Source organism: Lynx rufus, unplaced genomic scaffold, assembly GCF_022079265.1.
Source record: "Lynx rufus isolate CCGP_SWC_20201006 ecotype Redwood Valley unplaced genomic scaffold, mLynRuf1.p SCAF_12, whole genome shotgun sequence".
In the NCBI taxonomy this organism is placed as follows: domain Eukaryota; kingdom Metazoa; phylum Chordata; class Mammalia; order Carnivora; family Felidae; genus Lynx; species Lynx rufus.
The window spans coordinates 51,897,729-51,956,183 of NW_025814826.1; the positions used below are offsets into that span (position 1 = coordinate 51,897,729).

Genomic DNA, 58,455 nt, shown 5'->3' on the forward strand with positions numbered 1-58,455 from the left:
TCAACATTCTTGTTCTTTCCTGAATTTACCTAAACAATGTGGCCACTTTTACTGCTGATTATAACACAGTTCCTGTTTTTAAAAGACTGTAATACCTAAAAGGCTCTTTTATACACTTCCAACAGATATCTTCTAAAGGGGTAGTAGGTCTAAGATAAGTGAATGGCAAAAATCTACAAAGAAAACAAAAAATCAAGAAACTGAACACAGAAGAAATAATCTGAAGAGAAGCTGTTTTTATAAAACAAATAATTATTTCAAATCCATTATATTCAATGAATGGCAGTGCATTCTATCTGAAATAAACAAGAACAATTAAAACAGTACAGGATTTTTTTTTTTTTTAAAGGGACCACTAAACCAAGATTTGTATCTCTGTATGGAACTGATTTTCAAAGGGACAGAAGTGGTCTTTGATCTTTCTGAACCATTTGTCTTCAAATTCTTTCGAAGATGCAATCACCAAGGCAGTCAGGGCTGTAGGGCCAACACACTTCACCTCTGTGTGAACCTCATCTTTTATTTTTTCTGGGACGATATCTTCTCCCATAACCTGTAGCAGGAGGGAAAAAAAAAAACAAAAACCTGTCCCAATAAAAGGGGCAGCGTGCGCAGAATGGAAGACTATGCTATTCGTCAAGAGTAAAGGATTTCATACCAAAAAAAGCAGAATACTTTAGCAGCCAGGGGACAATTCCAACAATTCCAACATATTGAAAAGCTGTTTGTTTAGAAGTAGTGATCCAAGGACCACATGTGTAAAATACCCTGTATTTCTCCTCTTGTCTTCCCGGGTGAACAAATCACTGAACTACTGATGTGGCAGCTATCAGCCTAGAGAGAGCGCCCGGTCAACCTTCTTAAATCAAAGAGCATCTTCTGTTGGCAAGACCGCATCTGCAAGTCCTTCTCCCTCACTGTAAAATAACCAGAAAACAGAGCTGGGGCAGAATACAGCTGCTGGGGGTGGGGTGAGGGCACAGACTCTTCCTCTTAGAAGTTGTCCAAAAAAGTCAAAGACTGTGAACAGTCGAGTAGCAAGCAGCTGGGCCTACCCTTTCCTGACCCAGAAAGACTCAACCCTCTGGAATTGCTGCACATGCCCTCTGAAGGCACAATACTGCTCCCTACTGGTCAGAGTCAGGCCCAGATCTGGTGTTCGCTTCTCCGGTAAGACAAGCAAAAGTTGTGGAAAGCCGGCACCTGAACCCACTAAGTGATCAGCCCATCTTCAGTAAGGACAGTGAACTAAAACTATGTCCCAATACATTTCATACCAGTGGCATGACAGGCTGGGGAGCCACCTGGCAGGGATGCTACAGAAGGAATTTAAGTCACTTGGGATTTGGACTAGATGATGACTAAGTTTCCTGTAAACCCTGAGATCCAGTGTGCTGATGAATAACGCAAATTATAATGGATTAGAAGCACATTCAAAGAATCGTTTCCTCTGGCTTTAAATCTTCAAGGGCTACTTATTATTTGAGGCAAGAGCTAATGAGATGAACAGTTTAACCAGGCAACTGTCCACATTTATTAAAGCATGATATTTTCATTCATTCTAAGACAATTTCTGTTTTTGTATTTTAACGTTTCTGACATCAAGAGGTATCTTAAAACACAGGTGTGTCATAGTATAAGCGGCATCTTGCTTTTCTTTTGATGACCCGTCAACGATGTGGCTTATAATTGGTGACTTCTTGGACTCAACGAAACGTAGAACTTTAAAATCTGGGATATAACACCAAACATCTTTTTTTTTTAATTAAAAAAAAAGAGATTTGAATAATAGTAATACCCAAATGTGCAATATTCCAAAAAAAAAAAGGGATTAGCAGGTACATCATTCACAGGTTCAAAATACCTGCAAAAATATTTGACCAGGGGCGCCTGGGTGGCTCAGTCGGTTAAGCGTCCGACTTCAGCTCAGGTCACGATCTCGCGGTCCGTGAGTTCGAGCCCCTGGGCTGATGGCTCAGAGCCTGGAGCCTGCTTCCGATTCTGTGTCTCCCTCTCTGCCCCTCCCCCATTCATGCTCTGTCTCTCTCTGTCTCAAAAATAAATAAACGTTAAAAAAAATTTTTTTTTAAATATTTGACCATATAAAAAAATTTAAACTTCTATATACCAGAAAAACATCATACACTTCAGAAAATACTGCAAAAGGGGCACCTGGGTGGCTCAGTCAGTTAAGCATCTGACTCTTAATTTCAGCTCAGGTTGTGATCTCATGATTCATGGGACCAAGCCCTGCTTTGGGGTTTGTGCAGAGCCTGCTTGGGATTCTCTCTCCCTCTCTGTCCCTCCCCTACTCATACGCTCTCTCTCAAAATAAATAAATAAACACTAAAAAAGAAAAGAAAATACTGCAACATATAAAATGTAGTAAGCCTAGGATAGAGAGCGAGCTCTTAAAAATTAGTAAGAAAAACAGAAACATAGAAGTAGAATAATGAAGAAAAAGCATGACTGGTATTTCACAAAATAGAAATGGCCAAACATATGAAACATATGAAAAACTGTTTATCTTAATAGTAATCAAACAAGAGGGGCACCTGGTGGCTCAGTCGGTTAAACATCGACTTCGGCTCAGGTCATGATCTCATGGATCATGGGTTCAAGCCCCGCATCGGGCTCTGTGCTAACAGCTCAGAGCCTGGAGCCTGCTTCAGATTCTGTGTCTCCCTCTCCCTCTGCCCTTCCCCTGCTCATGCTCGGTTTCTCTCTCAAAAATAAATAAAACGTTAAAAACAAAAAAATAGTAATCAAACAAGTAATACTAAAACATGCCATTTTTACCAAATTGAAAATTTCAAAAAGTAATAAATACTACAGAATTGTCTTTAGAGGTATAAAGGATCAACTATTGACAATCTCACATGGTGCAACCTAGTATCTAGGACTGGAGAAGGGAAATCAGTATTCTCATACAGGATATATAAAGTGAACTAACCTTTCTGAATCACAATTTGGAAATGAGCTTCAAGTCTTTAAACTATACTTTAGCCTAGTGATTCTGTTTCCAGTAATCTATTCTAAAAGGGACAAATACATACAATGATTTATTTTGCTAAGACTTATTAAAATAGGTACTTGATATTTGTTAAAAATGCTCAATATAGAGGACTTAAATAAATGATAGCTCATCAAAAGCTAGTTAGACTCCTATCCGGCCATCAAAAAGTACATACTCAAACAGTATTTACAGACACGGGGTCATGATTATGTCACAATGTTAGGTAAAAATAACAGAATATAAAGTGAAAAGTACAGTTTGGCAGTTCCTCAAAAAGTTAAACACAGAATCACCACATGACTTAGCAAATTCCACTCCTAGGTATATATCCAAAAGATTTTAAGTCAGGAACTCAAACAGATACTTGTATGCCAATGTTCATGGCAGTATTATTCACAAGAGCCAAAAGGTGGAAATGATGCAAATGCCCATCAACAGCTGAACGGATAAACAAAACATGGCACATATGTGCACACAATGGAGTATGATTCAGCCACAAAAAGGAATGAAGTTCTGACACCTGCTACGAATGGATGAACCTTGAAAACATTAAGTGAAATAAGCCAGATATAAAAGGGCAAATATTATATGATTCCACTATTTGAAACATCTAGAACAGGCAAATCATAGACACAGAAAGTAGATTAGAGGTCACCAGCTGTCGAAGGGAGGGGGAATGGGAATTACTGCTTAATGGTTACAGAATTTCTCTTTGGAATGACGAAAAAGTTTTGGAAATAGTGGTGATGGTTGCACAACACTGTGCATGTAAGTACTGAATTGTATACTAAACAATGATTAAGATGGTAAATTTTAGGTCACGTATATTTTTTTTATCTTAAAAAAGCAGAGAAGGGGAGCTACTACAGAACGAAAGAGACATAAGAGACAGAAGACCAAATACAGTCTGTGGACCTTATATGGATCCTAATTCAAATAAAACAACTCTAAAAAGGAGAAAAAAGTATGAAATGAAAGGACATTTAAGGACACAGGATCCTACTCATGTCACAAAGTAAAATTAAAAGAGCACATAGTGAAATGTACATTATAATCCCAATGAGAGCCCAGACACTTGTCTTTTTTAAAAAGCTCCACAGATACTTCACATGCGTTGTGCAGATGGAGAACGACCATTCCACTCAGTCCACAGATACATCAAGCACCGCAAAGAATATGAAAATGTTTAAGACATCTTGTAAAGATGCCTTATATTTTTCCTTATAAGGAAATCTAAAACCTAGTTGAAAAGATAAGATATATTCTTGTTTGGTTTTTTTGGGGGGGAGGGGGGCAAAGAGCTATCTATTCAAGGATTCACTCTACCTGAGCTCAGAGGGAGCCATTGCCACAGACAGGGACATTCAGGGAAAGCTTCCTAGAGGATGCGGGACTTCGGTGGGGTCTTTGAGGATGGGAATATAGTAAATTGGTGGAGATGAGAACACCCATGACAAGTTTGTTAGATGTGCAGATCAGTCTAAAGGATGTACGAGATCTGCGTAAGGAATTACTAGATCCTAAGTTTGGGGCTACTCTCTGGAAGGCGCCTAAATTAGACCTGACCTCTGAGGTGATGGTGGAGACAACTTTAGTTTTGGGGCATCTGGTAACACGTTCGAAGCAATGCTGTGAGATAAACCTGGTGGCAGCAACGTTTAAGACAGATCTGAGGGGAGAAAGCAAAGAAGCGAGGAGGGATGAACCAGAAGGTCACTGCGAGCCAAGCATGAGGTGACAAGGATGAGGGTGCTGGCGGTGCCAGAGAAATGAAAGGTGACCTGAAGGAAGGGTGGGCTGAGTGCCCCCTAGAGATGAGACTGGAGAAGACGAGGCCCACAGCTGGTGAGGTCCCAGGTCTGGGTAAAAGAAGAATGACAGACAGGACTGATGAAAAGAATGAAGTCTAGAACGCAGACATGGTTCTCTCCAACTCCTCTGCTTGGTACTGACAGAAGACTGACTGGAAAGTGTTTTGATGAGCAGCTCCACTTTAGACACTTTGTACTTGAAATGACAGGAGGATATCAGCAATTTCAGATTAATACTCAGTAGGTAACTAGTCTGAGTGTTTAAGATGGGACCAGGGACAGAGTGGAGGGTAATCAACCAGGAGGCGACAGCTAAAACCGTGAGTGGGGTTAGGACTTCTGTGGGAGACAGGCAGAGAGGAGAGAGAACCTAAATGGAACCTCAGAGAATGTTGTTACTTAAGACACAAAGGAAACCAGAAGTCCCAAGAGGCAGAGGAATATCAAGAATTCAGGAGAAAACCAGACTGGTGTGGCCTCTGGAAGTAAAGAGAAGAGGGAACAAAAAGTGAGTGGTCAGTAGGTATAAATACCCCAGAAAGATGAAGGAAAACAAAGAGCAAGGAAAGGCTACAGTAAACTTAGGAGGGACAGGCTGTCCGCACACATCTGTGGACTCAAGGAAAAGGGCCCATGGAAGGGGAAAGGTTGAAAAAGGCTCAGAGAGAACAGATAGAGGGGCGTGGTCCCACCAGAGGGAAAACAGGGTCCAAGTGGGGGCTTAGCTTGGAGAAGGAGGGAGCCTGGCAATCTAGATATGCAGTAAGTGTTTCTTGAAAGAAAGACATTAGGATGGATATGGATAGAAGGTCTTTCATGGGATACGTACCTGAACTGTCAATTTCAATTTCATACTAAAGGGAACTAGTGTGAAAAACTTGAATACAAACACAGATAATCTCCAAATTCTATCTTAAGAAATTTCAACATCATATTTTTAAAAAGTTAATGAAGGTTAAAAAAAAAAAAACAACCTTGACATTTGAATTTCTCAACCATCGAGGTAGTAGGAAGGTGGAGCAGAAAGAAAACGGACCTGTAGCCGGATGGGTTTCAGTCTAGCTCTGCCGCTTAAAATCTGGCCTTAGGCAGGTCCCAACCTGTCCCAACAGGTGTCACTCCCAGCTCCACCTGTCCCATAGGCCGTTAAGAGTGTCAGGAGAACAAACGGAGGTAAAAATGCGCAGAAATGCTGCAAGAATGTCAATATTCATTCGTTTAAACAGCACTCAAAAAACAATTTGGGGGCATTTATGGTGTTCAGGCAGGCATGTACTAACAAGCACCAACAAGAAAATGAAACTGAGCCCTTGCTTCTAGCATGCTGCAGGAGAAAGATGACGAAGAGGCCGCTTTCGGGGATTAAGTGATCAAACAGCATGTAAAGCAGGGAGAAAGGGTCCTTTTAGTAGATGAGATTTGGCTGTTTTTTTAAAAAACGGTACCAGAGCCAGGAAAAATACCTCTGATGCCTCGGTTCACATAAAGCCCTAGGGGTTTATGCGAACACTCACCTCAGCTATCAACAGCAAAGTGTCTTCTTTGAAGCCGAACTCTTTCATTTTATCTGCAATTTCCTGCTGAGTCCTTAAATTCCTCTCCAAAGCAAACGAGGTTTGCTGAGACTGGGTGAGCTGAAGCAAAAGCCTGAAAAACAGAAGTCCCAACGTGTGGGCACAGGTAAGGGAAAGCAGTGAGGGAATGTTCCCAGAGAGCACAGGCATGCTGCCGGATGGGAGTCCTACCAGGCTTGGAATGCACTCGCCTTCATTTGAATCCCTAAAGCTTCTTACTTGAGCAAACTGCCTTGGAGAGTCATCTTTTCTAAAATTCACAGACTAAAGCTTCTCAAAGGAATCTTTAGAAAGCGAAACCTCAAAGGGCTTCCTGTAGGAGTCAAGTGATTGAAAGCACAAACAATTTGGAGTGAAAAGGACAAGCTTCCCAATCAAAGGCTCCTCCCCACAAAGTGCTGGGATGTGTTCCTTTGAAGTCAGTGTTCTGTGACCCTTCAATCTCCCAGAACCCACAGCAACTTGACCTCAAGGACTAATTAGATTCTCCAGTGTACTTCAATTACCCAAAGCAGGGTCAAATCTCTGATGAGCCTCTGGTGACCACTTTGCAACTGTCTCACTGCTAACTTTCCCACCATGATCATAACCTGGTCTTCTCTTTCCTCCTCCCTCCTGTCCTCTCACGTGGCCCCTTCTCTTCATTGTTTTTTATTATTTATTTATTTAAATTTTTTTAGACAACATATCTCCTCTTCTTTAAAAAACTGCTTTTATGTTTATTACTTATTTTGAGAGAAAGAGAGCACAAGCAGGGGAGGAGCAGAGAGAGACAAAGAGAGAGAGAGAGAAAGAGACAGAATCCCAAGCAGGTTCTACACTGTCAGCACAGAGCCTAAAGCAGAGCCTGGTCTCACGAACTGAGAGATCATGACCTGAGCCAAAATCAAGAGCCAGGCTCCACTGAGCCACCCAGGCGCCCCACTTCATTGTTTTTTTTAAATATTGAATGTGTAGATTTTTCCAGTTCCCCTCAAGCCTGACTGGTCCCTACTGCTATTCCCAGAAGCATTCAGCTCTCCTGTTTGTTCATTTCATGTCTTAAAGAATGGACCGCTCACTACTCTAAGCATTAGGAGAAATTGGTGGGCACAACAGATGGACAGGTGCCCGTTCCATAGAATGGAAGACGAGAGATCACAAATAAATAAGACGATTTTAGGCAGTGAAGGAAGGCTTTTCTGAGTTACCACTCAAGCTAAGACCCAAATAATGAGCCAGCCACAAGAATATCTGGGGGAAGGAGCCCTGACACATGCATTAGCTTGACATGTTTGAAAACCTTGGAGATCACCGTGGCTAGACCAGAGAGAAGAAAACTAGTGAATGAGGAGAAGAAAGGCAAGGCCAATTCCATAACATTTCGCAGCCCGTGGAAAGCACCACAGCATTTACGTAGGTGCAGCAGGAGGTCACTGGAGAGTGTGGTGAAGAGCATGCCTTGACCGACATTCCCCTGACTCACTCAAACCTGCTTACGGTACCAACTGGCCTCTGGAAGCATGGACGTTTGTGACTCCTTTGATCTCTTATGTACTTGCTTTCTCCCTCTTGCGCCTGAAAGTACTCGAAAACACAACTTACGTTCGCTCCTTCGTGTCATGTTTGTTTAGCCCTCTGCCATCTGCCTTGTCACCCATCACTACTGAAGCTGCCTTCTCAAAGGCCACAAATGACCTCCTCAGTGTCAAATCTCCTCAGAGGCATTCAGACCTGACTCCTCACCATCATCCGGTTGCTAATCTCCTTCATCTCTAGCTCCCTTCTTCTGAGCTCAACTCCTCCTGGTGAAAAGCTCCAGTTGGGTGTCCTACGGGCACCTGAATCTCAGCACATTAAACCAAAATCTTAATTCCACCCTCAGTCTGCTCTGCTCTTCCTCCTGTGTGTTATGTCTCAGCAGAAGGTGCCACCACCTACCCATCTACCCAAGGTAGAGTCTTGACTCGTCTTGGACTCCTCTGCTCCCCTCTTCCCTCCCTGTCTTTCCCACAGCCTTAGCTGGTCCTCAAGTCCTATCTATTCCTTCCTGCAGTGATGCTCATTTCCTCTTCTTACCACTGCACTGTCCCAGGTCAGGTCCTCACTGCCACCCACTGATGACGCCCAACTCCTTCTTCTAATACATCCTCCAGCCACCAGATTCGCTCTTGAAATCACAGCTCTTGTCACACCACTTGGGACATTTAAAACTTTCAAATACTACTCAGGCCTTCAGCTTAAGAACCAAATTCTTTAAGATGACATTTAACATCTTATGCCAGGGGCGCCTGGGTGGCGCAGTCGGTTAAGCGTCCGACTTCAGCCAGGTCACGATCTCGCGGTCCGTGAGTTCGAGCCCCGCGTCAGGCTCTGGGCTGATGGCTCAGAGCCTGGAGCCTGTTTCCGATTCTGTGTCTCCCTCTCTCTCTGCCCCTCCCCCGTTCATGCTCTGTCTCTCTCTGTCCCAAAAATAAATAAACGTTGAAAAAAAAAAAAATTTTAACATCTTATGCCAGTAGAAGTACAACCTTTACCAAATGCTCACCACACAGTGTGCACTATACCAAGTCCTTCAGACACTCACTTCTCACAACGAAGAAGGCATTTCCCCATTTCTCCACGAAGGTGAAGATGAAGAAACCGGAGGTTCGAGAGTTTAATTTGTGCAAGGTCAGACAGCTAACAAGTAGAGGAGTCCAGATTCGTTCACTCAGTAACAATTTATTAGGTCCTTACAATGAGCTCTGCCCCCAAAACCCCTCCTCCTCCTCCTCCTCCCCCTCCCCCTCCTCACTATGCCATCCCGGGCTCGCGGTCTCCAGCCTGCCTTTCTGGCTCCACCATCAATGCTCTGTCACCACGGCAGACCGCGTGACCACACTGTGCCACACAGTGCTTCCACCCCATGGATCCCCCTTTCTTCCTCTTTACCCAGCGTGCCTCTTCTCAGCTGGGGAATATTGCACGGAGTCGGCAAGATACCCTGGAAAGAACACAAGCTCTGGGGTCAGAGGCCTGGGTCAAGGTCACGGCAGCACTTCATAGCTGTGCCACTCTGGGCAGAATTCTACGTTAGTCTCCTAGTCTCCAGGGTGGGAATCCAACACCCGCCCTGGGCAGTGGTGCGCATGGACGGGAAACGGCGTATGCGAACCACGTGGTACCCATTTCTCTGTACAGCTGACCGAGGTGCCCAGAAACATTCAGCAGAGGCGTCACTGCCCCTGCAAAGGCTTCCTTCTTCCTGCTACACCGAACCGCTCCCGTCGCCGGCCTGCAAGGTTCTGCTCACACTACTGACACCCCGTCAGCGCCTGTGCCACCTGTCACGATACAGTGTTTCCCTCAGCACAGCACACAGCGAGTGGTGGAAAGAAAGGGCCTCTTTCTTTAACAATCTTTATGAGCCCAGACTCAGGCAGGTGCCTGGCACACCACTGCCATTCAATGCACTTCTGAATTAAAAGTAACATAGTCAAGACCATAAATCTGCTGAATAAAGTTTAAAATCTGCCAAACAGATACACTTCTCAGTAAGCCTCACTGTTAATCAGTATTTCTTGAATTCTCCAGAGTTAAAAATAACAACAACAACCACACCACTCTGTTTTTTGGCACCGTTTGAGACTTCAGCAAATCTGTTTCTCTCATAAATTACAGAATTGGTAAAGTGTATGCTCCCCTTTCTCTTTCTCTTATTACTATGGATTTAAAGTGTTCAGAGTACCTAAACCATGGGAATTCTCTGTAGAATGAGTTAAATATTGTTTATTCATATTATTAATAGTGATTCAAACACTAGAGCAGATTTTTTTGTCTGCAGATTTCTGTGGAACCTACCGGTGAAAAATTCCTGGTTTAAAAGACCTCTTCCCCTTTGTCAATGTTTTATACATTTAATTTTCTTTTCTTAATTTTACTGTTTTATAGCTTTAACATTTTATCTTGAGTAATGATACAAATCATATTCTCGAGCAAATATAGGTTTGTATCTAAATCTTACATACTAAAAGGACAAGTTCAAAAGATTCACCTAGACTATAGGAAAAAAATCTCAAAAATCTACCAAATGCCCCGCCTAGAACTTTCTGAAACTTAAAATTAAAAAAATAATACCTTTACTCTAGGCTTAGTACCATGTGGTGTTTAATCTATTCTTTATTTACCTGGTTCGTATAAAGGAGGCACACGCTTTCATCTGAGTCTCTAGCAACACTGCTTCTCTCTTTTCTGCCACACAATTCTGAATATTTTTCATAGCTTTCTCATTCTTCTGGTTATTACTGCTGCTTGCTTCCACAGAAAACACAGGGCTCTCAGGCAACGTTTCAGGAAAACACAAAAGACAGTCTTTTCCTGAGTGTGTAAAGGAGGATTTGATGGTTTTGTCACTGGAGGTAAAACTGTTCTGTTTTTGAGATGACGCACACAATGTTGACAGAGCTGGCCCCAGACTCAGGTAAGCCTCCGCCAATTTGCCCCAGTTCCAAGGATCAAAAGGATGCAAAGAAATCAGTTTCTGTAGGCAGAGGATTGTTTTCTCCAAGTTCTGCAGACTTGAACAAATAGCAAATTGGAGGTAGAGCACAGTGGTTAAATGGTCTGTATTAGTTGCTTTATTTTCCTAGGGAGAAAAAAAAAAGTTAAAAACTTTATTATTTTTTTAACATTCTATTTTTAAGTAATCTCTACACCCCATGTGAGGCCCGAACCACAAGCTCCACTGACTGAGCCAGCCAGGTGCCCCCAAAGTTAAAAACTTGAAACAGCAGAATCTTTTCCATGTGAAAATGGAGATGCCTAAAAACCCAAGGTGCATATGTTGTAAATCAGAATTATCTTTCAGCAGCTACAGAAGGAGAGAGAACGAAGTTTGAGGTTGTAAACGTAGAGAAACATATACTACCTACCAATAACCATGAGAAATTCCCAAACATTCTTGTCATAACCATAACATAATTCCCGGGACAATGTCCTGACAAAATTCAGCATCAAAAACATAAATGTCAGTTGATCTTCCAGTTTTATTGTAATCTTTATTGTCTTCAGCCAGGTAGCTGAAAGACCCAAGCCAACTTTTTTGTACCCTGGGCTAATGGTTCCATTTTAATATTCCAGGCTTTCTAAAACTCCAAATGGTAATTTCCTTGAGGATTCGAATGGATTCCATTTCCAAATCTGACTTGGCTTAGATATCTTAAACAGGATAGCCCTGAAGCTCTCAGTGCTTCATGATGCGTCATAATTGAATCCAAATGCCGTCCCTGGTAACTATTACGAAGGTCAATTATTTTTGGCCAGAAGGGGTTGCTTGGTTTCCTTCTGATCAGAAAATCCTTTTCAAGTCTCTTTAACCAGAGTTACCACCTCTTGCCTAACTTGCCATATGGCAAAAGCCCTGTGGGTTAGGGAAAACAGGCTTCTTTTTCTAAGTTAAAGTCTATAAAGAGCAGATGGCAGACTAAAATTACCTTTCAGTTAACTTTAAGTCTAAAGAAAACCTGGTCCTACTAGCCTCCGGATCAAGCTCCTGCAAAGAATTACACTGAGCAAGAAATACAAGTAAAACTACCCAGTATGCAGACTGAAGAAACAGGCCAGAGAGGGAAAGCTTCGGGAGGATTCCAAATATTTACACATTATGTGAGAATATAGAAAATAAAGCTCCATGCAACGTATTTAGTGATACTGCACCTTCTCGATGACAGAATACATCTGGTTTTATTACCATTGTTTAGTATTCTGTCCTTCCTAAACATTAGGTTCCATTTTTTTTTTTTTTTTTACTTTTTAAAACTCATCTATTTCAACCTTAGTCCTGACCACACATAAAATTCTTTCCTAAAGTTTTTCCTTCAGAAACTTCTACAATTTTCTTTGCCTTTTTTACTGTAAGCTTTATTTTAATTCCAGTTGGTTAACATACAGTGTTGTATTAGTTTCAGGAGTACATCACCCTGTGCTCATCACAAGTGCATTCCTTAATCCCCTTCATCTATCTCACCCATCACCCACCCCTCCCCTCTGATAACTATCAGATTGTTCTCTATAATTAAGAGTCTGGTTTTTGTTTTGACTCTTTTTTTCTCCCCCAAAAGGTTTTAGTGTTCAATGCTGAATTCCTAACAGAGAACATAGCACCTCGGAACTAACAGATGTTTTAACTAAGTAATACGTCTTCATGTCTTCTATGTATAAGGAGAGCAACAGACTTTGAGAGAAGCTACCTTTCTTCTACAAGTAGTCTAAGTGCTTTATGCTGTTTAATAACATTAAATCAGCCAGGTCATGATCTCGCGGTCCATGAGTTCGAGCCCCGCGTCAGGCTCTGGGCTGATGGCTCAGAGCCTGGAGCCTGTTTCCGATTCTGTGTCTCCCTCTCTCTCTGCCCCTCCCCCGTTCATGCTCTGTCTCTCTCTGTCCCAAAAATAAATAAAAAACGTTGAAAAAAAAATTAAAAAAAAAAAAAAAAGAATGTATGTTGGGGTAGAGGCTGTTACATACAAACCACGATTTTGATAGGAGAGTTTTTATAGCACAGGTAGTAAATAACTCTCCGGAAATTAAATTCCATTTAAATGACTGTATGGGGGTACCTGGGTGGCTCAGTCGGTTAAGTGTCCAACTTTTCATCTCAACTCAGGTCCTTTTTTTTTTTTTTTTAAATGTTTATTTTTTTTTTTAAATGTTTATTTATTTTTGAGAGAGAACACGAGAGAGCGAGAGCAGGGGAGGGGCAAAGAGAGAGGGAGACACAGAATCCGAAGCAGACTCCAGGCTCTGAGCTGTCAGAACAGAGCCCGATGTGGGGCTTGAACTCACAAACTATGAAATTGTGACCTGATCTGAAGTCAGACACTTAACTGACTAAGCCACTCAGGTGCCCTGTCAGCTCAGGTCTTGATTTCAGGGTCCTGAGCCCCACACTGGGCTCCATACAAGCTGGGTATAAAGTCTATTTTTTTTTTTTTTAGAGAGAGAGAGACACACAGTAAGAGAGGATCCCAAGCAAGCTCCATACTCAGCATGGAGACCGACTCAGGGCTCGATCTCACAAACCGCGAGATCATGATCTCAGCCGAAATCAAGAGTTGGATGTTTAACTGACTGGGCCGCCCAGGCCCACCTGGGTGTGAAACCTGCTTTAAATTAATTAATTAATTAATTAATTAAAAATAAATGACTTTGTGTGATTTTTCCAGAATTATGCAACTCCTTCTGAAATGCAATAATGATGAAGACAGTTAATATTTATTGAGTCCTAACATGTACCAGGTACTATTCTAAGTGCTTTAGTCATTTAATCCTCATGATGATCCTTTAAATTTTTTTTTTTTTAACATTTATTTATTTTTGAGAGACAGAGAGAGGCAGAGTATGAACAGGGGAGAGGCAGAGAGAGAAGGAGACACAGAATCCGAAGCGGGCTCCAGGCTCCGAGCTGTCAGCACAGAGCCCAACGCAGGGCCCGAACTCACAAACCGCGAGATCATGACCTGAGCCAAAGTCGGATGCTCAACTGAATGAGCCACCCAGGCGCCCCACATGATGATCCTTTAAAATAGATTCCATTAGGGGCGCCTGGGTGGTGCAGTCGGTTAAGCGTCCGACTTCAGCCAGGTCACGATCTCACGGTCTGTGAGTTCGAGCCCCGAGTCAGGCTCTGGGCTGATGGCTCAGAGCCTGGAGCCTGTTTCCGATTCTGTGTCTCCCTCTCTCTCTGCCCCTCCCCCGTTCATGCTCTGTCTCTCTCTGTCCCAAAAATAAATAAACGTTGCAAAAAAAATTTTTTTAAATAAATAGATTCCATTATTATCCCCATTTTATAGATGAGGCAACTGAGTCCCAACAGAAAAGTTAGAGAACCTACCTGAAGTCACCCAGCTAGTAAGCAGCAGAGCTACAAGTCACACTAGAAGTCACAGAATAAAGGGCCCTTTCCCTCTCTCTTTCTATTTATCTAAAGTAGACTTCATGCCCAGCATGGAGCCCAATGCAAGGCTTGAGCTCACGACCCTGAGATCAAGACCTGAGCTGGATCAAGAGTTGGATGTTTAACTGACTAAGCCACCCAGGTGCCTCAAGGGTACTTTCCAAGAGCAGACATGTGTTTACTTGGTGAACAGTATATGTACAAGGTATTTATATGCTCCATCTGTCACCTTAGCATTGAACCTAGAGCCGGGCACAGGGTGGGACTGAAATACATGTTTGTAGAGTGCAGAAATTTATTTATTTATTTTTAATGTTTAGTCATTTTTGAAAAAGAGATAGCATGAGCAGGGGAGGGGCAGAGAGAATGGGAGACACAGAATTGGAAGCAAGCTCCAAGCTCTGCACTGTCAGCACAGAGCCTGACATGAGACTCGAACTCCAAGTTGTGAGGTCATGACCTGAGCCGAAGTTGGACACTTAACTGACTAAGCCACCCAGGTGCCCAAGAGTGCATAAATTTTAAAAAGAGTCATTTACCATCAGAAAGCAATGTCCTTACCACAGCTTATCACATGAGTACATCAGCTATTCTAAAATGTTTAAATTATTTAAATAAGAAATAAGAAAATATAAATAAAATCCATTACAAATTCCGTCCAAAAATCATTAAGAAGAGAAGTGAATTAGAAGTTGTGAGCATGAAGGGCGCCTAGGTGGCTCAGTTGCTTAAGCATCCAACTTCGGCTCAGGTCATGATCTCATGGTTCGTGAGTTTGAGCCCTGTGTCGGGCTCTGTGCTGACAGCTCAGAGCCTGGAGCCTGACTTCAGACTCTGTGTCTCCCTTTCTCTCTGCCCCTCCCCAGCTTGCGCTCTGACATTCTCTCTCTCTCTCTCTCAAAAATAAATAAACATTAAAAAAAAAAAGTTGTGAGCATAAAATGTTCATATCCTGATGGGCACTCCAAGACTAGCTGTCTACTTTGTTCAATGCTGTATTCTGGCCTGTTCCCCTACAGAACAGGAAAGGACAACAGCCACCAAGACACAAACAGAAATAGACCAGAGTTAATAGCAAAAGAGAAGAGTCTATAAATAGGGAAGAAATTTAAAAAATAAAATACAAGGTACCAGGAAATGAGAAACTATATGAATCAGTAGGGTCCACTGAGATCATGTGAAGAGACCCAAAGGAAGGGTAAGGCCCCTGGCCTGCACTGCTGGTTCCTTCCCAACAGGATGCCCAGAAGCCTGATGAATAGCTCCCAAAGTCCTGGCAGGAGACCTGAAGGTCTTCTGCCTGGTCCTTTCCCCTGCCCGGTAACATCCCAAGCTCCGGAGACCTTGCATCTGCTGACTGGCAACAGATCTTTCTCTGAGCCACAGAAACAGACTAACTAAGCTGGAGGGAACCACAAAAATAACCCAGACGCTAAAGCCACCGCCACTGCCTTCAGTGGGTTAGGCGGGGACAACAAGCACAACAGAACTGTGCAGGAGATGTCAGGAAGAGAGAGGTGACAGGAGAGCACGGAACAGGAATGAAGGATGGGTGACTGATGTCTAGAAAAAGTACTAAAAGGGCCAAAGCTGTTGTTAATTTGTAGACCCAGGAGACTGAGAATGAACACTGTTAAATTCCACCAAGCTCACTGTGCCGTCTACTTCCTCAACGAGGTAATTTTACCTTCCAGCTTCAGAATTAACCCACACTTAGGAGAACAGAAGAGCAAGACACAGCTGTTTTCCACATTCTACACACAATTTTCAAGGTTTCCTCTCACCGCAAGAGGCTGAAGTACTAGGCAATGAACCCCATCGGCAAGCAAATTTAGGGATTTCTCTTAGTTAATGACATGGAAGAGACGAGCTCAATTGCATGCATACTTTAGGCTGACCTCTGTTTGGCTTGATCCACAGGGTTCAAGATCAGTGCCCTAGTGCCTCATTAATTCCCTCTGAGGAGGTAAACTGGCCATCTATAAACTAAGATTGGTCAACTTAGACCAATCCCATATAAAATTTACACACCCACACAAAACAGAAGTAAACCAAAAATGCCATCACCTGAAAACAAAAACAAGCAGAATCTAGAACTGCAAATAACTGCTTTTCTTTATCCCTTAAAAAGGGATTCTAAAAGGCTGGAAAAAAAAAAAGAATAAAAAAGGCTGTTAGGCTTGGCTCAGTTTATATTTAGGTTTTTTTGGGTTTTTTTGGTAACTTTTTTTCCTGTTTACAAAAGTAATCCATGTTCATTGTAAAAATTTTGAGAAATAAAATCTAAAAAAAAACTGAAGAAAAAGTCACTGATGATCCCTCTACTCTGAATATTTACTCCTAACAAGAGTAAAACCTTTACAAATGAGATTTTCAGGCAATGAAGAATTTTGAGCCTAACACAGGAAAGAAAAAATATTACAAGAAAGTGATTGTCTAGAGCTCTGAACTGTTCATCATCATAAAGTTCTTACACCATTGACAATTTTCATCTACTTATCCAAACCCAAAGATTTTGCAGCAAGCAAGAAGTTGTTTTTTGTTTTGTTTTTTAGAAAATAAACTATTCAACAATCCGCGGACAACAAATGGAAAATAAGCAATGAAACCACTTACCAAGTTTGCAGCGATCTCCAGGGCTTCTGTGTGCCTTCCCAGGTGAACCAGACACCGCGCCTGGCCTTCCTGGACATCCCTTTTCATGGCAAAATTTGTAGATGGCAGTTTTTCAGAGATACTCGAGTACTCCTGCAGTGCTTTCTGCATATTATTTGTTAAATAAAGGAAATGAAAAGAAGGGATGAAAAAAGAGGTGAAACTATAGTAGAAAAAAGGATTTAGTTATAGGGATGATTTTTTTCTTGGCAGAAGGTACTATTATAATGGACTCTACAATGAACTAAGGAGGGCTTGAGCATTTGTCAGTACTATTTTCTAAGAAGTAGAAAAGAGATGGCTGGAGAATATAACCACTACCACCATGGAAAATATCACCGTATGGTTGGAAAGCATTCTGGGGCCAAACAGACCAGGGTTTGAATCCTGGTTCTGCCACTAACTTGCTATATAGCCTTCCTTTTCTCATCAGCAAAATAACAAAGGGACTCTTGTGAAGAAGAAATGAGATTTTATATGTAAAGCAAGCTGGGACCTAACTGTTAGTTCTTTCTTTTTCTTACACATTTTGGGGTGCTTTGCTCCTCTGACCCCATGAGGCATCTGCGCTAGAGGGTCACAGAATGAGGAGACACACAGCCTGGGGAAACAGACCTGCAAGGATCCCAAGAAGATCCCTATACTGTAGTTACAGGAAACAAAACAAATGGCAGAGAGCCATGTAGAAAAGGACAGAAATTTGGGATTCTGAGATTACAGACCCTCACCACAAAAGACTAAATTCATCCTCACAAACAACACACTCATAACTGATATGCTATAACTGATAGAACAAGAACCTATTTCAGGCAGTGCAACCTTAGATATGTTCAATTCTACCTGATACTCTTGCCGTCTGTAGGCGAGGTCCCCTTTGAATTTCTTCAGAGTTAGAGCTTCAACTTCATCACTGCTCCCCGTTTCTTCATAAAACCACTAGAAATTGTGAAAATAGCACATTACAGAGAATTAAGTGATACTTTTCCACCTCATACTCAAGTAGAAGTAATTTCCCATATATTATTGATTAGACCTCAAAAAAAGATCCTTTTTTAGGATGAGACTCACAGGAAAACCTATGACGAGAACGACGATTTTAGTGATGGCTCAGTTTTTATTAAACTTATCATAAGTAACAAACGTACTCATCACATGGAACCTCTCAACTGAAAAAGAAGCACAGGCCTATTTGGTTCTATCTATAGCATTTCAAAGTGGGGTTGTGGTGCCTGGGAAGCTACATTTTAATTAGGACAGTTCAAATGTTGTTGTTGTTGTTGTTGTTTTAAGTTTATTTACTTATTTTGAGAGAAAGAAACAGAGAGAGAGAAAGAGAGAGAATCCCAAGCTGGCTCCACACTGTCAGCACAGAGCCCTACGCCAGGCTTAAACTCACAAACCATGAGATCATGGCCTGAGTCAAAATCAAGAGTCAGACGCTTAAGTTGACTGAGCCATCCAGGTGTCCCTTGAATGCTTCTTTAGGCTGACATGTTTCTCTGTAGAGACATTTTTAGAGTGGTCAGAACAGGTATTGACAACTCTTTATGGAAAGGACATAGGGAAGAAGAATTATCTTTATAGTACTTATTTTGAAAATGTTGTAAAAGCAGAAGGTAGAATCTAACCAAAGAGACAGAAATTAAGGCTGAAAGTAGGTTTCCATGCAATCAAATGCCAAAGACCTGTAGAAAGGAAGTCTGAGTAAATGCCCATCTGGCATATTTTATTCCCTTTTCTACTGATTTAAACCTTACGGAGAGGAAGGAAAGTGAACTGGGAATTTTTGGTTAGTGAATCAAGAACATGAAGATGAGAAAACAGGTGTAACAAAAAGCAGTCTGTATGCCAGTTTTTCCAGCTCCAAAGCAGTAAGTCAACCTCCCTTTTCCTCACAGAAAAACATACCGAGTCTGAATGTAGTCTATCCCCAGGTAAGTGCTATTAAAACGCCAACTGCATTTGTGATGGTTCTACCATCACGTCCAAATTGCTTGGTTCCATTTCTTTTAAAAAAAATTTTTTTTCAACGTTTATTTATTTTTGGGACAGAGAGAGACAGAGCATGAACGGGGGAGGGGCAGAGAGAGAGGGAGACACAGAATCGGAAACAGGCTCCAGGCTCTGAGCCATCAGCCCAGAGCCTGACGCGGGGCTCGAACTCCCGGACCGCGAGATCGTGACCTGGTTGGAGTCGGACGCTTAACCGACTGCGCCACCCAGGCGCCCCACTTGGTTCCATTTCTAAAAGAGTTGCCCGGTGTATCCCTGCCCTCCTATTATCTCAGTAAAATCGTTTCTCTCCTTAGCCTCACCCATCACAGCGAAGAAAGCTGGCAACTGCTGTTTTTCTGTTGTCCCCGGAGGGCTGCGAAAGTCAACAACAGTCCGTGTACTGAACCCACAATTCCTCTGCGCTCTGCTGCTCTCCAGTCACAGCGCCAATCCCAACTGCCTCACTGCAAACCTTCATCCAATTTTCATGATCCCACTGGGAAACGATTACGCAAAAACTGGCTTTCAAATGATTGTCTGTATGCTCCCCCGTAACCTGCAGGCCCGCAACAATTCACAACAGGGATGGCTTCAAACACCCTTTTCTGGTGAGAGGAAGGAGGGGAGATCTGTGAACAAGGGTGACCCTAAGAGGTGAAGCGCTGGATGCGGCCCACCTCCGTCCCACACCAAACCTGAGCAGGGACAACAAATCCTCTAACCCAAATTCCTGGTGTTACACCCAAAGAAACCAACAAGACTTGAGGAAGGCCTTTCTGGCTTCACGAGCAGTATCACATACCAAACAAGTCCTAAAGACCAGCGATTTTTGGTTTTGACTTTTCTTTTTTTTTTTTTTTCAACTTTTTTTTTTTTTTACATTTATTTATTTTTGAGACAGAGAGAACATGAATGGGGGAGCATGAATGGGGGAGGGGCAGAGAGAGAGGGAGACACAGAATCCGAAGCAGGATCCAGGCTCTGAGCCATCAGCCCAGAGCCCAACGCGGGGCTCCAACTCACGGATCGCGAGATCCCGCGAGATCGCGAGATCGTGACCTGAGCTGAAGTCGGACGCTCAACCGACTGAGCCACCCAGGCGCCCCTGGTTTTGACTTTTCTAAGCATACAGCACATCACACCTGCCGGTCTCTCGCCCCCTTCACTCCACAACAGCCCTGGGAGCCAGCAAATGACATTTTCCCCAAATGACAAAGGAACCGACACCTTGAAAGGCAAGTGGTAAAGCCCAGGCTGGAATTCAGGATCCTATCTCATAACTATCCGTATGTAGCTTTTGATGCTGCACCACTATGACTTCCCAAGCCCGTTCCTGTTTTCAGTCTACACTGCGATCAACTACTACAGGTAACGCTGAAAGAATGTACAGATAAGGAGAAAAGGAAAGTGAAATAAAACAAACATATTTCCGTAATTACTGAGCGCCTGAGATCTCTACAACGGTTTCAAAGAAAAATGAAGACAATACATATAAAGGAACCTAGCACAGTGCCGGGAACAGGTTAAGTTTTTGATAAATAGTACAGTAGTTCTTATACGTGAGGTGAGATTTACACCCATTGAGTAACACAAAGTAATATTCTACGAAGTCAGAACATTCACGGAGTTGCTATTATGAACAAAAACTGCCAGGCACTGTAGAGGACACAAAGTCAAGCACCCACTCTGCTGAGATCATTTAGCACTCCAAGAGCTTGACGCTCCCGACAAGGGATGTAACACAAACTGAATGGAGGGGGAAAGTAGTCAAAGGCAAACGTATTTCCTTGGAAGGAGGAAATCAGAAAAGACTTCCTGGAAGAGGCAGCATTCAAGGTGCACTCTAAGAAATGGCTATAATTGAGCGATTTGACCCTGCGAGCGAGGCTGACGCGGGCTGGAGGAATTCACTGACCATGGGCAGGCCGGTGGGCGGGACGTCGCCGTTTGCAGAGCGGCCAAGAGTTCAGTTTTGGAAAGTGGGCGGGAACGGGATTCTGAGGGTCCCGGCTGCAGAATCAGTGTGGGCACACGGAGTTCCTGAAGATTTCAGGGCAAGGGGCGACGTGAGATCAGCGAGCCTTTGGAGAGACCCGCTAAACGCCCGGTACGAGATAATCGCTGCCAGCGCGGGGCCGCCGGACCGAGCCCACCGGTGGGGCTCGGGAAACGCACCGGTCTCGTGAGGACAGGGGCAGCGCAGCGGGAGGGGAGGCCCGGCGAGGCGGAGGGCGTTACTGCTGCCAGGAGCTCCCCGCCTGGCACCCGCGGAGGCCGAGGCCGGCGGACCGGACAGAGGCCAGCAGGCCCCGCCTTCTCACCTGCGGCTCGCAGCGCTTGGCGCGATAGGACGCCGGCAGTCCAGGCCGCCGCTCCCGCCTCTCTTCGAACACCGAGTCCTCGAACTCGCCCCCCAGCAGCCAGCACCCAGTCTCCATCCCTCGCCAGCCGCCGGGTTTCGGGAGTAGGAGTCTAGAGCGGCGCCCACGTGCGGGCCAATGCGGAAGGGGCGGAGCCGCCAGAGGCCAGAGAGCGGCATGCTGGGGCTTGTAGTCTCTGGAGGAGGAGGGGCCCAAAGCGGGAATTGGCCCGCTGCTGGCATGGAGTCCCGGTGGAATTGGGATTTTTATCTGACTCACAAACTGACCGAAGTCGGGAACGGAGTGTTTGACTTATCCGTTTCAGGAGATGGACAGAGATCCTCATCTGCACGCATCAAAAAGCAGGCTCCAAGGTAGCTTTTTAAAATTCAAAGGTAGTATTTTTTTCACCACTCAAGATATTTGTGGCACTGTGTTAAGCACAGTTTTTGCACTTTACATCCTCTCTTAACAACTTATGAAAGGCGCAATGATTCCCACTTTGCAAATGAAGCTGTTGGGGCTTAGAGAGAAGTTGCTTAGGATCAGTTTTTACGTGGCTAAGAGCTGGGAAAGACAGAAAGGAACCTCTAGTCCCCATGTTTCCGGAAAAGGGACACCACCAATAACAAAGACCAGAGTAATTCACGCATTTATAGAATGGAGGACAGAAGTTTACTCTGGATGCTCGATCAAGGACCATTAATTTTATCTGGAGAAAAAACACCAAATCCCAGAAGTATAAAACTAACATTTACTAGAGTTCTTATACTTTCAAGATACTCCTTGAGACTAGAAAATCAAAATTACTGACAAAATACTGGCCAATATGCTACAGCTCAATATTACTGTGACATATTACACAGCAAGTTTTCCTATTTCTCCCCACTCACCTGTTCCTCTTCCACCATTTGTCTTACAAGGTTCTATCTTCAACCCAATTTCCTATTCCACAAACTTAACCTGGGGGAACCTAATCCACTCCCCAAGGTTTCAAAATCCATCTCTCTGCTGATCAGTCCTCAAATCTAGAGTCAGTCCATATATCCAACAACCTTGAGTGGAAGGCTTTATCAGGACAGGCTGCAGACATTAGCTACTGATGTATTCATCCATAGAAGGGCTGTTAAAAAAAAAAAAAAAAAGAAGAAGAAAATGTTTTCTTATCAGAGATGTTATAGTACTAATTAGGAAAAATTTAGAAATTATAGAAAAATAGCAGAAAAAAAGATACCCATAATATCATCACCCAGAGGCAATGGAGAGTCTAAAAAAGGTAAGCGTATTTGTCCTAATGTTAATAAGTCCTGTTCTAGCAGAATAAGCAATACAGCATAGTGTTGAAACAGCCTCATACACCAGATTTCTCTGCGCTCATGATCCTGGTTCAGTTATTCACTAGCAGTGTGACCCAATTTGTCAAATGGGCATTGATTAAAATAATGCATGTAAAGTGCCTGTCAGATAGCAAATGAGTAATACACATTCATTCAAAATTCCTGTTTCAGGAGCAAAGTAAGAACAAAGCAAAGGCAGGCAGAGATCATTTTTTTCAGCCTTTTCTTTTTAAAGGCTATTTAGTTTTGGCACATCCAATCCTCTTGGGTTCTGTGCCCCCAGTTCACACCCCCCACATCCCCACCCTGCCCCTGCCTCCTCCTGGCCCAACAACTACCTGAGCTAAATCTTCTGCTGCAATGGTAAAGAAGCCACAGAATTGCTGCTTATGAGTATGAGAGAGTTCTTTGCCCTTTGAACTCAAGATTTCTTTTTTTTTTTCAACGTTTATTTATTTTTGGGACAGAGAGAGACAGAACATGAACGGGAGAGGGGCAGAGAGAGAGGGAGACACAGAATCGGAAACAGGCTCCAGGCTCCGAGCCATCAGCCCAGAGCCCGACGCGGGGCTCGAACTCCCGGACCGCGAGATCGTGACCTGGCTGAAGTCGGACGCTTAACCGACTGCGCCACCCAGGCGCCCCAGAACTCAAGATTTCTGAGCTCAGGGGATTCCAGCATTTTCACCACTAAGAACCCTTTCAGTTATTTTTCCTCAAAGTTGTGGAGGATTTGTGCACACAATAAAACTGCGTTAATTAGTAATTGCTTTGTTTTCCTTTAAAAATTTGGATCCAAGTTCCTATATAACAGCCAATACAAGCCTCTGCCCAGCCTGAGCCTACTGGCATTGCCGCATTGTGAGTTAGGATTTTAGTTGAAAGCAAAGAAGTAGCAGTGAGGGACTGCAGAAGGCCTGGTGAAAGGTTAAACATGATTAACATCGGGCCTTTGTTAACAATGAAAACAGCACAAAGGCCCCTATCACTATTGAGGACTCAGTATCTGGACCCCAATTTTAAACCACTGCCTCACTGATAGAGAGGATTTAGGATACTGGTTTTTTTATTTGTTTATCTTTTAGAAGAGAGAGCACAGGGGAATGTGCAGAGGGATCGAGAGAGAGAATCATAAGCAGGGGGCTTTATGATTCCCAGTCCAAAGTGGGCTTGATCCCAGAACTCTGGGATCATGACCTGAGCCTAAATCAAGAGTTGGACACTCAACGGACTGAGCCACCCAGGCACCCCGTAAAGATTTTTTTAATTTAATTTTTTAAAGTGACCTCTACACTCGACGTGGGGCTTGAACTCACAACTCTGAGATCAAGAGTCACATGTTCTACTGACAGAGCCAGCCAGGTGCCCCTGGATAATGTCATTTTTAAAAAGAGGAGAGGGGCACATGACTAGCTCAGTGGGTAGAGCACGTGACTCTTGATCTCAGAGTTGTGCGTTCAAGCCCCACATTGGGTGTGGAGCCTACTTGAAAAAAATAAAAATAAATAAAAAGAGGAGAGTAAACCAGGAAGAGAGAAGGGCACTTTGTAACTGTTGAATACAATTTACATACTTAGGAAATGCCAGATGTTAGGCACTGTTAGGGAGTAAAAGGGAATTTTGCAAGAGTTTAAGATTGTGTGGGTTGCGATAAAAATCTGTGTTTATAGATTTTTATTTATAAAAATCTGATTTTTGACTGAGGGCGTGATTGAGTTCCCCACTGCAAGGTAGAGATCACTTACTCCAGGCAGCTGTCCTTCCTCTTTCCTGTAATTCCTCCATGCTTTTATCCGTTGTGGCATTTATGACGCTGTGGACTGTTGGAGGTTAGAGATGGTGTCTTTTTCACTCTTGGAAACTCGGCCCTCAGACAGGGTTTGGCCCAGGGCTGCTCAATCAATGCTTGTTGAATGGACGGGAAATAGCAGAAGGAGCAGACAGAAGCATTTCTCAGCTTGCTTTTTTTTTCTTTTTAAAATTTGTTTAATTGTTTAAAGAGAGCAAGTTGGGGAAGAGAAAGGGAGACAGAGGATCCGAAGTGGGTTCTGTGCCGGTAGCACAGATGATGCGAGGCTCGAACTCAGGAACCTCGGGATCATGACCTGAGCTGAAGTCGGACACTTAACTGAACCACCCAGGCGCCCACTTCTCAGTTCTAAGTCACATAGTCAGGTCCTTTCTGAGGGGGAGGGAAGGAGCCAACATTTATGAGCATCTATTATGCACTAGGTTGTGCTATGAACACTCTATTAACTTCCTTGTAATTAACTCTCAAAATATCTCCCTCAGAATTAGACATTACTATTTCCATTTTTTGTAGACAAGGAAATAGGACCTGACAGGTAACTTGCCCAGAGTCCCAGATAGTGAGTAAAAGAAACCGGATTAAAAATCAACTTTATCTGACATCAAAGTCTGTGTTCTCAACTATCTCCCGAAACCAAAATAGCAGGGTTTCAGAAAGACCTGGAGAACTGAATCTGTCACTGGCTGGCTCTGCCTGCCTCATGTTCTGGAGGCTTAGGGACTCTTCATTTCTTTCTGTGTGTCTCTGCAGAATGGCTTTCTCTGCCCTGCTTGTGCACATTCCAACATGACCTCTGAAACCTGGGCAATTCAAGCCCCCAGAAGCATCACTATGTGTCCAATTCCAGGTCACCTGCCAAGAGACCCTACTGGCCAAAGAGTGAGAAGCCCTCGCTGTTTCAAAGAGCTGAAGGCTGAAGATTCTGGTGCTCTGCTGGTGGCTCAGGGGTGGCTGTGGGACCGGGAGGTGGCAGGGAGCAAACTTGACATATATGTGTAGTCTGTGGGATTTGCAGTCACTGTGCCAGGCAGTGTGGGGTCTTTGCTTTGGTCTTGTCTGGAAACCCTGGTCTAGGGTCTAGCCTCTTGCATACATCATCCTGCAGACCCAGGGGTGCTTCCAGAGTAGAAGACTTTTCTCACTGTACTTAGAAATTACACACCTCCACACCCCTCTCAGTCTTGAGCCCTGCTCAATTTCTATTTCTACCTCTCAAAGATACTCCCGTCCAGAACACCAAAATATTATCTTTGACCACAGGCTTCAACCAAAGATGAGGAGACCGGTTGTTTTCAAATTGTTTTCAGAATTACCCAGAAATGCAGACGTTCTGTGAAGCCAGAGAAAGTTTTATCCAGCACTCCAAGATGCATGTCTGAGGTTACCACTTTCCTTCCTGGCCCAATGGAGATGTTGGAGGTGCTTTGAAAAAGCCTGACACCTTACTAACTACACATCCTTACTCAAGCATTCAAAACCATCTACAGTTTGTTACCAAACCAACTCATACTCTTTTATGTATGTATTTATTTTTTAGTGTTTTTGTTTCTACAACTTCATTGAGGTATACTGGACAATTAACTGCACACATTTAAAATGAATTTCGACCTAAGTATATATTCTGTGAAACTTTCCCTCTACTCGAGGTGATGAACACATCCATCACCTCTAAAGGTTTTATCCCTCCCCTACCTCATTGCTTCAATTGAATCCTGCTCTGCAACCAGGCTGGTCCTCTCCAGAATGGGCCTCCCCGCCTCTCCCCCCAAGTCCTTCCTTCATGCTGCAACCTTCCCTGCCCCTCCCAGGTCTCAGCTCACCATTTCCTTCGTCAGGAAAGCCCCTCCCAGGGCCCTCCCACTATAACCAAGTGGGATTTATCCTAGGAATACGAGTGGTTCAACATAAGAAAATTAATCAATGTAATACATCATGTTAACAGAATGAAGGGGAAAAAAGCCAAACAATCATCCCAACTGACGCCAGAAAAGACCTTTGACAAAATCCAACACCCTCTTACGATAAAACCTGTCAGAACACTAAGACTACAACTTCCTCAACATGATAAAAAGACATTCATGAAAAACCCCCAGATAATATTTGATGGCAAGACTGAAAGCTTTATGATCAGGAACAAGACAAGGATGCCCTCTTTCACCAGGTTACTCAACACAGTATTAGAAGTTCTAGCCAGAGTAATTAGATGAGAACAAGAACACTAGGCATCCAAATTGAAAGAGAGTAAAACTATAACTCTTTAAGGAGGACATGATCCCATATATAGAAAATCCTAGATTCCACAAGAAAACTACTAGAGCTAATGAATGAATTCAGCAAAATTTCAGTTTACAAGATCAACAAACAAAAATTAGTTGTTTCTGTGGGGCACCTGGGTGGCTCAGTCTGACTCTTGGTTTCGGCCCAGGCCACGATCTCATGGTTTGTGAGTTTGAGCCCTGTGTCGGGCTCTGTGCTGCTGGTGCAGAGCCTGCTTGGGATTGTCTCTCTCCCTCTCTCTCTGCCCTTCCCCTGCTTGTGCTCTCTCTTCCCCACTCTCTCTCAAAATAAATAAATAAAACTTAAAAAACAATAGTTGTTTCTATATACCAGCAATAAACAATCTGAAGAACAAATTAAGGAAGCAATTCCAGGGGCCTCTGGGTGGCTCAGTTAAGCATCTGACTTCGGTTCAGGTCATGATCTCATTCATGGTTTGGGGGTTTGAGCCCCGTGTTGGACTCGGTGCTGACAGCTCAGAGTCTGGAGCCTGCTTCAGATTCTGTGTTTCCCTCCCTCTCTGCCCTCCCCTGCTTGTGCTCTTTCTGTCTTTCTCCAAAGTAAATAAACATTTAAAAAATTTTTTTAAAAAGCAATTCCAATAACAATGGCATCTAAAAGAATATCTTGTACACTGAAAAGTATAAAACTTGCTGAAAGAAATTAAATAAGACATAAATAAATGGAAAGGAATCTCATGTTCATAGATAGGAATATACAATATTGTTAAGATGTCAACACTACCCAAAACAATCTAAAGATTCAGCATAATTGCTTCCATAGTTCATAATTCAAACTTCCAATAACTTTTTCAGAAATAGAAAAGCCAATCCTCAAATTCATTTGGAATTGCAAGGCGCCCCAAAGAGACAAAACAATCTTGAAAAAGAAGAAAGTTAAGGACTCCTACTCCTGATTTGAAAACTTACTGGAAATCTAAAAGAATCAAAATAGTGTGGCATGGGCAAAAGGATAGATATACAGACCAAGGGAATATAAGTGAGAGTCCAGAAATAAACCTTCACATATACAGCCAACTGGTTTTTTTTTTAAGTTTATTTTCAGAGAGAGAGAGAGAGAGAAAATGAGTGGAGGAGGGGCAGAGGGAGGGAGTGAAGCCCAAGCAGGCTCCGTGCTGTCAGTGCAGAGCCTAACACAGGGCTCAATCCCATGAATTGGGAGATCATGACCTGAGCTGAAATCAAGAGTCAGGTACTTAACCAACTGAGCCACCCAGGAGCCCCTAGCCAACTGATTTTTGACAAGGGTGCTAAGTCCATTCAATGAGGGAAAGATAGTTGTTTGAACAGATGGTGCTGGGATAACTGGATTACCACATGCAAAAGAATGAAGTTCAACCTCTGTCTCATCATACACAAAAATTTACTCAAAATGGATTAATGACCAGGGTGATTGGGTGGCTCGGTCAGTTACTAGCCGATTTTGGTTCAGGTTATGATCTCATAGTTCATGAGTCCAAGCCCCACATTAGGCTCTCTGATGTCAGCACAGAGCCCCTTTCGGATCCTCTGTCCCCTTCTCCCAGTGCCCCTCCCTCTCTCTCTCTCTCTCTCTCTCTCAAAAATAATCATTAAAAAAATGGATTAATGACCTAAATACAAGAGCTGTAACCATAAAACCCTTAGAAGAAAATGTAGGAGTAAATCTTCATGACCTTGGATTTGGCAATGGAATTTTTCTTATTAGGTAATCTTTATGCCCGATGTGGGGCTTAAGCAACATCAAAAGCATGAGCAACAACAATAATAATAATAAACTGAACTTCACCAAAACTGAAAATGTTCTGTGCATCAAAGGACACTATCAAGAAAGTGAAAATACAATCTACAGAAGGGAGAAAATATAGGCAATTCTCGTTTCTCCTACAATAGTTAGTTATGTTCTATAAAGTCACCATGAACACTGAATTAGTGAATACTGAACAAATGCTCCTAGGGGTAAGAACCTGGGAGCTTCTGATCATAACCTTTTCATAAACTGGTCAATACATAACCTTGTTTCATGTGCTTTTGTTTAAAGACACCTTATTTAATATACATTGTTAATTCATTAACATTGAACTCTCAGCCAACAGCACTATAACTCATGCCTGAATAAAACTTGTCGAACATGTATTTTCTCCATAAGGCACCTCACAGACTTCTTGCATTTACAAACACTAGACAGCACATCAGGACTACACTTAGGGGTCATTTTAAACAGTGAAATCACCACCAAAAGACACAAAAATACTTCAAAAGTGGCACTAACAGACTACAAAAAAGATGATTCTTTAGATTCTGAGAGCTGAAATAAGAGGCAAGAGGCAAAGCATTGTTTTTGTTTGTTTTGTTTTTTGTTTTGTTTTGTATTTAACCCCACCTGGGAACATGCAGATTGGAACTCAAATGTTTCAGCACCATTCATATGTGTGTGGATGAGCACAAAAGTGCCATGAATATTGATTTGGGGGTTATAAATAAATTTTAGTGAGTAGTCAAGTTTCTACATACAGAATCTGGATAATGAGAATCGATGGTATTTGCAAATCATATCTCTGGTAAGGGTGTAACACCTAGAATATACAAAGAACTCCTAAAACTCAACAGGAGGCAACCCAATTACAAACCTGGAGAAAGATTTCAATACACATTTCTCCAAAGAAAATATAAAAATGGTCAATAACCACGGGGCGCCTGGGTGGCGCAGTCGGTTAAGCGTCCGACTTCAGCCAGGTCACGATCTCGCGGTCCGTGAGTTCGAGCCCCGCGTCAGGCTCTGGGCTGATGGCTCAGAGCCTGGAGCCTGCTTCCGATTCTGTGTCTCCCTCTCTCTCTGCCCCTCCCCCGTTCATGCTCTGTCTCTCTCTGTCCCAAAAATAAATAAACGTTGAAAAAAAAAATTTTAATAAAAAAAAAATGGTCAATAACCAGATAAAAGATGCTGAACATCATTAGTCATTAGAGAAAGGCAAATCAAAACTACAAGATACCACTTCGTACCTACTAATACAGTAATAATAATTAAAAAACTGAAAATAAAAGGTGTTGGTGAGGATATGGAGAATCAGGAACCGTTCCTTGTACATTGCTGGTGGAATGTAAAATGGTAACAGGCACTGTGGAAAACAGTTTGTCACTGTGGAAAAGTTTGATGGTTCCTCAAAAAATTAAACATAGAATTACTTTTTGATTCAGTAATTCCACCCCTAGATATACATCTGAAAGAACTAAAAAGAGACTCAGATACTTATATGCCAATGTTTAGTGTAGCATTTTTCTAGCCAAAAGGTAGAAGAGACAACCCAAGTGTCTACCCATCAACAGAATAAACAAAATGTAATTGACAGTTGTTGAATCACTATATTGTATATCTTAAACTAATGTAACATCGTGTGGCAACTATACTCAAATAAAACAAAAAACAAAACCAGAGGGCTATAGGTATTGTTAGAAGAAAAAAAAAATTGTGGTACACTGCCCCTACCCTCCTGCAACACACACTGAAATATATTATTCAGCCATAAAAAGGAACAAAGTTCTGATATATATACTGCAACATGAATGAACTTTGAAAACATTTTGATACATGAAATAAGTCAGATATAAAAAGACAAGTATTGTATGATTTCACTTATTTGAAATATCAAGAACAGGCAACTTCATAGAAGCAGAAAGTAGGTTCAAAGGTTACTAGGGGCTGGGGGAGGGGGGATGCGGAGTTATTGCTTAATAGTTACTGAGTTTCTGTTTGGGATAATTAAAAAGTTTTAGAAATAGTTGTGATGATTGCCTAACATTGTGAACGTAATTAATGCCATTGAATCATATACCTAAAAACAGATATAGTGGCAAATTTTGTTATGTATAGTATACCACAAGTTTTAAAAAAACTCAGTTAATAAAATGGAAAAAAAATCACTGAAAACTACAAATCACTGCTAACTTTTATTCTGTATTCAAGGACATAATTAACCAGGAGAAGAGGGTTTTGCTCTGTCAAATAAATATATTTAAAAGCTAGCAAACATCAGAGCAGAATAAAGTGCCAAGTTTATAAGAGAAGATGGTGGCGGGGGCGGGGGGGGGTGGGGGGAGGGGGATTACTACTAGTTATTTACAGTTATACAAAGTTAATATATTGCAAGGGAAGCATAATATATATCCAAAGGCTTCATTTCCAATACTTGACATTTCAAATCTGAAAATATTAAAATTGTCAAACAAAACTCAGACATGTTAGCAATGGTTTAAAAAAGGGAGCAATTTAATCATTATAATACAGAGTGCTTTAAGAAGTTTTTAAATGTGTAAAAGAAAGAACAGTTTAGTGCATTAAATTGTTACAGTCTTTACATTGCTTCTTCTTAAAAAAGTTAACAGTAGTATGAAAAAGCCACCCACGAAGCCAGCTGTCTGAGTGAAGAAATCAGCTACATTGCAGCATTTTGGAATTACTAATAAAGCTATAGTTAAAAAATAAAAAGTTTATAAAAATGAAAGCAGCATGCATATTCAAGGCTTTTTCATAACATTTCATTAGCTGACAAACATTTAGGTAAAAACAAGAGCTTAATATTATTCATTAAATTAGACAAAAGAAACTGGCCAAGCCCACTACATCCGGTCATTCAGAAAAACGTTTTAAAATGCAGAGCTAATTAAACTGAACGTTTTCCTATGAAGAAAGCACAGTTTGAAAAATGATCCTATAGTCACAAAAAAAGGGTCCTTCTCAACATGAATGAACAGCACCTGTCTTTACAAAGTTTATAAGTTAGTATGAACTTTCAGTCTCCTGATATGGCAAGAGTTAACAGTTAACACTCCCATAATTCATAAGTGAAAAGCTAACCTTTAACTCATTATGATCAGTTCAGAATTTTTTCTCTATTCACTGAAATTGCTACCTACAGTAGAATTTCACTGAAAGATAATTCTTGAAAATTCTGATCTGATACCTGTACAAACATTTCTGATTTCTATATGATTGTAAGAAAACACTAAGTATATATTTACTACATGGTACTTCTTCACATTTTTGGTAAAATATTTATTTCAGAGTTTCACCCTATTCAAATTCTTATGCCATTTTCTTTTCCTTCTTCAATACTGATTATCTTCAGTTTACTACAAAGCAAATTCAGCTTCTAATGAAAAAAAATGAACAGAGTATTACAGAGTAAGAGTGGTATCTACGAATGTGTTCAGTTAAAGATCCAATCATTAAGGGCCAAAGATACCACAAAATCTTAATGGTTCCAATGCGTGTCAATCGGCTGCTTTACATTAAAATGGTATAAGCCCACGTACAAATTTTAATCTTAGTGCAAGGCCTGATAAATAAGACATAGAAATAAATCAGGTTCTTTTTTTTCCCCGTTTCTAATAATTTTTACTCTGTAAAATGTTTGGTCACTCAAAGCTATAAGCTTAATCACGTATCAAAGAATATAGGCAGTAAGGCCCATCTCACTAGACATACAGTATTAACCTGGACAAAAGATGAGGACAAGCTCTAGTGGTCATTAAACCCCCTCAGAAAGTCTAAGAATCAGAACGTCTCCATCATATCAGAATAAAAATGTACTATATTAAAATTTGAATTTTTACAAGTTTTTTTTTTAATTAGTGTTCTATTTACATTGCAGAACTTCCGCCAAATGCAGTAGTTTAACTTTGGCACAACATTAAGTTCCATTTCTTTTGGGCACTGGATCCTATCTTTTGAGAATGTGTATGCCCCAAAACGTTCTCAGTGTCATCAAAGTTTGGGCCCATTCACAGTAAATCAGACATCTTGCGTTGAAGAATTGATTCTCATCCAACATTTTAGGCAGCTATAAAAGAAAAACATAATAAAAAACTAAAATTTTAAAGAAAACAATATTTTAATGTTTACCACTTTAGAAACAAAAATTATACAAATTAGCCATGAAAATACATCCTCTGTATTCGCTTATTAATACAGAAATCACTTGCTATATACATCTTATATAAAGCACTAGATTTTGTGAACAATTCCTATGTATATATTCTGCATATAGACATTTTCACCTATATGTAATGATTTATTAAAAAATTATTAGTAGGAAGTATATATTTCATTTTCAGTATTTGTTTTTTTAAAATTAATTAACATATATTTTGAGAGAGAGAGAGAGAGCGTGCACACGCAGGGGAGGGGCAGAGAGAGACAGAGAGAGAGAGAGAGAGAGAGAGAGAGAGAGAGAGAGAGAGAGAGAGAATCCCAAGCAGGCTCCATGGTCAGCACAGAGCCTGACATGGGGCTCAAACTCACAACCGTGAGATCATGACCTGAGTGGAAATCAAGAGTCAGACGCTTAAGTGACTGAGCCACCCAGGCGCTCCTCATTGTCAGTATTTGTAGTAAAAAGACTGAAATCTAAAGGCTCTTGTATTTTTTTTCTATTTATATACAAGGCTGGCTTGTGCAAAACATATTAAATGTATCTCACTTTCTGCAATAACTATTTTGGAAGTTTTGGTTACTTATTTTTGGTAAACTGAACCATACTTAAATGGAGAAATAGCTATTTAGAGGAAACTCATGGTGAATCCTTTTATAAGAGGAAAAAGTATTTTGCTAAGCCAACAATAACTTGTTAGTTAATGTGTTTCATAATTTTCGACTTAATATTTCAAAAGGCATGCCTGAATATGTACCATGAAAGTACATGTATATTATATATAATATTTTGAAAACGGTGGCTTTGTATGAATTTTCTGACCACAGTATCCATTAGAGTATCAATAGAACATGAGAATTATCTACACTAACTTAAAGTCAAACCAAACTGTACAAAAAAGTTCCTATTATTTTTGGAATATCGGCGCTCTCTACAGAATCACTGCTGAGGTTACTACAGCCGCAATGACAATTCACTGCAGCAACGCATTTCTTGCTTTCATCTTGGCCAAGTGAGAATTCTTGTGTTTAGCAACAATAAAAAATGCCTGTTGAAAATATTTTATGCATCTGGGTCAGAAGAAAGCCTGTCCTGAAAATTTCTGACATTAGGAAGCAGAAGGCTGCACACAGAGTAAACCTGCAAAAACTGTTCAACTGCTGGTGACTTACATTATGCTCTACAACCTGGAGCGAGGCTTTATTCTAAGACAGGTGTGTTAAAAAAATAATATAAAATAGGTGCATTTTTAGTTTCATCTGCTTTTCTGCCTGAAAAAAAAAAAGTGTTAACAGAAAGAAAACTTGGAAGAGGGCTGCTAAGCAGTAAAAAAGGTGCCTGGTACATATTAAGCTCTCTATAAATAATTGCTTAGCAAATAAATAAAGCCAGGGAGGAAGACATGGAAGAATTAAGGAAATAGCTGGCAGAATAACAGGGCATAAAAGCAGAGGATGGGGTAGGGATGCAAAAAGCTAAGGAAGTAAGTAAATATGCTCATATGATAATGAGGGTCTATGCCTTATTGCCTTCTTTACTGTGTGAGAACAGCACAGTGACTTCTGATAATAAGATGGTTTGGGACTACTAATAGACATACACAAACATTTTGTGACAAGTGCACTGTTCTCAAAAAAAGTGTAAATTTGATCCTGGAATACTCCAATACAGAGAGTAGGAAAGAACAGAACTATGCTATTGAATTCCAGAAGTATTAAGAATTGAAATCCTAACTCTGAATCCGGTATCTGATTTGCAACTACAGTGGAATTTTAATTAACTCAATCTATGAATTAAAATTTAAGGAACATGCCAAACCTTCAGATTTAAAGCATATTTACTTGTGCTTTTATAACAAGAGATACATTTTTAACCAAATACAGTGTTTCTGCTGGTAGCAGGTTTGTTTTATATCAAAGAGTGAAAAGATACTTTAGGCAACTGAGTTAATTTAATATCAAATCTGTTATTTACCTTTTGATCTCTGAGACAGAAATAATTTATATCACAGTTTTCAAAAACAGATGCCATCTAAGCAAATGTGAATTTACATAGAGCCTAAAACAGACCTTTGGCTTTCAAGAGAAAAATTACTGAATAATTTTAACACATAAAGCATGTTAAACTATAGTTAAAAACCTAATAGTTTGGGGGCAATACAATGAATAAAAAAAGATACCCATTTTCACCTAGTTTCCTAAAACTGAGCAATCCTCACCCCTGTGGTAAGTCTTTCCTTCGGTATACTTTTCCCCTTCTTTTTAGTTTTCGTTTTTGAATTCTTTCCTTAAATAGGCAAAAAATGAAGCTTTAGTGAAGGAGGGTTGCAAGCAATACATTTTAGTTATCTTTAGTATTTGTGAATCCACCCCCCCCTCCCCGCTGCCCCATCTCCCTTCTTTGAGAATGGGCAACTTTCCCTTAAGACAAAGTAAAAAAACATTTCATGTAAAAAGTAAGGAATTAAAGCAGCATTAAACTCTACATAATAAACCTAACAATCATAATAATCAGACTACACATAATAATCATGTATCTCTTGGCTACAGTCATGGCCCCTGGTCATCTTCTTAGCTAAAAGAAAAACCATTTTAGAAAAAAAAAACTATCAAAAATGAACGTTGTCAGGTACGAGGCAACTATTCTAAAGGTATGTGGTTGACGAATGTACGCTCAGATTAAAAACTTACATGTCAGTCATCTGATTTAGAAAGCTTCCGCTTCACATGTCGTGGGGGTTCCCAAGTGTCACTATCATCGGTTTCTTCTTCGTCCTCTTCCTGATCATCGATGACTTCATCTTCCTCCTCATTTTCCTCAAATAATTCTATACCTAACTCTGATCTTCTCTGTCTTTCTGCAAACCACTCTCTGACCTGCTCGTAGCCCATATGTGATTTGTTAACAAGTTCGTCAAGGTCTTGCTCGTTAAGAAATTTGTGCTTCAGGTAATAATCCTTAAGTATTGCAGTTCCAGTTTTAAATTTTATGAGTGATGGCCCCCTGTCCCAGTTGTTCATCCTCTTGCTCCCTCTCGGCCGCCCGCGCGGTCTTCCTCTTCCCCTTCCTTTGGGCCTCCCTCTCCCCCTTTTCCTTAGGGAAGACAGGCCATTGACACTACTCGAATTGGCGCTTTGATAGTAATAGTACCATTTTAAGTTTCCGTTTTTCCAAGCATAACGGGTGTCCCCAAACCAACTAACTATGTCTGTTCTCGCAAGCCCGCTTTCTTCAGCCAGCTTGTCATACTCCTCTGGCGACGGCCACTGCGTTCGGACAAATGCACTTTTAAGCATGTGCAACTGCTCGGGTGTTTTCTTACACACCTTGCCTGTACTCCCAGGCTTAGGTGCACCAGATTCGTCTCTGGGAGAAGCTTCTCCAGCTTCTTCTTTGGAACTACCTGCATTACTTTCCTCTATTTCCATTTTCTCTTCCTTTAAAGCTTTTGATTTCTTCTTCTCTGTAAACCAAGCATCAATCTCCCTTCTGGTAAGTTTGGTTTGCGCTCTTAACCTATTTAATTCTTCATCTGTAAGTGCGGAGCTGTTGAGAAAACTTGCCTGAAGAGCACGAAGCTGCTCTGCCGTCTTCTCTTTAAACTTCTGGGGAGTAAAGTCGGGAAAAGGATTCCAGGACTGTTTGGGCTGTGACGTGACAACGGTTGGGGATTCCGCGGTTTCGTCACTGGAGTCTATAACGATCGTGGTGGAGGAATCGTTGTTGAGATGTAAGCACTGGTTACTCTTTGAATTTCTCTGGTTGTACCTTGTGTCGCTAAACCATTTTTTAATCTCTCCTTTAGTCAGGCCTGTGATTTTCATAAGTCTGATAATTTCTGAATCGTGGGGAAACTGATTTTTAAGGTAGCTAACTTTCAGTTCTGCCAGTTGCTCTTTCGTCTTTTTTGCCCGAATGCCGAACGAATCAGGGTTGGCCACTGCGCTTTCATGTTTGACAAGCTGAGGAGGGGGAGCGGCTGCCGTCGCCGGCTTTGTCTCTGCAACGGGCTGCTGCGCGGCAGGCGCCTGACTCTTTTGCACATTTGTTTGATTTGGAACCCCTGCCACTGTCAAGGCTATAGGTGCTGTCACCGGCAGGGTGTTTGTTCCAGCCACTTGTGTAAGGACCAGACCTGGCTGACCAACTATTTGGCATGTCTGCAAAATGGATGGTAAACCGTTACTCCCTGTGGAAATGTGTGTGGGAATAACAGTTATGGTCTGAGGTACAGTGTGTACTGTTCCGTTGAATTGTTTTCTTCTCGCCTCCTCTACTTCCTCAGGAGTCCAGCTGACACCATGTTTTAGGCGTTGGGCTGAAAACCATATCTTGATCTGTTCCTCTGTGTATTTTGCTTGAGCAGAGAGAACGGTAATTTCTGACATTGTCGGGTAAGGGAACTTGTTGTAGGTGTTAAGCAAAAGGGGGTTGTTATCCAATGCAGCATTGTAGGTAGGAATGCTATTAACAGGGATTAAGACTTTGGGAATCAGATTGGAATTCTGCTGAGCCGAGACGGCGGTTATCACCTGCGCTAACCCAGGAAGAACCGCTGCTGGCGTCACGACGGTGCTGGCAGCACCTGGATGTATTCTGTTTGCAACGGAAGTGCTTGTGTTAGATTCAGAAGCCGAAGAACTTGGATTTTCCACAGTTTCTTCACGATCTGGTTTGATTTCATTCTCTTTGTCTTCAGGAACATCCTCCACTGAGTTGTGGTGAACTGTGATCCGTTTGGTCTCTACTTTATTCTTCATCATTTTCATAATTGGAGTTTTACTGATAGATATTCCTGAAGAAACTTCTGTTGGTTCAGCTTGCTCTGAGTTCTCCTCTTTAACAAAACTCCCATCAAAGGTCAGATCATTTATTGTCTGTTCAAAGATTGTCTGGTTATTTCGTTTCACCATAGTCAACTTAAAATTCTCCTCTCCTGGGTGATATTTCAGATTATGCTCAGAAAGTGCATCATACCTTTTGGTAAGAAAATTGCATTCGACACAAACATAGGATGAGTTTAGCACTACGTTGGGATGTTCTGAATCCACATGAAAAGTAAACATATTTAGATCTGGGGTTTGAAAAGTACAATATTTACATTCATAGCCACCTTCAACTTTTTTATTTTGCTGATTGTCAGAATCCACAGATTCATGAACTTCTTCATCACTTGAGATACTCTCCGCCCTGGTGTTGTCTACAGGTGTAAGTACAGGAGGACCGTCATCCAAATCTGATATCAACTCAAGGTCTGGATCTTGCTCACTGGCAAGGACCATGCAGGGTGTTGTGGATTTTCGCCTGCTTGCCATTCTGATGTTACGAGCAAAATCTCAGTGGTGATTAAAAAGCACTGAAGCTTAAAACCGTTCAGAATTCTTCATTTGAAAACAATGGCTTTTGGTTCTTCAAGTCCATTTTTGTGTTCAACAAGTTTCATTAGCAGCTTTTTCATGGTGCAATCAAGTAAGGAGCTTATCGTTGGCAGATAAAATACTGTTGGACTGCTGAACTTTTTGAAGCACAACTCCAATCACCTACATTAAAATAAATTTAAAAATGTTTCAAATGCGTGATTATGATCTTTTAAACAAATTGCAGTTATATTTCACTTATACGAAGTTGTTGGATAGCTCAGTTATAAAGATCTAGAATAAGACTAGAACCAGGAAAAAAGTCCTCTAAGGAGGATTATTCCAAGCCAACTCACGAAGGTCACATACTATACCAATGGTCAGTCCCCAGGCTTGTTGCTTGGATTTTTCAGCCAGCTCTATAATAAAAGGGAAGTAGAAGACTCTGCTTTGGTAAGCACACTGTTATCAATGTGAAATGATAAGCTGTTACTAAAGGAGGAACTTTAAAACTATAAAAAGCAGTCACAGGTACTCAAGAGACTCTGGCATTAAGTGTATATGAAATTCAATCCATCAGTTATGCTTTCTTCCTCCCACTGGTTTGTTTTATCATTCCAGTAGCATGGCCAAGTATGACAAAAGCAGCAAAGATGGATACGAATGATCATAGTTTCAGAAACATTATTCTTTTTTTTTTTTTAATTTTTTTTCAACATTTATTTATTTTTTTGGGGACAGAGAGACACAGAGCATGAACGGGGGAGGGGCAGAGAGAGAGGGAGACACAGAATCGGAAACAGGCTCCAGGCTCTGAGCCGTCAGCCCAGAGCCTGACGCGGGGCTCGAACTCACGGACCACGAGATCGTGACCTGGCTGAAGTCGTACGCTTAACCGACTGCGCCACCCAGGCGCCCCAGAAACATTATTCTTAATCATTCTTCACGATGCTACCAGAATTTATAAAACGTATCTGATCATATCAGTCCCCTGACTTAAAGTTTCCCCAATGCCAAAAGAATGAAGTCCAACCTCCTTAAGCCACATGTAGTTCTTACCACAACTTGGCCTCGATCTCGATTTTCTTCCATCTCTCTCCTGACTCCTATTTCCTTATGCTTTGGGCACAGTAGACAAAACTGCCGTTCCAGGGACACACAGTGAAGGCTGTTCCTTAGGCCAGGACCCTTGTTTGTGAATGTGGTGTGATGATCTTGTCTTCTAGATCACCTTCTCCCTTTAACTTGGCCCGATCTCCTCCTCGGTTTATCGTTCGGTCTAGCACTTACTGTGTTGTGGAAGAGGAGTGTTACATTTCTGTCCTCCCACCTCTCCGTACTCCTGCTCTCCTTACTAGAAGTTTGTGTCTCATTCTTCCAAGAACCTTTATATCTTCAATCTAATGCTCTCCCAGCTTAACTATCTTGGCTGACTTCTCGTTTATTTCTGCATCCCCTTTGCATACAAGAAGCCTAGAAGTAGGGACTCACAAAATGTTTATTAACTTGAACTAGAACAAATAGGAAAATAGTCCTATGAAACTCAACATGCCCAGAGAACATCACCACAAAGAATAGCAGCTGAAATTTACAAGAATGACCGTGACTCATCAAGAAAAAGTGAATTATGCTCATACACATACATCTTAATAATTTTGTACCCATATATTTAAAAAAAATTTTTTTTAATTTTTTTTTAATGTTTACTTATTTTTGACAGAGAGAGAGAGAGAGAGAGAGACAGAGCATGAGCAGGGGAGGGGCAGAGAGAGAGGGAGACACAGAATCTGAAGCAGGCTCCAGGCACTGAGCTGTCAGCACAGAGCCCGACGCAGGGCTCGAACTCACAGACTGCGAGATCATGACCTGAGCCGAAGTCAGACGTTCAACCGACTGAGCCACCCAGGCGCCCCTAAAATAAAAATTTTTTTAATGTTTATTAAACGTTAAACATCTCTCTCTTATTTTTGAGAGAGACAGAGAGACAGAGAGAGAAAGTGCACAGGAGGAGCAAAGAGAGAGGGAGACAGAGGAGTCAAAAGACAGAGGAGTCTGTGCTGTCAGCACAAAGCCTGATGCAGGGCTCAAATTCAGGAACTGTGAGATCATGACCTGAGCTGAAGTAGGACACTTAACTGACTGAGCCAGGTGCCCCTAAAATACAATTTTAATGCTACCTCAATGAAGGTGGTGTGCTTAAGTCTAAACTAAATGAAAATGGAAATGAGTTAAGCGGTCTCATTTACTCTCTACCTCAAGAACTATTTTCATTCACTAGTATAATCCTTTTCCTAGCTGAACTGAGGAGAAAAAGTTTACTTCAAAGATTATAAAGCAAAACCCGGTCTGTCTGAGGAGATATACTGACTCAGTAAAAGAAGAAAACTTTTTAGGAAACAGAACTGTCCAAAGAGAGAATGCCCTGCCTTTGAAGGTGGCAAGATCCTCTCCACTGGGGTTATTCAAGTACATACTACATATCTATTTGATGGATCCAAGCAACAGACGGAAAGTTGGCATAAATACCCCTCATGCCCAGACTTCCAATATTATAAAATAAAAAGCAGGGATCCTGGGTGGCTCAGTCACTTGAGCATCTGACTTTTGATTTCAGCTCAGGTCATGATATCACAGTCATGAGATCAAGCCCTGTGTGGGGCTCTGCACTGGATGTGGAGCCTGCTTAAGATTCTCTCTCTCTCTGTCCCTCTCCCCTGCTCTAAAATAAAAAAATAAATGAAGTAAAGCATCAGCTTAGTAATAATAGTATCCTATTCTCAAAGAATCCCTATTCTCAAAGGTGTCTTTTTTGTTGTTGTTAGTTTTTTTACTCTGGAAAATGTCTTTGATTTCTAAGGGAACATAAAGAAGTCACTGATATTTAAAACTATTTCTTAACTGAATGTTATAAACTAAACTAATGCCATCTCTCCTATGTAATTCAGTAGGATTTGAACTATTTTGTTCAAGTGCTAGAATAGCTGTTTGATTATTTTTTGTCATTAGGAAGAGGTATTTCCTCAAATAGCCTGCAGTAAGTGCAAGAGTAATAAATGAGCAAAACCCACATTTTTGGCAGTGAGGGAGAACTGCTGAAAGGCAGGGGAGTAAGCTATTTTGTAACTGTTATTCTCCCAGAATCTCAGATTATATTTAAATGGGTATATACTAATAGTTACAAATCAAAGATGGAAAGGTGGAGTTTTTTTTGTTTTTGTTTTTGTTTTTCTGGAACTACCTTTCCTTAGTGATGGTTTTCAAACTTTTTGTTGTAAGCAGGGAAGCCCTTTCTTCAAACAAAATTCTAGGAGAAGCCCTGGGGCAAAACGGACAAATAAACAGCTGCCTGGCTGGAGAAGCAGAGGCTAAACTACTTCCTGACCCCATCCCATGGATCCCATAAGCCCTACTTGCACCTCTGATGGGTTCTGAGATGTGTTTAAAAGCCTGTACCTTAAAAACTTAAACACTTTCAAGACAATGTATGGGTGTCACCAAAAAATCCTTCTCAGTTTACCACTGCTGAGCCGTGAAATTTGAAAACTAATGTGAATTTAATGTGTCCTTCAGGTTGTTTCCCTGTGGAAGGCAGGGCCTGGGCGCTCAGGGCTAAAACAGAGTAGCCAGTACTAATAAGAGATACAGAAGGGAAACTTGAGGAGCTAAGATCCCCTTATTATTCTGGCTCTCTACGTCTTAGGTTAAACTGCTTACTTTTCATTTTATCTAGCTTAAAAATAGGAATTAGCCAAATTATTATTTTTATTTCTCTTCCTTATAGCTCACTCTTAAATTCATAAGAATTTAAGCAGATATAAACAAATTTTAAAAGTTTAAATATTTTTTGATAAAGTCATAAAATTACAAAATGTTCATACATTATTTTACAATCTAATGATATATATGCACAGTTGTGCTTTGTCCTTTGAAAGCATTGGTCTTGGCAATGTAACCTTAAACAAGCTACTTAAAAGAGAAGCTTTTTGAAATAAAGTCTTCAGGTGGCACCTGGGTGGCTCAGTTGGTTAAGCGTCTGACTTCAGCTCAGGTCATGACCTTGTGGTTCATGAGTTTGAGCCCCGTGTCGGGCCCTGTGCTGACAGCTCAGAGCCTGCAGCCTGCTTTGGATTCTGTGTTTCCCTCTCTCTCTGCCTCTCTTGCATTCGCGCTCTGTCTCTCTCTCTCAAAAATAAATAAACGTTAAAAAAATTTAAAATAGGGGCGCCTGGGTGGTTCAGTCCGTTGAGCGTCCAACTTCAGCTCAGGTCATGATCTTGCGGTTCGTGAGTTCGAGCCCCATGTTGGGCTCTGTACTGACAGCTCAGAGCCTGGAGCCTGCTTCACATTCTGTGTCTCGCTCTCTCTCTGCCCCTCCCCTGCTCATGCTCTGTCTCTGTCTCAAAAATAAATAAAAAACATTAAAAAAATTTTTTAAATAAAGTCTTCAGTAATGCAAAAGACTCAAACCTGATCATCTTGGGCATTTAAGACTGCCTCAAGCTCAGGTTACTTATATACCCAACTACACAGACCTGAAAAATATTCTCTCTTTCCACTGTACTCCTGAAAACTGTTCGCTTACATTTTCCTAACAAAACCAGAGTCACTATATTGTTTAACATATTTCTAAAGGGAGACTGAAAATTCCCAAAAGATCCTCAAGATTTGGTCCAATGGCTCAATTTTACTATAATGTATATAGCTCGAAAATAGACCAAAGCACAAAGGCATCCTCATGGTACTGATTATAAGGTCATAATTTTCAGGGAAGCAGGGTACTCAGTACAAATGCCCCACTTTTATGACAGAAGAAACCCAGGCCCAAAGGAATAAATTCACAGAGGCTTTGTGATATAAGACAAAACCACGTTCTGGAGTCTCCTCTGTCACTCAATAGTTCAGTGACTGGAAAAGTTACTCAGTATCAACCTCAGTTTTCTCACCCATAAAACCAAGATTCTTCAATTCAACAGATTCACTCAACACCTATTTGCTGAACGTCAACCATGAGCCAGGCCCTGTGTTGGCACTACAGTAAAGTGACAATCAAGACAGACTGCCTCCGGTGTGTCAGATACGAGCAGTCGAGCAAGAAAAACAGGCAGTAAAAATTACTTAAAATAACTGTGATCAATGCAATGAGAGAGGAAGTATCAGAAACTCTATGGGCACATTGCAGGAGGCTTCTGGAAAAGCAGCAGAAAAGGCTACCCTGGAGAAAATAAGAACGATGCCATCTACCTCAGAGGCTGATTGAATAAATGCTTCACACACTGTGATACACGGTAGGTGCCTAATTAATGCTATTTTCCAGTCTCTGAAAAATTCTTTTGGGAGATGAAGAAATACCATTTATTTAGTATTATTCCCTTTCTCTCTTTCAAGTAACATAATCAGCTGACAAGGCACACAAACTGAATGAAGAAGCAGAAAGGGTAAAAAGACAGAAGGAAAATATCTTTGGTGTGGTTCCAATTTATCTCCTTTTATCATTAAAGTGCAACAGGGCTGAGACAGGAAAACTGTCATACAGAAATTGCTATTAGCTGATAGTCATCCTCTACTTGAAGGTCAGCTAACAACAGAACTCAAAATCAATTTGGGGAAACTTGCACTATTTACCTGTAAAGGAGAGTAGAGTTCAGTTGCATAACTGAGTAGCTAGCTAGGTGGCTTTGCCATTTAAGCACAAAATGAAGATTTCCAATAAAATAAAAAATTATGCTTTAAATGCATTCAGCACTGTAGATATAATTATACTTGAAAGCTATTTTCAATTAACTTTTCAGTAGAAAAATGGTAAAAAAAAAAACAATAACAACAAAATACCAAACATGATCAATTAACTGTTACACTACCCTTAAAAATGGTAATCAAGAGCAATTAAGGAATATGAAAAAATATTTATCCATTTACTGTTACAATTTTTAAAGATCAGAACAAAATTTGCATATTAATTATAAAATAACTATGGGAAAATAGGTATGTATATGGACAAAAACTAGATGAGAATATAAAGAAATGAAATTTTCACATGAGATTATGGGTGAAATTTTTATGTGTGCTATTCATAAATTTTCTTTTTTTTTCTTTTTTTTTTTCTTTTTTTTTTCTTTATTTATTTATTTTTTTTATTTATTTTTGGGACAGAGAGAGACAGAGCATGAACGGGGGAGGGGCAGAGAGAGAGGGAGACACAGAATCGGAAACAGGCTCCAGGCTCCGAGCCATCAGCCCAGAGCCCGACGCGGGGCTCGAACTCACAGACTGCGAGATCGTGACCTGGCTGAAGTCGGACGCTTAACCGACTGCGCCACCCAGGCGCCCCATAAATTTTAATGTTGTTATAATATTGCTCTATTAGAAAATGCAACAAACACTAATTTCAAGGCCTTAAAATTGCAAATAGGCTAGGATATTTTGGTGGTCCCTTGTCTGCAGCTGGAAACAAAGTTCCCTTTCTATGGCAAAAACATGGGCTACATAAAGGTTTTTTTCAGGGAAGCAGAAATCCCTGAGTATGTATAACACCCAGACATTTTTGGGAGCCGCTTCTCCGTGGCCTGAGAAATCAAACTAGTTCTCAGAGCCCTCAAGAACACTCGGAGTCTGCAGCATATGGATCTAGGCCAAGCCAATTTCCATGGTTTTATCTGCATCCTGGCTCTTCTGCTGAGGGTAGGATACTTCTCACACAATTCATGATTCTTCACTCATCAAAATAATTATGACAATGTTTCTTTACAGGAAAGCACTTAATGAAAGCAAAATTCATTTTATCAGTGTATAAAAACTGAGGACAGTTCTAACAGCAGTTCCTACATGGTCAAGAAGAATGTCCACGCAGTTCTCCACTATATCCCCAGGGCCTAACACATTGCCTATCAAAGCCTCAATAATATTTGCTGGGGGCGGAGGGGACCTTTAACACTCATTTATAGAGGAGTTATAAAGTTATAAAGAACATCTGACTTATTTTATAGATTACTTCCAATGGTAAAATCCTTACCAATAACATTACCTTAGTCACTAGAATATTAAAACAACTCAAATATAAAACATCCTATTTATTAAAATATAGCAGTGAATATTCAACAAACATTTACCAACATGTATAATTCTGTTGTAACAAATCAGTTTTACATATGAATAGTACATGTCTAAATTTTGGACTGCGTAAGAATGAAACAAGGGAGACATACTCATTCGCAGAATTAGTCCTGCAGTGAAACTCAGGAGAAAAGGGTTCTTGTAAAAATAGCAAATGCAAATCTGAACTTAGAATAATTATTTTTCCGTTCCAGGAGAAAACTGTACTTTAATGGTGCTCTACATTTTTAAAGAGATTAAAAAATAAGTTCTCAATGTAATCTACTATAAATAGTAGATTGTTTTAAATTCTATGCTTAGTGCTACAAAAAAAGCCTAAAAATTTTTATAGTTAAGCAGAACTATACTGAATTTCCATGCCTTTATTTTTTTGGCTGTCTTGTACTTCAAATTAAATGATTAATAGATAATAATTTATTTGGCTAGTTAGCCACAAGAGCATGTTATACTGGTATTTTATGTGAATAAAAACTATTTTTTATACCAATTCTAAGTCAAATATGAGTACTTATAATTTTTAGGGATTATGTTAGTTTTGAGTTGGTACTAACTAAAAACTGTTCTCAGGGTAGCTAAAATATAAACTGAGACTCCTTTGGGATATGTATTCATACCTATACTGAGAATTCTTAGAACTCTGTATTCTATTTAGTTTCACTTCTTACTCTGAGTCACAGTTCTGTTTAGCCAGCTGAAAATACTTATTTTTACATGTTTATATTCAAACTAAAAGTTACAAATCCACCCAAATCACAGAATGCCTGAAATAATAATAGGAATAAAGAATAATAGAGTATAACTAACTAGAATTTAAATAAAACTTTGAAAAGACAAAAAAAAAAGAGTAATGGGATTAAAACAAATATCCACTTTGTTAAAAAAAAAAAAAGGATGCTTTTTTTCTTAAAACATTTATTCATTTTTCAGAGACTGAGAGAGACAAAGCATGAATGGGGGAGGGAGAAAGAAAGAGGGAGACAGAGAATCCGAACGAAGCAGTCTCTGAGCTGTTAGCAGAGCCTGACACAGGGCTCGAAAGCACGGACTGAGAGGTCATGACCTGAGCTGAAGCTGGATGCTTAACCAACTGAGCCACCCAGGTGCCCTGAGGATGCTTTTTTTAATTAAAAAAAGGAAAACAATTTTGGCCTCTATGCACTTGAGGCCTAAAGAGAAAATATAAAAGCATTTAGAAACAATGCTCAAGTTCCTAAAAAATATTAAATGAGAAATCTGACAACCCAAATTTGTACCCACAGCAAATGTTTTTGAGAATTACGGTAACCTAGAATCATTACCTAAGAGATAAATCTCAAGAAAATTGCCAATATGGTCTCAAGACAATCAAAATTCAAGTATTAAGGTGAATATAGACAGGAGTGAATGTGATAAAAATGGAAGCATCTAAGAAACTGGCCAAAGATCATCTAATTTCAGAAGATCCTTTTGCTAATGCTAAACTAAGGCTTAAGGGTTTAGAAACTCCATCTTCTCTGTTTTTTTCCACCTGAGAAAGCCAATCTTAAAAATGCTAAAGATTAAAAGAAGATTTCAAGCTAGATAAATTTCTCTTTGCAAGCTCTGACCCCATATTTGAGGAGTGAAATGTCTTTTTGAAAGGTCTCTGCTGGGTCACGAACGTGGCTCAGTCAGTTGGGGGTCCGACTTCAGCTCACGTCAAGATCTCACAGTTTGTGGGTTTGAGCCCCACATTGGGCTCTATGTTGACAGCTCAGAGCCTGGAGCCTGCTTTGGATTCTGTGTCTCCCTCTCTCTGTACCCCTCCCCTGCTCATGAGTGTTCTCTCTCATTCTCAAAAATAAACAAACATTAAATGCAAAAAACGGTCTCCAAAATCCTGGTTTTCTACCTTCTGTGGCATTAGGTAGGTATATAACATATTGAGAGTGATATACAAGTAAGTACTATGGTGGAATCTCCTGTATTTATCACTAAAGTTTATAGTAGTACCCCAAAGTAATTTTTTGCTGCAAATAGTTTTTCCCTAATTTTCTCAAGGAGGTGTGTTAACAAGTCTTTCACAGGCAATGTAACATAAGAATGCTATTCTTGATTGCAAGTGAGATTATCACTGAGAGGATGAAAAACCATTCATCTATCTGTTACCTTCCCCATTTATAAAATAAAATGTTACTTGTTTCACTCAGGTTATAATCATTTAGTTATAAAAAATACTTTGAAAGACAACAGTAATTAGTATTGGTAATGCCAACTTCTAAGGACTCTATCAATTTTTAAAAAATGAAAGTTGAACCACCACATTAATAGTTATGGAATCTTTCCTAGTACTTTCTGAAATCATCTAAAATGACAATTGGAATAATGTGTAAATATTTCAGCACTATAGTATGTAATCTAATGCTTGTTATAAAAGCCAATTTATGTCAGGCAAATAAAATATAAAAGTGATTACGTACAAATATATTCAAATATTTAAAAACTGGCATGTTTCACCTAAAACCAAGTATTTAATCATCAATATCCTAATTTTTATATCATAATTAACTATTATTAATAGATTATATATCGTAAGTATATTTTCAGGAACTGATCTTGTAAGTCTTGAAGCATTTTTCTGGATATAGGCAAAAAAAAAAGGTAAAATTTCTAAATCAATTTCCCTACACTAAAGGTCTCTGCCCTCGCAACCTTAATTTGACTTGTTTGCCACTGTTACCACAGCACCAGGTACAGTGTATTTCAGCAAATATTAGTCGAAAAATCAATTATTAATATACCACTTAGATTTATCATGAAGTGTGATACTGTTTTTCTTTGAAATTAATGCAGCCGATATGCCTTTATTTTTAAAGCTTGGAAGTACATTTCTTAACAAAGTGTCAAGACTAAGTCTGCTGCTTTTTTAAGAAAAGCTTTTAAAACGTTAGGCAAATATAGTATCATGGAATCTAAAGTGAGCATTATTCAGAATATGAGTTTTATCATACCCAAACAATGAAACACATACTTGCCATAGCTTCCTCAGCATTCTGTTCTTTGACAAGGACAGTGTCCCTTCAAATTAGGTGTTTAGCTCAGGCCATCATTACCAACAGGTCTGAAGTACCTATCTGCCATCTCCTACAAAAAAAATAATAATAATAATATCACTTTATCATCCTAGATATAATTCAGTCTTAGGACTTTAAAGGTTATGCCTTGGCTTTTTAAAAATAAATATAATTTTGAAAAAAATTAATTTCCTCACAGAAATTGTAAAAGAATCATTTAAATGCCAAACCCAATATTAGTAAGAAACACAAAATTTAAAACATTTTCAAAAATTCTATTTATATTATATAAAACAACTAAGTCATATACTATTTTCACTATTATACTATTTTCAATAAAAAATTTTCAAAATGTGAATATATGCAGGCTATAATATAAAAACTGAGGTGAAGAAATTGGGAATTGTAAAATATTAGTACACAAGTTATGAAAGACAATTTAGTTAAACTAAGAGGTGGGAGGAAGTGTATGTTGACATGTTCACACAATAAACCCACTTATACTTGAATCCTATTTTACTATGTAATAACTGGAACGGGGTGGATTATTAAGCTGCCAACAAGCCAGTACAACTTAAATAAGTTAGTGGTACTCTACCCCAAAGCGTGTGGTATGTAATAGACTGATCTGTGTTTCATTTTTGCAAGAAAGCTACTACCAAATGGCTTTCAATCAGTGCGTCGTGGAGCATCAGACCGTACAATCAAACAAACTGAAAATCATCTGCCGAAATTGAGATATGTGTCCAAAAATGTTGTGGTGTATTATTTGGAGCACTTAAACCAATAAGGAAGATTTAATAAAAGCTATAATTGCTTCTTTTAATAAATAACAGTAAATAGTGCTTCTGAAGGGTTGAAGCATTTTTGTTGTTGTCTTGAAGCACTGGAACGCCATACACCACAGTGAATAAATATTAAGGAAGATTATTTTCTCCAAATAACTTATTCTTTGATTCCATATGTTATTATATACATGTTCATCAAGAGGCTCTCAAGAAATAATGGAAATACACCAACCCTTTAGTAAAATATTTCTAGGTTAAGTTAAAGCTTAGGCTGAATAGTTAGACTATTTTCATGAAAAGCAAAAGAGCATTTTCCTGGTAGGCCCACTGGGAACATCCTGTTATCTGCAGCCTGGGATTTTACAGTTTCATTTCCTGGTATCTCCTTGTTTGGAAACTCCTGAGCCATCCATATACAGGATGTGGACTAGAAGAGAAGATAGGAAACAGCTGCCAAAGAGGGGAAGTTATTTTCCAAAATGAATTATTAATAATATAGGAAATTGGTAACCTATTTGAACTCATTCTTAAATCACACAGTAAGTACAAGACGTTTTACTGAATAAGAGTCTCTTGAGAAGAGCTGCTGAGACACGTGAAGGCACAAGGCAACTAGAGGAGCAACAAATGAGCTCCGCCATACTTCTGGATGAAAAGCATACTTGCCTGATGTTATTTCAGTTCCTGGTACTCGGATTATTTTAGAACACTTCACTCTAACTCAAAGTAACTTTAACAATTTTAAGATTAGAATGAACTTCAAAACGAAAGAAGTCATCTTAGCCGTATACGTTATACAAGAAAACAGATCAGTTGTTTTGGCAGAAGACGGACTGCAGACAAAGATGAAGAGCTTGGGCTTTGGAACCAGACTGCATGGGTTCAAATCTCAGCTATGTCACTTACTAGCTGGGTGGCCTTAGACAAGTGACTTAGCCTGTCTATGCCAATGCCCCTCATTTAAAATGGGTCTCTATGAACATGCATTTAAAATAACACATGTAGGGGTGCCTGGGTGGCTCAGTCAGTTAAGCGTCTGACTTTGGCTCAGGTCATGATCTTGCACCCTGTGAGTTTGAGCCCCACATTGGGCTCGGTGCTGACAGCTCAGAGCTTGGAGCCTGCTTCAGATTCTGTGCGTCCCTCTCTCTCTCTGCCCCTTCCCTGCTTGCGCTCTGTCCCTCTCTTTCTCTCAAAAATAAATAAACCCTAAAAAAATAAAATTAAAAAATAAAATAAGATAACATATGTAAAGTGTTTGGAATATCTCCTGGCACTCAGTAAGTCCACAATTACATTTTTCTGACATTTATTTATTTATTTTTTGAAGAGAGAGGGTGCAAGTGAGCGAGGGGCAGAGAGAGAGAGAGACGAGCAGGGCTCACCTGAAGCACGGCTTGTGTTTTACCTGAAGCGGGGCTCGACTTCCCCCTGAGCTTGCCTGAGGTCGCCTGATGTGGGACTCAAACTCACAAGCCTGAGCCAAAGTCAGATGCTTAATGACAGAGCCACCCAGGCACTCACATTTTTCTGACTTTTATTTAAGGTGTTTATTTTAAGTTACACAACAGAGGAAGTCTTTGCACAAACCATGCTAAATGTTGAAACATTATAAAATAGTTTATTATTATTGTTTTTATTTTAGAGAGAGAGACAGGGAGGGAGGGAGGAAGGGGGAGAGAGAGAAAGAGAGAAAGAATCCCAAGGAGGCTCCCTGCTCAGTGTAGAGCTCAACTTGGGGCTTGATCCCATGACCCTGGGATCCTGACCAGAGCTGAAATCGAGTTGGACGCTCAATTGACTGAGCCACCCAGGTGCCCCAAAACATTATGAAATATTTTAAAAGTTTAGGCAACAATCAATCAATTTTATTTCCATTTCGTACCTTTGAGCATATTTAGCAATGCTACAAGTTGGCTTTAACAGATAGACATTAATCAATCATAATTTTATACCCCCCACTCCAACATACACATACTTTGTCTGACCTTAGCTTCAAGGACAATCATTAATATATGACTCATTTTAAAAGGTGTTTCACAGAACTAACAAAGCTCTGATAGAAATCATCTCACTGTAGAATTTCTCATGAAGAGAAATTGTTCTGTCCTCACCATGCCCTCACTCTCCAGGACAGTCCACGCCCAGTAAAGTTTTAACACAATTCTTTTTGACAATATTGGAAGGTAAAAGGGAATAGACTAAATATAGAAGAAAAACATCATTATGAGTGAAGTACTCAGAAATATCAAAATCTTTCCATCTCTTTTCATTCCTCACAAGAACCAAACAAAAAAGAGAAAGAAAGGCCTTTAGAAAGGGAGAAAAGGGAGTCAGAAATCCCATAGGAAATATGAAATCACTAAAATTTAATGACAAAGTTCTTTTACTTAAAATGATAAATATGTTATGTCTATTACTTTAATGTTTTGATGTTTTAGATTTTGAAAATATTATTTTTTAAAAATCTAAAAACTGAAAACAAACATCCTTCATAAAAATTCTGACTGCCTTGAATGTCATTCTTAAACTGCTCATAAAACTTCTTTTTTAAAGTACATCATCATATTTGTTTAGATCAAAGGTATATACTTCTGTATCTCTTGAATCCATCATAGAATATTGATTATATAAGCTACAAAAATTCAGCATCCTTTAAGACCAAAACCTGGCAACTACCTAAAAATTTACATAAATATTTACTTTAAAAATTATCTGTATGAAATACAGGCCTCCAAAATGTAAACTCACATGTATATCCTGATTAATAATCTAAATCAGCAGCCTCAGTCAGGCAAATTTGGTCACTCACAACCACGAATATATCAGAGCAACAAGGATACGATAAAATAGATCAGTAATATTATGGAAACATCGGCTATTATTCAAAGGCTATCAGCACAGGGTTTTTTTCCCCCCCTTCAATTAAATGTAATTTAAATTGCTTCTGAGATTACATAGGATGATTTAGAAGGATTTTAGGTTAGAAAAAATTTAGATGTAAAAGTGAATGTGCTACACTGGCTACTAGCTACTACCATAAACAATGCAATAGATATTTCCAAACACCTCCATGAATTAATGAATATGATATTAGATTAAAACCTAGCTTAGGCACTTAAGTTTTAACATGGCTAATATTCAAATAAGTAGAGTCTCTTGAGCCCAAATCCACAATGATGCAATGTACATAAAAAGGTTATTTCCTCAGCTGCATTTGTAATCACTTTAGTAATTTTAAGAGTACTTCCATTTAAATATAAAACCATGATTTACGTCAAACTAAGTCCCAAATAACCTATTTTTGTGCCCAATTAACATTATAAGGAAGAAAACAAATACATTATTACATCACCTTTCAGTCTTAATGTCAAATATAATAAAAAAGGGAGAAACTGCAAAATGAGCCACCTCACCTATGCTATTAAGTTCATTAATAAAATAACATAAAACTTGGGGCGCCTGGGTGGCTCAGTCGGTTGGGTGTCCGACTTCGGCTCAGGTCATGATCTTGCGGTCCGTGAGTTCGAGCCCCGCGTCGGGCTCTGTGCTGACAGCTCAGAGCCTGTTTCGGATTCTGTGTCTCCCTCTCTCTCTGACCCTCCCCTGCTCATGCTCTGTCTCTGTCTCAAAAATAAATAAATGTTAAAAAATAACAATAAATAATATAAAACTTTATTCACATTTATTGGGGAAAAAAAAAACCCTGTAAGTATCATCGAAGGTGAAATAATTGTGAAATCATCAATGGACAGTCCTCCAAATCCAGGGACATAACAAGCTCACTATAAAGGAGAGACATCTACTACTAATGAGTGCTCACCAGCACAAGCGCATTTATGTTTTCAGTCCTAGCATATTTTCAAACCATCTGGCATCAGTGCCACTCTGGTTCATCCAGCCTCATCTGTTCAGAACTGAATACAAAACTAGAGCTACATGCACTTTGGGGACACCAAAGAACAGCTCACATGTATAATAATACTCCAAATGCACAGCTCTCAACTAGTTTATACTTGAAATGTGTTTGAGAAGCCATTTCCCTAACAGACGTTAAGACTCTTAAAAATACTAGAATGGTTCAAAAAACCTGTATGAATCATAGCTGTCATCAGTTATCCAAGTCTTACTTTCTTTTTTTCTCATTTTATAGAGCATTTGAAGATGTACTTCTACAAAGATTCATTGATAAGTGAAATTCTACCAATTCTATATTGAAAGACCATAAGATTTTACATTTTATTTTGCATTTTGCACAAGATTAATCAGCTTTGCCCTAAAATGCTTAGAGCAAGGAGGGACAGATTAAGGGGGAAAAACATTCATGAAGGCCCTTTTACATCCTGTTATGCGTTACTGTCTTTGACAGCGCCCACATTTCTTTTGCTTGAAATCAAGAGTCAGAATTGCTACTTGAGAAAATTTTTAAAAATCTATGGATATACTGAGGCCAACATGCCTGTGAGAAACAACGTTCATTCATCCTCACTGTTGGCATAAGAACAAATGACTTTTTGGGGGTAATTTTTCAGAAACAAAGGTAATTCTCATATAACACCAGTTGAAGCTTTCAGACAAAGACTAAGAAACAATGACCAATACCAACAAATCTAAAGGTGCACTTATGTAGGCACGTACACACACACACACACACACACACACACACACACACACTCCAAACCCACAAACAGGCACTATTCCTGGAGGGAAGGCTGCTTCTTCCTAACTGTGAACCCTGTATTTTCCAATCCTCTGATTTCCGCCCCCGCCCCCTTTTCTGTTGTCCTCTTGGCCTCCAAGAGAACTGCTTTCTCCTTTCAAGTTACATGGAATCCCAACCTAATCACATTACAAACTATCACCCTTTCTTTACCACCCCCCTCCCCACCCCCACCACCCCCACTCCCCCACCCCGCAAAAGATCAGCTCCTCCTCATGTGTGTCTTCAGCTCCCGGGTGTGATAGAAAAGCGCCGCAGAATTCCCACTCTGCCCCATTTCTGCCCTGTATCCCTCCTCTATCCACCCCTTTCCCCGCTTCCCACTTCCCCTCCCCTGACTCTTTCACTGAAGCCTTGCCAGAGCTTGTTCCTTCGCTAACCTAAACTAAGGATATCAAACGGAACCTTCTCCTCCTCTGGGCTTTTGCTCTTTTCTCACTGCTACCTACGGAGGGGAGAGGTGGAGGGAGATGCACGAAACAAAGAATTTCAAGTCCCTGTACCTAGAACTTTGGCGTAAATCCACAGGGAAAGGGCACCCGCCAGAGGTCTTCTCGGCCATTAGACCCCGCTCCCGTTCCCCTCACAGCTCCTTCCCAGCACTTCATTCCCCGCCAAGATTGGGAGATGGTTCCCGTTAGGCCCCAAGGCTCGGAGGAGTCCCTGGTCGGCCTCTCAGTCTCCCTTCTGAAAGGGACGGATAACATCTCCATTCTCTTTAATTAACTTCTCCCAGTCTTCCTCAAAACGGAATACAGTTCTTAAAGACTCCATTCTGAGTCTTGCCCCGAAGAGGGGGAACGGCCTGACCCCGAAATGGATGCCCAGTCTTCTCCGAAGTGGGGTACAACCTCGCCGGAAAGGTTTCCCGGGGCTCCAACCCCAATGCCAATGCGCTCAGCTCCAGCAAGACGATCTTTCCTTACTCTCCGAGAGACAGTCCCCACGAGGCCACGGGCCCCCCGCAGGGCAGGCCTTCCGACCTCCCCTAGGACCCTTAACATCGCTGGGGTCCTCCGTCCATGCGGCGCCCTCTCCTCTCCCCCCCTCACTCCCCCCCCCAAGAATCCCCGTCTTCACTCCCCTCAATAGTCCCAAGTTGTTCGGTGCTCTCATAAGGACCGGGGCTGGTATATTCCCCTACAGAGCCCACCCGCAGCTCCTTCCACGGCCGCAGACACCCCGAAATCGCGAAGGACCCTCGGGGGTCTGTCCCTCGGCGGCGATACCCCGGGGCCAGCAGGCCGGGTCCCTCCCCCTCGGACGCCCCGCGCCGGGTCCGCCCCGCCGCCCGCCGCCGCCGCCACCGCCGGCGCGCTCAGCCCCCGGGGTCTCAGCCCTGGGGCCGCCCTCCTCCGGCCGGCCCGCGCGGCGCTCGCCTTCCCCGGCCGCCGCGCAGCTCGCGAGCTCTGCGCTGCCGGTTCCCACCCGCAGTCCCCGGGCGTCCCGGCCCACTCGTGGCGGAGTCGGCTCGTGCCGCTACCTGCAGGGGCCGCCGCGCCTCTCAGCGCCCCGCCGCCGCCATCTTGCATTTCAAACCGGCTGCACTTTTCAGGGAGTCAACTCTGACCTGTGAACCCTACACCCGGAACCGCTCGGCGGGCCGGCACACGGCCTAGGCAGCTCGGCGGGCCCTGCAGAGCGTGGAGGGTCGGGGGTGGGGGTGCGAGGCGAGGCGCGCGCCCCAGCGGCCGACCGGGGGCGGGGAGGGAGGGAAGGAGCCGGCCGAGGCGGGGCCCTCCCGCGCGCGCGCCGTCCGCGCGCCCCCACCCCGCTCCGCGCCAGGCTCTCTACTCACGGACCCGGCTGCTCCCCTGGGGTTCGACCCGGGTCTCTACCCTCTGGATTGGCGCACGGGGAGGTAGGGAACCGCCCCGCCCCTCTGTCAACAGAATCCCCGCCCCGGCCGGCTCGGAAGCCCCGCCCTCTGTCAGCAGAAGCCTCGCCTCCTCCAGGTCTCGAAGCGGCCCCGCCCCTTGCGGGCGGTAGCTCCACCCACCAACAGAAGACTTGTCTTTACTCAGGTCAGTCCCCGCCTTCTGTCACTTGTGGCCCTGCCCTCCGGGCGCTCCGCCTTGCTAATGTCACCGCCGGATCCTAAGAAACGCCCCTTGTCATCTTAAGCCCCATCTCCTGGTGGCAGTCCATCCAAGCCCCGCCCCCTTCATCGGAATCCCCGCCCACTGTCAAAAGAAGCCCCGCCTTACTGAGACCAGTCTGGATTCCAGCCCGAAACCCCACTTTCTGTCAACCGCCGGCCCGCCTCTTCTCGCCTGCGGGTGCCTACCCCAGCACAAACCGCAGCTCCACCCGCTGACACCGAAAGTTCAGTTCAGCCTCACTTCGAACTGCAGTTGAAGACGGAACCACCCTTTGCTTCCCAAAGTCCTCCTTCCCCCCCATGCCTGCCCCTTCCCCCCTCTCCCCCCACCCGCCGCCCGCTCACGAGCCTCTCCGCTGAAGGGCTTTCTTTTAAAGATATGGTCTTCACCGGACACCTTCAATGGGAGCTAGTCCCGAAGAAGATGCCAGCCAAGGACCCAGGCTTTGGGGAAAACCGGACGGCGTCACCGCCCCTCCTCACCTCCGCTTCCCTTCCCCCCACCCCCACATCCTTTTTAAAATTATGAAACGTGCAAACCAAAGCGGAGAGAAACGTCTCACCCTCCAAGCTGCTCTGCACAGATTCATGGGCCTGGACGCTCAACCCTCTGTGCTTTGACAGTAGTACTCCACTGAGCCACATTAATCCTAAAATGTGCAGTTGCTTAAAGTACAACCCTGATTGTTGAAATCGATATACAGCAGTTTCTTTTTATTTATATGTTTCGTCTTAGAATCCTAGAACTTGGGGAAACAGAAGCAAGTAAAGCTTAATGATCTTATAAACAGAGGTACTCAACCCTACCATACTCAACATCCTGTATTTACAACAAAAATGTACCACCACTTTGCTCTCCTGGAATTAAATTCGCAGATAATGTAAACTACACAAATAAGTTCAATAAACCAGCGTATGTTATAAAGGTGGAAAAAGAGAAAGTAGTTTATTCTAAAATACTATACTAATATCTATAAAAATAATATGTGTTGCACTATGTAAATACTTTAGCCCCAGTGAGAACTACGGAACAAAAACTGCCCCCACAAAATCTCAAGACGCCCCCTAGGGGGCAGTACTGTGCCCACTGAGAAACTGCTTAGGACTTCTTTCTGAGGAAAGGAAATGCTTGAGCTACAGAAATTCATTCTTTTGTTCATACATTAAACAGCTAGGTTTTTGAGCACCAGCATATGCCAGGCACTGTGGGAGATGAAAACTGAGTCCGGCAATATTTTTGTCTTCAAGAAGACTACAGTCTGGTAACCCAGCAAAAAACATGAGCATGAAAACATCAACCAAGGTGAGAAGTGAGAAGAGATCAAGGTGGGATTCAAAAAGAGATCCCTTTAAGGGTATGGGCTGATGAACAGAAATCTCACCTTCGCTATCTCCCTCTCTTCTCTTTTCCTCTTTCTCCTTCTCCCTTCTCTCCCTCCTTCCCTTCCTTCCTTTTCTCCTCCTCCTCATCTTCTTTAGCATCAGTTTATAGAGTCACCTCCTTCTCACTAGAAGCAGTCTGCCTGGTTCGCTGCCCAGTGCCAGCAGCCCAGAGTCCTCTCAGTTTAGGGCCATGCCCACAGGGCAATTCTGTCCAGGAAAACAACTTCAATAGCACGGTGCTTAGAACAGTGTCCTTGGCTGAATTGCTGCCAATTATTTGCTATCCTTGAACAAAGCAAGACTGTTATCACCCTCAAACACACACACACACACACACACACACACACACACACACACACACACACACAAAACTGGTTGCAGACCTAAGCAATATGAATATATGTTTAACATAGCAGATTGTGCCAGCCCACATAAATCTGTTTAGAGATCATGCTCAGAGTAACTTGTTTTTATTAAAATAAACTCATTTGTAAAAATTGTAAATATGACTGATTTCAACAGCTGTGTGGCTCCAGAAGTAAGTTTTTAGCCATGGATTGGCACAGTTAGAAGAGTCTAGATTTTTTTATGCATATGTTTTGCAGTTTGTCACACACAGTCTGCTATGGCAAAACTTCAGTACTGCTAGAGATGAAAAGTTGTCCAGCAGGTTTTAAAAAGCACAGCACTTTTGCTATTCAGAGTCTCTTCCATATTTGGAACAGTGAAAAAAATATTTGTAGGAAATGAAGAGCTTTGAATCAAAAGTTCTCAGCACTGGTGTCATCTGAAGAGGAATAGGCTTCCAACAGCACTTTTGGTAGTAGTTTCCTTCTGTTATTATTTTTCTCCTTTTTCTTCTTTTGGTGAGCAAGTCTTCTAAAAAACATATCATGAAAACAGATCAGCCTAAGACATCAAACGAAGACGCTTTAAGCTTTTAATTACAGGTAGGTGAACTCAAGAATTTTGACCTAGTGAAATGCTCCCACAATTCTCTCCAATGGCTAGTTCAGAAGGTAAACAAAAACGTTCTTGCTAAAGCTAGCTCAGACTTAACAAACTTCCTTTCTTTTTTTAATGTTTATTTTTGAGAGAGACAGAGCATGAGTGGGGGAGGGGCAAAGAGAGAGGAAGACACAGAATCCGAAGGAGGCTTCAGGCTCTGAGCTGTCAGCACAGAGTCTGGCAATGGCTCGAGCCCATGAACTGGGAGATCATGACCTGAGCCGAAGTCAGACGCTTAACCGACTGAGCCACCCAGGCGCCCAAGACTTAACAAACT

The 58,455-nt window shown here is 41.3% G+C and overlaps 2 protein-coding genes across 5 annotated transcripts; both read right to left on the minus strand.

The window, feature by feature from the left end:
- Positions 1-216: 216 nt before the first annotated feature.
- Positions 217-21,459, minus strand: CUNH8orf76 (chromosome unknown C8orf76 homolog). 3 transcript variants are annotated; one of them, XM_047074146.1, is made up of 6 exons: positions 21,288-21,459; positions 17,812-17,907; positions 16,933-17,076; positions 10,550-11,007; positions 6,342-6,474; positions 217-553 (listed from the first exon to the last, which is right to left on the minus strand). In XM_047074146.1, exons 1-6 carry the CDS (start codon positions 21,402-21,404, stop codon positions 356-358), a joined length of 1,146 nt encoding a protein of 381 aa, XP_046930102.1. In that variant the 5' UTR covers positions 21,405-21,459; the 3' UTR covers positions 217-355. The 3 variants fall into 3 exon arrangements, with proteins under 3 accessions (XP_046930102.1, XP_046930103.1, XP_046930104.1); XM_047074147.1 differs by lacking the exon at positions 21,288-21,459 and adding an exon at positions 20,882-21,247; XM_047074148.1 differs by lacking the exon at positions 217-553 and adding an exon at positions 562-917.
- Positions 21,460-30,993: 9,534 nt separating this feature from the next.
- Positions 30,994-55,526, minus strand: ZHX1 (zinc fingers and homeoboxes 1). 2 transcript variants are annotated; one of them, XM_047074149.1, is made up of 4 exons: positions 55,170-55,526; positions 48,136-48,248; positions 35,370-38,219; positions 30,994-32,589 (listed from the first exon to the last, which is right to left on the minus strand). In XM_047074149.1, the coding sequence occupies exon 3, from the start codon at positions 37,992-37,994 to the stop codon at positions 35,373-35,375; it is 2,622 nt and encodes an 873-aa protein (XP_046930105.1). In that variant the 5' UTR covers positions 37,995-38,219; positions 48,136-48,248; positions 55,170-55,526; the 3' UTR covers positions 30,994-32,589; positions 35,370-35,372. The 2 variants fall into 2 exon arrangements, with proteins under 2 accessions (XP_046930105.1, XP_046930106.1); XM_047074150.1 differs by lacking the exon at positions 48,136-48,248.
- Between the last annotated feature and the right edge of the window lie 2,929 nt (positions 55,527-58,455).

Bases quoted from the DNA above. Each gene is read 5' to 3' on its own strand.
- CUNH8orf76 (XM_047074146.1), bottom strand. From the start codon at position 21,404: ATGGAGACTGGGTGCTGGCTGCTGGGGGGCGAGTTCGAGGACTCGGTG. The intron at 17,077-17,811 runs GTAGAATTGAAC...AATAATATGCAG, and splicing joins ACAGACGGCAAGAGTATCAG to AAAGCACTGCAGGAGTACTC. The intron at 11,008-16,932 runs GTAAGTGGTTTC...TTTTCTCCCTAG, and splicing joins TGGAGATCGCTGCAAACTTG to GAAAATAAAGCAACTAATAC.
- ZHX1 (XM_047074150.1), bottom strand. From the start codon at position 37,994: ATGGCAAGCAGGCGAAAATCCACAACACCCTGCATGGTCCTTGCCAGT.